At 35.4% G+C, this 71,560-nt stretch overlaps 5 protein-coding genes and 1 non-coding gene across 11 annotated transcripts; 5 read left to right on the top strand and 1 right to left on the bottom strand.

Moving 5' to 3' along the window:
- The first annotated feature begins 27,331 nt into the window (after positions 1-27,331).
- On the top strand, positions 27,332-27,438 carry LOC121205597 (small nucleolar RNA R71). The gene has a single exon (XR_005900673.1). It is a non-coding gene; the product is annotated as a small nucleolar RNA R71 (small nucleolar RNA).
- A 3,041-nt stretch (positions 27,439-30,479) lies between these two features.
- Positions 30,480-38,293, top strand: LOC107961618 (flowering time control protein FPA). Its single transcript, XM_016897670.2, has 4 exons — positions 30,480-30,637; positions 30,733-31,032; positions 35,134-36,350; positions 36,776-38,293. Exons 1-4 carry the CDS (start codon positions 30,635-30,637, stop codon positions 37,983-37,985), a joined length of 2,730 nt encoding a protein of 909 aa, XP_016753159.1. The 5' UTR covers positions 30,480-30,634; the 3' UTR covers positions 37,986-38,293.
- A 678-nt stretch (positions 38,294-38,971) lies between these two features.
- On the bottom strand, positions 38,972-46,573 carry LOC107961587 (uncharacterized). 3 transcript variants are annotated; one of them, XM_016897667.2, is made up of 9 exons: positions 46,004-46,511; positions 44,752-44,851; positions 43,846-43,908; positions 42,503-42,620; positions 42,117-42,199; positions 41,659-41,720; positions 39,704-39,755; positions 39,572-39,606; positions 38,972-39,411 (listed from the first exon to the last, which is right to left on the bottom strand). In XM_016897667.2, the coding sequence occupies exons 1-9, from the start codon at positions 46,246-46,248 to the stop codon at positions 39,399-39,401; spliced, it is 771 nt and encodes a 256-aa protein (XP_016753156.2). In that variant the 5' UTR covers positions 46,249-46,511; the 3' UTR covers positions 38,972-39,398. The 3 variants fall into 3 exon arrangements, 2 of the variants coding, with proteins under 2 accessions (XP_016753156.2, XP_016753155.2); XR_001701326.2 differs by having other exon boundaries at positions 39,572-39,755; XM_016897666.2 differs by having other exon boundaries at positions 38,972-39,755; positions 46,004-46,573.
- Positions 46,574-52,254: 5,681 nt separating this feature from the next.
- Positions 52,255-55,885, top strand: LOC107961561 (60S ribosomal protein L5). 3 transcript variants are annotated; one of them, XM_016897665.2, is made up of 9 exons: positions 52,255-52,458; positions 53,323-53,392; positions 53,481-53,572; positions 53,850-53,976; positions 54,067-54,146; positions 54,251-54,367; positions 54,961-55,095; positions 55,224-55,393; positions 55,542-55,885. In XM_016897665.2, exons 1-9 carry the CDS (start codon positions 52,456-52,458, stop codon positions 55,651-55,653), a joined length of 906 nt encoding a protein of 301 aa, XP_016753154.1. In that variant the 5' UTR covers positions 52,255-52,455; the 3' UTR covers positions 55,654-55,885. The 3 variants fall into 3 exon arrangements, with proteins under 3 accessions (XP_016753154.1, XP_016753153.1, XP_040931685.1); XM_016897664.2 differs by having other exon boundaries at positions 52,261-52,458; positions 55,179-55,393; XM_041075751.1 differs by lacking the exons at positions 52,255-52,458; positions 53,323-53,392; positions 53,850-53,976 and having other exon boundaries at positions 53,481-53,682; positions 53,977-54,146.
- Positions 55,671-60,228, top strand: LOC107961483 (mediator of RNA polymerase II transcription subunit 19a). Its single transcript, XM_041075911.1, has 6 exons — positions 55,671-55,678; positions 56,387-56,499; positions 56,759-56,821; positions 58,576-58,865; positions 59,026-59,642; positions 59,757-60,228. The coding sequence occupies exons 1-5, from the start codon at positions 55,671-55,673 to the stop codon at positions 59,287-59,289; spliced, it is 738 nt and encodes a 245-aa protein (XP_040931845.1). The 3' UTR covers positions 59,290-59,642; positions 59,757-60,228.
- Positions 60,229-62,270: 2,042 nt separating this feature from the next.
- On the top strand, positions 62,271-64,621 carry LOC107961471 (rhodanese-like domain-containing protein 4A, chloroplastic). Of its 2 annotated transcripts, none has more exons than XM_016897597.2 (4): positions 62,271-62,985; positions 63,075-63,177; positions 63,837-64,070; positions 64,364-64,621. In XM_016897597.2, the coding sequence occupies exons 1-4, from the start codon at positions 62,354-62,356 to the stop codon at positions 64,409-64,411; spliced, it is 1,017 nt and encodes a 338-aa protein (XP_016753086.2). In that variant the 5' UTR covers positions 62,271-62,353; the 3' UTR covers positions 64,412-64,621. The 2 variants fall into 2 exon arrangements, with proteins under 2 accessions (XP_016753086.2, XP_040931684.1); XM_041075750.1 differs by having other exon boundaries at positions 62,292-62,985; positions 63,837-64,037.
- Positions 64,622-71,560: the final 6,939 nt, after the last annotated feature.

Genomic DNA, 71,560 nt, shown 5'->3' with positions numbered 1-71,560 from the left:
TTTTCGAGTTTTTATGTTGATCCCTCTCTCTTTTTCTTTTTTCTTTTTTCTTTTCTTTTCTCTTTTTTTTAAGATGCCCCTTTTCGGGTTTTCATCTTGATTTTCCTTTTTTAAGCATAATATTTCTTCACAGCATCTGAATTCACTAGATTCGGTAACTCCTTCCCATCCATTTCAGTGAGAATCAAAGCTCCGCCCGAGAATGCCTTCTTTACGACATATGGTCCTTCCCAATTTGGTGCCCATTTTCCTCGTAAGTCCTTCTGTATTGGAAGAATCTTTCTCAGCACGAGTTCTCCTTCGTGGAATTCTCTTGGCCGTGTTTTCTTGTCATGGGCCGCGATCATTCTCTTCTAGTACATCTGTCCATGACAAATTGCCTTTAAACGTTTTTCTTCGATGAGGTTTAACTGGTCATATCGAGCTCGAACCCATTCTGCTTCCTCTAGTTTCGAATCCATTAAGACTCGTAAAGAGGGGATCTCAACTTCGATAGGTAGCACAACTTTTATTCCATAGACCAGAGAGAAAGAAGTTGCCCTCGTAGATGTCCGTACAGATGTGCGATATGCATACAAAGCAAATGGTAGCTTCTCGTGCCAATCTTTATATGTCTCAGTCATTTTCCCAATAATCTTCTTAATATTCTTGTTGGCTGCTTCAACAGCTCCGTTCATTTTTGGGTGATAGGGTGACGAGTTATGATGCTTTATTTGAAACTGCTCACACACTTCCTTCATCATTTTGTTGTTCAGATTCAAGGCGTTATCTGAAATGATTCTCTCAGGCAAACCATATCGACAAATGATTTCCTTTTTCAAAAATCTGCAAACTGCAGTCTTTGTCACATTGGCAAACGAAGCAGCTTCTATCCATTTTGTGAAGTAATCAATAACTGGTGGCCATTAGAAGCTTTTGGGGAAATTGGCCCTATAACACCCATGCCCCACATAGAAAAGGGTCACGGAGAAGTCATGACATGAAGGGGCGAAGGGGCTACATGAATCTTATCGCCATAAATTTGAAATTTGTGGCATTTTCTTGCAAAACTAATACAGTCGCTTTCCATCGTCAGCTAGTAGTAACCGAGTCTCATAATCTTCCTGGCCATAGTGAAACCATTGGCATGTGTCCCACAAATTCCCTCGTGGACATCTTCAAGTATTTTTCTGGCTTCAACAGCATCTACGCATTTCAAGAGTACTTGATCTTTTCCTCTTTTGTACAGGATGTTCCCATCAAGAAAAAATCTCGCTGCCATTCTTCCGATTGTTCTTTTGTCATTCTCATTTGCTTGTTCAGGATACTTTTGGTTCTTGACATATTCTAAGATATCACGGAACCATGGCCGTCCATCTGGCTCTTTTTCAATGCTGAAACAATGTGCAGGGACTTCATATATGCTCATTTGAAGAGGCATTATTTTTGTTTCTCTGTTTGCTTTGAACATTGAAGCCAATGTGGCCAAGGCATCAGCCAATTGGTTTTCTTCTCGTGGGAGGTAATTAAAAGTTATTTCTTCGAATTCTTTAATCAGCTCTGCCACTAGATCACTGTATTTGACCAGTTTCGAATCTCTGCTATGTTATTGGTACAGAAAAAGTTCAGCCTGGCAGTGAGTGGGTAATGGTTTCCTTCTGGTGATACTAAGACTGCTCCAATCCCATGCCCCAATGCATTCGATGCACCATCAAAACTCATCTTCCATGACTTTTTTTTGATGACTCACATTCTTTTTCTGTAATACACATCAAGTCTTCATTTGGGAAATCAAATCTCCATGGCTCGTATTCCTCCGTTGTTCGAGTTGCTAAGAAGTCAACTATTGCACTCCCTTTTATCGACTTTTGGCTCACATAGACGATATCATATTCTGATAGTAAGATCTGTCATCGTGTCATTCTTCCTGAGAGTGCAGGTGATTCCATCATGTACTTTATTGGGTCCAACTTTGAAATCAGCCATGTCGTATGATACAGCATATATTGCCTGAGTCTTCGAGCTACCCAAACCAAAGCGCAACAGTATTTTTCTATGGACGAATACTTTGCCTCATATTCAGTGAACTTTTTGCTGAGGTAGTAGATCGCCTTTTCTTTCTTTCCGGACTCGTCATTTTGCCCCAGTACGCAACCCATTGAATTCTCGAACACAGTTAAATACAATATCAATGGTCTTTCCGGCATTGGTGGTACTAGCACTGGAGGACTAGACAAATACTATTTTATCTTGTTAAAAGCCACTTGGCACTCCTCATTCCATTCCCCGGGATTATGTTTTCGAAGGAGTCGAAAGATTGGGTCGCATTGGTTGGTAAGTTGAGCGATAAATCGGGCGATGTAGTTTAATCTCCCTAAAAATCCTCTGACTTCCTTTTGCGTGTGCGGAGGTGGTAACTCTTGAATGGCTTTTATTTTATCTGGATCAACTTCAATGCCTCTCTCGCTGAAAATGAAGCCAAGTAATTTTCCTGAGGTAGCCCTAAACGTACATTTGGCCGAATTGAGCTTTAGCTGGAACTTTCTCAGTCTGTCGAACAACTTCTTCAGGTTCACTACATGCTCTTCTTCCCCTCGGGATTTAGCAATCATATCGTTGACATAGACCTCTATTTCTTTATGCATCATGTCATAGAATAACGTCACCATAGCCCTCTGATATGTTGCCCCAGCATTTTTTAACCCAAATGGCATCACCTTGTAGTAGAATGTTCCCCACATTGTTACGAATGTAGTTTTCTCCATATCCTCAGGGGCCATCTTGATCTGATTATACCCCGATAATCCATCCATGAAAGAAAACAATGAATGTTTTGCTATGTTATCCACCAACGTATCAATGTGTGGTAAGGGAAAATTATCTTTGAGACTTACTCGATTCAGGTCACGATAATCCACGTACATTCGTACTTTGCCGTCTTTCTTTGGTACCGGAACTATGTTGGCCACCCACTCTGGATATTTGGAGGTTTGTAGGAAGCCAGCATCAAATTGCTTCTTGACTTCCTCTTTTATTTTCAACAACATCTCAGGTCTCATCCGTCTTAGCTTTTGTTGAATGGGTTTGCATTCTGGCTTCAATGCGAGCTTATGGACCACTACATCTTCATCCAATCCTAGCATATCTTGATATGACCATGTGAATACATCTTTGTACTCATGGAGCAAAGTAATCAAATTAAGCCTGGTGCCCCCTGAAATAGAGGTCCCAATCTTCACTTCTTGCTTCCTTTCTTCAGCTCCCAAGTTTATTGTTTCAACAAATTCTTGATGAGGCAAAATCTGTTTATCCTATTGTTCCACCATTCTTAGCAAGTCAGGAGACGAGACATAGTCTTCAGCATTTTCTTCGGCTTCGAATTCTCCTAAACAAACAGCCTTCTCAAAATCGATTTCAGGACTCGTAACGGGTTTGTTCATGCAATTGATATCTGAGCACCTGAAAGTTGAATGGAAAAGGAAACTATAGAGGGGCATCCAAGTATTGAAACCAACAAACTGAATGTTATGGTATGGCATGAGGCAAATGTAAAGATAGGCTATGAAATGATTATGGAATTAGTGAGAATGCAAAAAATCGTGACAAAATGCATCTTCATTAATATTCATTTAAATGATAAAGAGCGAATGCAAGCTCTTACAAAAGAATTCTATTATATCTAAGGACATAACAGAATGTTAACATTTGAGCATTACTCTGAAGACTTATAAACTACAAGAAGATCCTCGGCAGTCCAATTGTTCAACATGAAACCCGGGGGACAATGGCGTATCTTTGAGACGTCTTTATTCGCGTCAGCTCCTTTGTCAATGACATTTATACTGATATTCTGAAAACTCTCTTCGATCATTAACATTGTGCTTTGGACACTATACTGCCCTGGGTATATCATTCCCGCAGACGTAAATGTTCTTGACAAATGAGGGAATTCCATGGGCTCCCATTCTGGTTCTCGGCCTAATGTTCTCGCGATCCTTCTTTCCTGATCTTCCTTCCACTAATTTCTTCTTTGACGCTTGTCTGGCTGGAACCCTAAACTGTATCGAGCCTTGTGGTGTACTGGCTTTAGAGCTCTGACTATTCCTTGCAGATATTTCCCTAAAATTCTTCTCGCTCGAGCTCCCCTTCCTATAGTCAACTTGACACCCATTCTGGTATTTCTCGATAGTTTTGGCACCGAAATTCTATTTCCCTCAGCGACAAAAGTGGCATTAACAAATTCAAGAGATCGGAAGGAACACTCCACTGCGTCTTTGCTTACTTCAAGATATGGCGCATCAGCAGAGATAGATGCGATAATGTCTTCTTCTCCCTCGACAGTAACCAAACAACCATCCATGATGGAGAGAGGATGGAACTGCTTCAGCAGAATGGATCCAGGGCCTTCCAAGAAGACAATTATATAAGGATGTGATGTCCATAACTTGGAACTCGACATTGTAAATGTAAGGGCCCACTTCTAAAGGGATATCAATCTTTCCCATAACTTCACGCCTTGTCCCATCGAATGCCCTTACCGTGCAATGACAGGGCCTTAAATAGGACAGATCTATCAGAATTCTAGAAAGTGTGGCCAAAGGCATGACATTGAGTGCCAAGCCATTATCGATAAGCACATTCGGTATTATGTAGCACTTGCAACGCGTCGTAATATGTAGTGCTTTCACGGAGCCTCTACCATTGGGTGGTATTTCGTCATCACTAAAAGAAATAAAATTATCCATATTTAGCAGCAGAGATAAAACCGAGATTCATTCTAGTTGCTTATTCAATTGTTCCACCACATTGTATTCACTGTGTTTGATAAATTTCAAGAACTCCTGTGCTTCCTCTTCATCCACAGGCTTTTTAGTTTCTTGCACGGGTGGAATTTCTTACTCGACTTCGGCCTCATGCATCACTGCTTTCCCTTTTTGCTTCCAGTCACTGTTCTTCTTCACTGGTTCGACCTCTTTCGAATAACATCTTCCACTTCGGGTAAAATGACCTATCTCTCCAACATCTCCAGTTATGGCTTTGAGCTTTTCATCTTTCGATGTGACGATATTGACGTCATATTTCCATGGTACGGCTTTGTCGTCCTTGTACGGGAAAGGAGGTGGTACTTCGATTATCATTTTTGGTTTCACTAGCTCTTTCATCGCGTCGTAATAAATTATTAACGGTCGATCCGCGCTATAAGGGAGACCTGATGACTGGTTGTCAGAGGTGCATACTTCTCTTTCGTTGGTCTCTTCCCTCTTGTTAATGACCTTAATCTCTTTATTATCCATCCGGTCTTGAGGCAACCTTTTAAATTCCTCACACGACTGAATGTCGTGTCCTACCACAATTCCATGAAAATTGCAAAAACTTTGACCTTCTTCTCCGAGAATTCTATCGGGGTGACAAAGCAATTCTTTCTTAACCAGTACCTCTCAGATTTTCTGCAGAGGCGTCCTTATTTCTGAAACACATCTTCTGACTTTCCATTCGTCCTCTTTCCCCACTGTGCTCATATTCCCTTCAGCATGGTTAGGGAACGGGTTCCCAGTTGTGTTACTGGTACTATCGAACCGTAGGATACCGGCGTCAATGAGTCTTTGAACTCTCTTCTTAAAGGCTAGGCAATTCTCCGTGGAATGCCCCTGGTTCCCTGCGTGGTATGCACAACTAGCGTTTGGATCGTACCACTTTGGGTATGGAGGTTTAAGAGGTGCCATGTAATGGGGAGAAATCAGCTGTTTCTCCAGAAGTTTTGGGTACAATTCCCCATACGACACAGGCCTTGCTGGTCTTGGTTCGTTTGTGGGTTGGCTTTGAGCGGGTACCATGTTTTGTGGGAATGTGGTGACGGGTCTTTGGTTGTTCGTGGCGTATACGGGGTAGGAAGGAGGTGGTGCTTGGTAGTAAGGGGTTTGAGGGGGATAATAGAAATTTGGAGGTGGATAACTTCGAGGTCGGGGTTGGTTTGGATATGGATTAGGGGCATAACGACTTCCTATTCCCACCATGTAGGCTTCTGGTTCTTTCTTCTTCATGGGTGCTACCCTTATTGAACTTTCTTGACCTTCCATTCTACCACTCTTGACGGCGTTCTCTATAAGCTCACCGGATATTACAATATCCGCGAATTCCTTCGTAGTGCTTCCCACTAGTTTGTCATAAAACGGCGTCTTTAAGGTGTTGATAAAAAGGACAGTTATCTCCGTTTTCGTTAGTGGGGGTTCCACTTGGGCTGAGACGTCCCTCCATCTCTGCGCGTACTGTCTAAAAGTTTCTGATGGCTTTTTCTCCATCATTTGTAAAGTCATCCGATCAGGCACCATATCTGATACATGCTTGTACTGCTCACAGAATGCCAACGCCAAGTCTTTCCAAGATCGGATCCTTTCCTTACTGAGCTGGTTGTACCACCGAAGAGCCGATCCTACTAGACTGTCTTGAAAATAATGTACAAGTAGCTTATCTTCGTTCACGTAACCGGTACGTGACAATATGTGCTTTTGGACATCTTGTCCGATCGTACTTTTCGAAATCAGGCACCTTGAACTTCGGAGGCAGGATTAGGTCAGGTACCAAACTGAGTTTTTTAGCACCTAGTACCGAGAAGACTTCAGTGCCTTCTATTGCCTTGAGTCTTTCTTCCAAATTCCTATACTTCTCTTGAGCCTCATGATCATCTATTTTCAACTTAGTTATTTCGACTGGATCATCTAAATCTGGAGCTACAGGATTGGCAGGGGTTGCTCCGGGATTTGACATAAATATTCCTTGCCCTAGATGAGCAAATGGCATAGGTCGTTGTTCCAAGCCTGTGGATTCCCCTTGAGTATACCCTCTTTGTGCTACGTGGGCATGTGGTGGAGTGAATCCTGGGGGATAGAGTGGATCCTGGTCATGATTAATTCTTGATTGAGGTTCCATACTGTCGGGGTTCTGCATGGGTCATTTTTCTTTGACCAAAACTGATATCATCTCCACCATTCTAGCCATTTGATCCTTTTGTTCAAGTGATTCCTTTCGAGATCTTACTATCAAATCCCTCGTTTCTTGCTATAACCTAGCCAGTTGTTCTTGTAATTCCTTCTGGACTCTTTCCATCGTTTCGATTCTTTCATTGAACTCAGCCTCCATTGCTCTAGCTTGTCGATGCGTTTTATACGAATGACGTGATTCCAGATTTGAAGTGTTGCAACTGCGAATTATATGATTCTATCCTTAGCGAATGATTATGGGATATGTATATGCAATGAATGGATGAGTGGATGCAAAAAGATGCGTTGATTCCAATTCAATTTCATTAGAAGAACTTCACTAGAAGAAAATTTTCTTTACATAGAACGGATGATTACATATACGACTTCGCCCTAATGCCCAAAGTCTTAACTTTCCTAAGAAGCCAAGCTAAGCTTCGGCCTCGGTCTGATTCCAACTCGTACTTTAAGCTCAATATATCAGCCTGAACTGCCAAGGTTTACAAGTGATCAGCTATCTCCCGAACCTGAGCTATAGCTTCGCCCATGACATAGTCTCTATCTCTAATCTGGTTTTGAGAGTGGTGAAGTGTTTTCTGTAATGGTCGTTGTTTGTCTCAAGAAGTTCCACTCGAATTTTGATATCTCCCAGTGCGGTCTCGAGTTCTTCTATTTTCCCTTTCAACTCTTCGATCCTACTCAGACTAGCCTTTAGCTTAATTATCAAATTATGGCTATGATGTTGCTGAAGTAATCTTTCCAATTCAGCCACCCGAGCTCGTAACTTCTCCTTTTCATTTTGGGTTTCTAACAAAATCTTCTTCAGAGTGTCCTCTCGTACTCGGGCATCTTGAAATCTTTTCTCGCAATGGCCGGCTCTAGTCTTTTCCTCTTTAATCTCACGCCATTGTTCCGACGTTTTACCTAATCCGACAGTTTTTATTGTTATACGAAGCTTCTTGTAATCAGTTTTCAGACTATCTAAATCTTCCTCGGCCTTGTTCTTTCCTTTCCTTAACTTCTCAGCCTCTAGCTTGTGGATATCGACGTCTAACCCCAACTTCATTTTATCTTCTTCTAGCTGCTCTATCTTCTTCCCCAACTCCGAGTTTCTTTTCTCAAAATCTTGCTTAATGATCTCTAACTCGGATGGAATGACTCGTAAATGCTCCTCTATCGATTGTGTGTTCCCTTGATTCTGCCTAGGGATGTTATCGTTGACTCTCCTACCCCACCACCATTCATACTCGGGGGTCGTCATCGGGCCTGCAGTGAATCCTTTCATTCTTCGAGTTTGGTTCCATGCATCTGATATCTCGCGAACCATCTTTTTATAATTGTTGTCTTTATAGGGGAACTCACATTGTGCCAACCCTTGTGTCACCGGTATAAACTGCCTTGATCGATACTGCCTTAACACCATTAATGGAGCGTATCCAATGGCTCCTCATATTCCAGCTAGAAGGACCCAGTCAAAATCACCGCACCTATATAAGATCTCGTCAGAAATCAACCACGGAGCCCTCCATTCAACGTCTTTGGCCCGTAAATTTTGGAGAATAGTTATCCACCTCTCTTCGGAGATGTCGTCCCGCCTCGATGTGGCCACTAATTCTCTTAATGGGGAATAATCCTTAGAGAATACCCGATAGGAGACCTTCTCCACCTTCCAAAAATGATTGTGGAACCAAGCCAAAAGAAGCTGTGCGCAACCAATAAATCTTCCCTCGCCCGCTCTACGGCATGTATTCAAGGATCGAAAAGTTTCTGCTAGGATTGCCGGGACAGGTGTGGTACCTTTATTAAGTCGATCGAATAAATCTGAGATGACTTCATCTATGTGTCCAAGTGCTTTAGGAAAGACAATCAAACCGTAGAGACTTAAGGCAAAAACATCAACCCTTTTTTTCGAATCCGGGTGCGCAAGAATAAAATCCCTCAAATTCCTCCAAGGAATACATTTACTATCCCCTTTTTGCTTGATGCAGGTCGCAACCCATTGCTCGCTCATCCCCGTGATATTCATCAATTTCTTCAAAAAGGGAGGGACATTAACAGGTCCTGAATAGGCCCTATCAGCCTGAATCTTCAGGCAATTAAGTAACGCCATGTATTCCTCCACCGTAGGTACTAAATCAACTTCTCCGAAAGTGAAGCAACTGTAAGCGGGTTCCAAAATTGTGCGAGGGCCCGGAACAAGTACTTGTCCACCTTTACATCAAGCAAATAGGGTAGGTCACCATAGTTACAGTAAAAGAGTTGTTTGGCTTCGCCATTCCAACTATTCCATATATCTCTTAACTCTTGCAGGTCGTTCTGAGTCACACTGATGCGAGTGAAATCCCACAACTTCGATTCATATCCCTCGGTCAAACTATCTCCTTTCTCCTGTTGCGTTCTCTCAGACCACACTCGGACGGCCGCATTATCCTCCATTCTATCAAGATATCCTTTTTCCATCCTAAACTCTTCTAATTAGTAACCGAACGTAAATCAACACCCTTTTTATAATGAAATGTCATGCGAAAATGATCAAAATACAACAAGTTAGTATTATATACAAAGAATAGAATTCAAAGCAAATAGTGAGTAAATAAGCACCTAATCAGGTAACCACTAGGGTTTGGTGTGGTTCTACCTAGGGTAGGCTCCTAGGGCTCATTACATGTAGTTTGGTTCTAAAGTAAAGGTACCTGAACCAGCAGATTCCTCGATCCTCACCCATTATAGGTTCATATAGACCGAGTTCGATTCAGGGGAATACATTTCCCTACGGCTATACGGAGGTGAAAACCCCACGAAGAAACAGGTACGGATGTATCCCGAAAGCGATCCACTATCCTATACGGAGGTGAAGACCTCACGAAGGAGTAGTTTTTCACTTCCACTTAAGAGGGTGAAATCGACCAATAATGCGATGCGATATGCAAAGATACCTCAAAGAATTAAACCACTTAAAGCAAGCATATTATGAAGAGAGTAGCGAAAATAACAGACAACATGCAATGCAGTAAATTTGAAATCGATTTTCAATTTTTGAAAAAAGACAAAAAAAAAATCAATTTAAGGCTCGACTCTCGAATTCCCCAGTGGAGTCGCCAAGCTGTCGAAACCATTCTTTTGAAAACAGGGATCAACTTTGTTTGAAAATGAAAATTAAAACGGGAGTCGCCACCAATCTTTTATCAGGTGTGATCGGATCACCTTTGTTTTAATAAATCAATTTTAGTTTACTAAAATAGGGCCTTTGGTCTACGAAACTTTAGATAATGAGTTCGGGAGTCGGTTACGTGCGAGGAAGGATTAGCACCCTCGACACCCCCAAAAAATTGGTACCGAATTGATTAGTTAGTGTCTTAATGTCGAAAATTAAAAATCGGGAAGGGACTTGAAATACGATCTTTTCTATTAATACTGATTTTAAAATTCTTGAATTAGCTTAAATCGATTTTTTTAAAAATTTCCTTATCTCGAGATATCGGAGTATCACATCTCGTAAGTTAGGATACAATACCATGAATTCCCGAGCACAAGGTCGTCTTTTAATTTAAATTGGAAATCCGTGCATTTCAAAAATCAAAAAGGATATTTAGCTATTTAGAACCAACAAGAGAATCGAAACCCCGTAAGTTAGGGCACAATTCTTCGATGTTCCAAAATGCGAAACATTGCCTTATTTATTGAAATTAGTAAAAACATGAATAAAAATCTTTAAAGTAATGAACAACAGAATGATATAAAATATGCGGGAGACAAAAATAAACGAGTTGGAAATACATTGAAACAAATAATAAATATGACAACAATATTAAAATAATAACAATGCATGCGATATATTAAACGTAATAATAGTATCCAATATGAAATAAAAACAACGAATATATACATAATAAAGATATTAAGAGTATGTATGTAAAATATATAAATTTATAAATAGTAATAGTGTTAGAAATATACTATATATAGTGTTTGAAGTATATACATAAAATAGTGAAAATATAACTAGTAATGTTAAGATATATATAATATATACATATGTATGAAATAGATATAAAAAAAATATGTACATAATATAGTGTAAAAAATACATACATAATATAATTAAAATATATACATAAGATACAATGTAGAAAAAATATATATAAATAATATAGTATTAAAGATATATACATAAAATAGTATAATATATATATACGTAATATAGAATTTAGAATATACCTAATATATTAAAAGAATATATATATAATATAATATTAAAAAATATAATAATAACAAAAAAGAGAGAGAGAGAGTGGGTGATTTCCGGCCACAAGGCCGGCCACCGTCCGGTCACCAGACCGCCACTGGCCACCGTCAGTGCCACCGTACACGGCAGCCGGACCTTAAAAAAAAACTTTTTCGGTAAAAATGGGAAAGCTTCCTCCTTTTATTTTTACTTTCGTATAAAAGAAACAAAATAAACCTGAAAGGAAAATAATAAGCAAACAAAGAACTTAAAACGAGAATAGACCAATAAACCTCTTTTGCTTTGATATTTGATCAATCTCCAAAAAAAAAACTAGCCTCTCCAAAAACTAGCCTCAATAACTCTTCTCCTTGATTACTCTAAAAAAACCTCTCAAAAATCCTTTACAATAACTTTCTCCCCCAAAACTTCTTCCTCTCCTAAATACAAAATATGAGAAGGCTTATATAGCCATTTACCAAATATTTTTTATTGTTTATATTTTCATTTGTAGGTACAAGTGGTGGTGGAGCAAGTGTGGCTAATGGAGTAGGTGGTGGAGCAAGTGTGGCTAGTGGAGTAGGTGGTGGAGCAAGTGTGGCTAGTGGAGTAGGTGGTGGAGCAAGTGTGGCTAGTGGAGTTGGTGGTGGAGCAAGTGTGGCTAGTGGAGTTGGTGGTGGCAAAGGCTAAGATTTAGTTGAGAAAAGTTTAGGTTGTGGGCTAGGATTTTTTTATTTTGATTTGGGCTTAGGGTTTGGCCATTGGGGTTTTGATGTAAATTAGGCTTTGGGTAGTTAAGATTTTGGGTTTTGGGTTTAATTTTGGTGGGTTAGGTAATGTTAAATTGGATTTTGATGTAAATGGGTTAAAATTGGCCTACAACAACAGCCGTATAAGAAAATTATACCACTACGAAAAAAGAGCTGCTAGCTGTGGTTTTTGCATTCGATAAATTTAGGCCATATTTAATATTGTCTAAAGTTGTCGTTTATACTGACCATTCCCCTCTTCGCCACCTTTTGACTAAAACTGATGCAAATCCTTGACTCATTCGACTGATCTTATTATTGCAGGAATTTGACTTAGAGATTAATGATAAGAAAGGAGCTGAAAATCTCGCGGCTGACCATCTCTCCAGGCTTGAAAACTCAAGTACCAAAGAGCCAGATGGCATTGAAATAAATGATTCATTCTCTGAAGAACAATTTTTTGCTATATTTGATTTTGAGGTACCTTGGTTTGCAGATATTGCAAATTTTTTAGCCTCTAATGTTATCCCAAAAGGGTTGACACATCAGCAAAAGAAACGATTCTTCACTGATGTGAAAAACTACTTCTTGAAAGACCCTTTTTCTTTTCCGTAAATGTGCAGGTCAAATCATTAGGAGATGCATTACAAGGACAGAAGCATTGAAAATCTTGGAACATTACCACTTAGGACCGACTAGAGGACATTACGGAGAAATAAAACCGCGCATAAAGTCCTCGAATCAAGTTTTTATTGGCCCACTCTATTGAAAAACTCCAACAGGTATGTTACTTCTTGTGAAAAATGTCAAAGGACAGGTAATATATCCAAACATGATGAAATGCCTCGGACATATATGCTCTCATGTGAAATATTTTACGTTTGGGGTATCGACTTCATTGGTCCATTCCCTAGTTCATTCAGGAATAAATACATCTTAGTAGTTGTTGATTATATGTCCAAATGGGTTGAAGCCCAAGCTTTACCTACTAATGATGCTAGAGTAGTAGTACGATTCCTTAATAAACTTTTCTCCCGATTTGGTACACCTAGAGCAATTATTAGTGATAGGGGTATTCATTTTTGTAACGCCCAATTTGACAATACCCTTAAGAAATACGGAGTTCTTCACAGAACAGCTACCCCTTATCACCCTCAAACTAGTGGCCAAGTCGAAGTAGCGAACTGAAAGCTTAAACGTATCCTAGAAAAGACAGTAGAATTAAACGGGAAGGATTGGGTGATGAAAGTAGATGATACTTTATGGACTTATAGAACTGCTTTTAAGACTCCCATAAGAACATCACCTTTCAGACTTGTTTATGGGAAAAGTTGTCATCTACTGTTTGAGTTAGAACACAAGGCATTCTAGGCTATAAAATTTCTAAACCTTGACCCTAAACTTGCAGGAGAAAATAGGTTGATGCAGTTGAACTAGTTAGATGAGTGTCGAGCCAATGCATATGAAAATTTGTGCCTATATAAGGAAGTGACAAAGCGCTGCTACGACGTCCGTTTGAAGCAACGAAGGCAATTTGAAGTTGGAGATCTTGTTCTATTATATAACTCGAGGCTCAAATTGTTTCCTGAAAAGCTTAAATCATGATGGTCAGGTTTTTTCTTAGTTCAAACTGTGTTTCCATATGGCACAGTAGAGGTAAGTCATCCATCACAAGGTACTTTTAAGGTAAATAGACATTGTCTCAAAATTTATAACGGTGAGAATTTCAAAGACGATAAAAAGGAGCTACGGCTCCACAAAGTTACCTAAATATACCCACAAGGTAAAGTCGAGCTTAAACTATAAATAAGCGCTTCTCGGGAGACAACCCGAGCCACTGAACGAGTAACTGAACATAGGATTTTCAAAACCACATGACCAGGCACACGGGCGTGCCGTAGGCCATGCACATACTACAGGATGCAACACGGTCGTACGATACGGCCATGAGAAAACAGAGCAAAAACATTTCCCCAACATAGGACCCTATAAGTAGCCACGGCCGTACGACATGGTCGTGGGCTATCTTGCCAAATTAACACGGGCGTGCGACACGACCGCGCCCATCGACCGTGGTCGAGCCTGTCAAAATAACACGGGCGTGCGTCTGCATACACGGGTGTGGGAGAAGCGAACAAAGAATGACACAGCCGTGCAACATGACCGTGTGCACCAATGCGCCCAATTTCGAAAACCATGAAACGCACGGGCTGAAATGAGGGCACACGGGCATCCCCCACGGTCGTGTACCCCAATTTCTTTATAAACACCTATTATTTATTTTATTTTTATCTTTATATTTTGAAATTACTTTTTATTTCCTTTTAATACTATTTTATCTTGAGATTTTATAATTTTTATTCGGCTATTTCTTTACGAGTATGTATGCTTTTTTATATTTCCTAAAAAGTTCCTAATTCTATCACAGTTATAAGGAGCTCCAAGGCTCACTATTAGTTAGGAAGTTGCAACTCCAGTGGAAAAGGTTCTCCACGACTGCTAAATCCTGCCCGACCACCACGATAACCTCTTCGCTGGACACTATGGTTATGGAACCCAACCTCTACCACCACCGGAGTATCCTCCTCCACTCTCATCATTGCCTTGGCTAATTATTCTCCATAACTCCAATTCAAGGAGTTCCTTCATCATTCAGGAAGTTTCACTTCTCTCTCTATCTTATGATTATAGATCTAGATTTTTCAATATATCTATCTTTGTACATTGAAGGCAATGTACATTTTAAGTGTAGAGGGTCTTTTATATCATTATCAGAAATCCCTGAATTTTGTTTTGTTCTCATGTGATCTTCTCATACCCCTATTAGAATGAATTTTTATTAAGTTATGATTTTTATTGATATGTCTTGAATTAAAACATAAGCATTTATGCATTGATCGTTTAAACTTTAAAACATTAGGGAATCAAGCATGATAAGTTGATTTTTGAGAATTAAAAATTTTTAGGTTGTTTCCCCAAGTTTAAATATTACCTTGAGTTGAAATTCACAAGTTTAAACATAAAAAAAACCATAATTTTTGTGAGATCTTGAGCCTTTAGAGCATATGTTATTTCTTTCATGCTCACTTTTATTATGAGTACATCAATATTGATTTGTTATTCTAGAACTTGCTTGATTATGCATGTCAAGACCACACCATTTGATTTGATATGTAGAGATGATAAAGGTACTTAGGTTTAACCCACTCACTGCACAAAAGCCTACCTTCATAATTAACCCTTAGTGGTCCCCTTTGAGCTTAACAAGCCATTAATTGATTTACCCTCAATATTAACCCATAACTCATTATTCTTGAATCCCTTAATTTGATCACTATTTTTGTCGAGATTTGATTTGAACTAATTGCTTAGCTATGTTTCATTCTTCATTTGCTGAATGAGTGTTTGGATCCTTGTCCTGCAAACCATCAAACTGAACAAACTATTGTATCATTTGAATTGTGTTAGGTTTCAGTTCAAAATTATTTGCAGCAACAGCAGGCCTAACTTTACTCGATTCAGTTCCTATTAAAGTAGGTCTAGCATAATTATACATGGTACGAGAAGCAGAGTTCCAATTTACTGGGTTCGCAATAGCCACAGGAGGTAACGGATTATCTTGATTATCAGTCATCTCCTCGGTTGTGGTTTGAATATCGTCCTCTTGCCCTTCCTTTATGTATCGTAGGCTTCACCTTATTTCTCTTTGGTTTCTACAAGTTGTGTTTTCTATCTCACTATCAAAAAGTAGGGGTCCTGACGGGTTTCTTCTAGTCATAAACTATAAAAACCTGCTAGAAGTAAATAAAAGAAAATTTAGTAAATCAAAATAAAATTAAATAAAAATAAAAATAATGGCTAAAGTAATAAAAATTAAACATTCCTAATATCTTAGTCCCCGACAACGGCGCCAAAAACTTGATGGTCGTGAAACTAACTATAAATTCGACTAAAGCAAGTGCACCTATCGAATAATAGTATAGTTCTGGTAAGACCGGAAATATCGTATCCTCGAGGACTAAAAGTACTAGTAATTACTATATTTTTATTATCTAGCCTAAGAATTAAAGTGTGTTTTTAAACTAAAACTAATTATCTAATTAACTAAGATTACGACAAATATGAAGTTTGGAAAATACTTTAGGAAAAACCAATGGAGAAGACAATACCCAAGGAAGAATCCACCTAGACTTCATTTATTACTTCTGAATTAGACAATTTATTCACTTAACTTAATCCGTAGAAATCCCTAGTTTATGCTAATATCTCTATCGAGACTAAGAACAACTGACTTTAGGTTGATTAATTGAAATCTCTTTCTAATTAAAACCCCTATTGTCGCATTAACTCGGTTTATGGATTCCCTTATTAGATTTGACTCTAATCCGGCAAATTTATGTCGTCCTATCTCTAGGACTGCATTCAACTCCGCTTAATTATGAATGATCTACTCTTAAACAGGGACTTTTGCTCCACTGATTAAGCACATTAAAACTTGAATTAATACCCCTGAATATTAAAACAAGAATTTAGAACTCACAATTAAGAATAAGAATAAGTCTTTATCATATAATTCAAATAGTAATAAGATTTGTCATAGGGTTTATCTCCCTTAGGTATTTTGGGAATTTAGTTCATAATAATAATGGAAAACATCTCAAAGTTTAGAAAACGACAAAACATAAAGAAACCCAAAGAACTTCTAGCAAATTGGATGGAAATATTCAGTCTTGATGTAGATCCTGGCTCCGAGGTGATTCCGATGGCTGTTCTTGAGTACTTTCTGCCTCCAACTCTGTGCGTCCCCCTAATCCTCTTCTTGGGTGTTTATATAGACTTTTGAATGCCCAAAATTGCCCAAAATTAGCCTTTTTCGAGTAGAACTAGACTTGGGCTCGATAGGGACACGACCGTGTGCCATGCCCGTGTGAAGGTGCTCAGGCCGTGTGCAATTCTGACTTGGATTAATGTCGACACGGGTATGACACACGGGCGTGTGGATCACTCGTGTGGAAGTGCTTAGACCATGTGAAACACTGTTTTAAGTCTATTTATTCACTTAACTTAATTCGTAGAAATCCCTAATTTATGTTAATATCTCTATCGAGACTAAGAACAACTGACTTTAGGTTGATTAATTGAAATCTCTTTCTAATTAAAACCCCTATTGTCGCATTAACTCGGTTTATGGATTCCCTTATTAGATTTGACTCTAATCCGGCAAATTTATGTCGTCCTATCTCTAGGATTGCATTCAACTCCGCTTAATTATGAATGATCTACTCTTAAACAGGGACTTTTGCTCCACTGATTAAGCACATTAAAACTTGAATTAATACCCCTGAATATTAAAACAAGAATTTAGAACTCACAATTAAGAATAAGAATAAGTCTTTATCATATAATTCAAATAGTAATAAGATTCGTCATAGGGTTCATCTCCCTTAGGTATTTTGGGAGTTTAGTTCATAATAATAATGGAAAACATCTCAAAGTTTGGAAAACGACAAAACATAAAGAAACCCAAAGAACTTCTAGCAAATTGGATGGAAATATTCAGTCTTGATGTAGATCCTGGCTCCGAGGTGATTCCGATGGCTGTTCTTGAGTACTTTCTGCCTCCAACTCTGTGCGTCCCCCTAATCCTCTTCTTGGGTGTTTATATAGACTTTTGAATGCCTAAAATTACCCAAAATTAGCCTTTTCCGAGTAGAACTAGACTTGGGCTCGATAGGGACACAGCCGTGTGCCATGCCCGTATGAAGGTGCTCAGGCCGTGTGCAATTCTAACTTGGATTAATATCGACATGGGTATGACACACGGGCGTGTGGATCACTCGTGTGGAAGTGCTTAGACCATGTGAAACACTGTTTTAAGTCTATTTGGTCAATTTTTGGCTCGTTTTTTGCTCTTTTTGCTATCCTAAGCTCTCCTGAGTATACAACATAAATTTAAAGGATTAGGAGCATCGAATTCAATAAAACCAAGGAAAAATCATCCATAAATATGCCAAGCATGGGGTAAAAATATGTATATATTACAGTTTATCAAATATCCCCACGCTTAAGCATTTGCTTATCCTCAAGCAAAATCTTCAACTCAAAATTAAAATAAATCCTTCTCAACTTATAATTTTCATCAATAATATTCGAAATAATCCACAAGTAATCATACATTAAGAGTTTAACTAGAAGAACATTAAAGTCACAAACAATCCAAATTGAGCATTTTAATCATAAAATCATAGGCATCCCCCTTTATCTAAGTAGTTATCTTTAATTCCAAATTGAAAAGGGTTGACATCCTCACTAAAAATTCACTCAAATCACTCAAAATGTTTAAGGTTTAACAATTAAGCACTCAATAGTCGAACATGAAAAGTTATTACCATAAGCTTGCATGAAAATCAAATCTCCACCACTATGAATAAGATGATACACAAATCAAAAGGTCTTTAATAGGGTTGTAATAAGGCTTGGGTTAGGATTGTGGATTAAGGCTGAAAAGGAGGGTTAGAATCGAGATTAACTCAATAAATTACCAAACTTAGAAAAATAAAGCTAATTACTGAATTACAAACAAGTGCCAGAAGTCAAACTATCCAAAATAAATGAAGTGAGCTTTTTTTTTTAAGAATAAGAATAAGTATGAAAAATACATAATAAGAAATAATTCAGCAACAGGAATAAACGACAAAGAAAAGGGTAACTAATCAAATTAAATCTCGATAAAAAGGGAGTAAATAAAAAGGTGAAAATTCTTAATGAATCAAAAAAGATTAAGTTATGGGTTAATATTAAAGGGAAAATTCAAGAAATAATAGTTAAGGCTCAAAGGGGTTCACTAGGGGTCAATTATATGGGTAGGCTTTTTATGGGGTAGGTGGGTTAAAACCGAAGTACATTTATCATTTTCATATATCAAATCAAAGGTGTGGTCTTGACATGTATAATCAATGCAAGTTCTAAAATAACAAATCAATGTTCACACACTCATAACCAATAAAATCAGTGAGCAAGAAAGATATATGCTCTAAAGGCTCAAAATCTCACAAAAATTATGGGTTTTTGATGTCAATCCTGTAAATTCAAAACTTCAAGATAATACATCAATTCAGGGAAATAACCTAGCAATTTTATTTCTCAAAAGTCAACTCATCATTCTTGATTCCCTAATATCTTAAAGTTAAAACAATTAATGCACAATCACCTATTTTTTAATTCAAAACATATCAATAAAAATCATAGATCAATCAAAATTACTCTAATAATGATCTGAGAAGATTATTTAAGAACAAGATAAAAAAAATTCAGGGATTTTCTGATAATCACATAAATAACCTCCCCATACTTAAGGTGTACATTGTCCTCAATGTACAGAGATAGATAATAGCAATATAAGCATTAGATTAGAAGAGAGGGAGAGAATCAAAACTGACCTAAATTTGGATGTAATCCTTGAAAGAGCGGAAACAGGTTTAGAAGCATTGAAAGTGATGTGTATGTGACATGTAGATAGAGGTAAAGGTGGTGGTAGAGGTTGGGTTCCACAATCACAGTGCCCAGCGAAGAGGTTATCGTGGTGGTTGGTGTCGTGGTGGCTATGGTCATAGTCGAGCAGGACATGGCAGTCGTGGATGATTGTATGTGTATACCTTAATAGTATCCATCGACTAAATGTTTTGAAACTGCGATGCCATTGATAATATTTAAGGGATTTATATGTATATGGTTATTATGATTAGGAATAATGAAATAACTAGATAAAGTAAAATTCAAATTATACTAATAAAAGTCTTGTAAGTAATTGATAACTAAAGTACAAAAGAAATGCCAAAATAAAGATAAAAGAAAAAGAAAAGCAATTTAAAAGGTAGATGGACTTAATAGTCCTCGTCGACAGTTGGATCATGAGGTGGTGGTGTTGGAGGCGAGATGTGAAAATATTGGTAGATTTGTTGTAGCGTCACCTCGATATTATCGAATCGCTGAGTGCAATACTGTTCAAAGCGATGAAGGTGGTTAGAAACTTCAGATATTAAAGCAGCTGCATGACCTGGTCAGTAACTCGGTGGTGGCTATGAAGGTGGGTCCTTCTGAAATGCAGGGATATCATCAGGAATATACTCAGCGTCATCCTTATCGGTAGCTCGTGCAAGTCGGTACTAAGGAGGGTCGAACCCACAACGACGCTCAATCATTCGCATATAGAGCATACTTTGAATGCCCTGTGGGGACATCTGACCAATAAGAGTGAGCGATGAAGACTGCGCCACTGTACTCAGGAGCCTAAAATATCATGCTAAACTAGTCACATATGAGCCGATACTGATGACTCTATTTCAGTGTCGTTCTGTCTAGTGGCGGAAGGCAAGGGCAACAAAATATACGAGATCAAAAGTGTGCCCATGGCTCATGCTCCACAGGAAATATGCGTCGTGAGTGTTGATGACGCCAGTGCCTTCTAGCCTCCTCGTTAATGTGTGTGCCGAAATGGCGTGCAGATAGCGCAGAGCTGGAGGTAGAGCCGATGCCTTCGATCGGTTAGGATCATAAATGCCTGTAGCAAGGTGGAGGTCGACCCAACACGATCCAGGTGAATGATGTGTGTAGCGGTTGAGGTGGGAGAAATGGTCGGTTTCCATAAACTCGTCCGTATACAACCCCAAGGCCATACTAAACTCTAGTACACTGAGCTGATGTAAGGAACCACCAAGTCTGAACTGAACAGTGTCTAGGTCGTCAAATTCTATCGTGACGACCTGGAGATGAAATGTCGAGCATAGTTTCAGGGTGCACTCCAGATAAGTCCGTTCGATGATGTCAAAGAACTGGTCCCAAGGGGCGGTAGCGAGAAGAGCTCGAACAGCGTCAGCTAGGTGTATCTGTTCTAGTGCAGCCCAATTGATACATCGGCCTACACCAAGGGGTCGGGCTCGTAGTATCTGAAATAGTTCCTCCTGAGGGCCCGGTGGGAACTGGAGAAAAGGGTGGCGCACTTTAGTGTTTGCACTCGAAGAGGTCGCACCTGACCCTTTTCTTTTCTTATTGACTGGGACGACTGCCTTTTTCCCAAGAGTATTTGTCATAGTGTATCTGAAAAAGATAGAACATTGATATAACTAAATTTGGAATACCAATCAAATACATCGTGGGATAGGATATGGGGATAGGACTAAATGTGTGAGAAAATAAATACTAATAAGAAAAATGATCAAAGTGTAGAATCGAGTCCTATATGGGATACTACCTAAGCCATTAGTATACTAATTAAATTAGCCATAATAAAGGATTAGTAACTATACTAAACTAAACTAAAAATTCAAAGCACCTAATAGTGAGTAAGGATGATCCTATAAGCAGCATGGTAAGGATGATCCTATAAGCAGTATGGTAGAATAAAACATGGCAATGAATTCCAAACTAATAAGAATAATCGTCTAAACTAAATAATAATCATATAATAAAGTGAAAATAAATGTAAATAAATAAAGGCTGAATAAAAGAGAGATAAAATTAAAATAAAAGAAAGAATAAAAATAAAAGAAAACAAAGAAAAGAAGAGGATGATATAAGATGTAACCGATGAGGGTCGGTGGTGGGTCGATTGGGAGAAAGAAATGGCACGACGGATGCGGCCTAGGGGCATTGTTGGCTCGGCTTAGGGGGTGGTCGGACGGTGTAAAGGGGGGTTGCGGCGGTGATGGGATGAATAGGGAAAAGAATGGTTTAAATAGGGAAGAGGGAAATTAGGGTTAGGGGTTGGGTTTAAAATGGGGCCCACGATCGTGTAAGCCCCGTGTTGGGCCACATGGCCATGGCACATGCCCTTGTGGTGTGTCCTTAGCCCGTGTTTTTCATGAAATCGTAGTCAGACTAGTACAATGGTCCTACAACATGCCCGTGTCCCTAGCCCGTGTGGTTCACAAGGCCGCGTCGCACGGCCGTGTGTATGTTTGTTCACTTCTCCCACACCCGTGTTCCTTATTTAAGCTTATAGGTTGATGTTTCAAGTCAGTGTCGCACACAGCCTGAGGACACGGCCCGTGTTCCTGGGCCGTGTGCCCCACATGGCCACATCGTATGGTCATGTGGTGCTCCCTTCGTTTCTTCTACGCCCGTGTCCATTAGTCAAGATTGTGCACGGCCCTTAAGCACGGCCGTGGCTTTCACCCGTGTTCTATCCTAACTTCGTTTATTGTTTCGATTTTTGGGCAAGTCCTCACACAACCTCACGCACGCCAGTATATCAGGCCGTGTGGCTCTCACAGTCGACTCACACGGTGGTAGTTTTTTTTATCGTAGGCCGTGTCTCTGCTAAATTTTGGGTAATTTAAGGTGCAGTTTCACCACGGTGTGTGGTAAGGTCGTGTCCCCCAATTGTGGGCTTCACACGCCGTATCGCACGGCTGTGGCTCATTTGTCACAGCCCGTGTGCCTCTGTTTTGGAAAAAAAATATTAGTCCTATTTCAGCACGGCCTTGTCCACACCCGTGGGTCTGGGCCGTGTTCAATACTGTTGATCGTCTCATTAAAGTGCTTAAGGTTTACACAATTCCGAGCATGCCTGTGTCTCCACCCCGTGGGTGTCACACGGCCTAGGACACGCCCGTGGGTCTAGGCCGTGTTCGCCCCTGTCAAATGTCAAAATTACCTGCAGTTGAACTGTTGAACAGTTAAAGAAAAATTAAACCCTATTTAATGAGGTTAGTGCTTGGGTTGCCTTCCAAGAAGCACTTATTTAAAGTTTAAGGTCGACTTTACCCTGTGACATATTTAGGCAAGTTCGTAGAGCCGTAGCTCCTCTTTATTATCCTTAAAATCCTCACCGTTATAAAGTTTAAGACGATGTCTATTTACCTTAAAGGTGCCGTGAGTTAGACGACTTACCTCTACTGTGCCATATGGAAAAACAGTTTGGACGACGAATGGACTTGACCATCGTGATTTTAGCTTCCCAGGAAACAATTTGAGCCTTGATTTGTATAGTAAGACAAGATCTCCAGCTTCAAATTGCTTGTGTTGCTTTAAACGGGCATCATGGAGGCATTTTGTGGCTTCTTTGTATAGGCATGAATTCTCATATGCACTAGTTCGCCACTCATCTAACTCGTTCAACTGCATCAACCTGTTTTCACTTACAGGTTTGAGATCAAAGTTTAAAAACTTTATAGCCCAGAATGCCTTGTGTTCTAACTCAAATGGTAGATGACAACTTTTTCCATAAACAAGTCTGTAAGGGGATGTTCCTATGGGGGTCTTAAAAGCAGTTCTATAAGCCCATAAAGCATCATCTACTTTCATCGCCCAATCCTTCCTGTTTGATTCTTTTTCTAGGATATGTTTAAGCTGTCGGTTTGCTACTTCGACTTGTCCACTAGTTTGAGGATGGTAAGAGGTAGCTATTCTGTGGTAAACTCCGTATTTCTTAAGGGTCTTATCAAATTGGGCGTTACAAAAATGAGTATCCCTATACTGATAATTGCTCTAGGTGTTCCAAATCAAGAGAAGAGTTACTTAAGTAATCGTACTACCACTCTAGCATCATTAGTAGGTAAAGCTTAGGCTTCCACCCATTTGGACATATAATTGACGGCTACTAAGATGTATTTATTCCCAAATAAACTAGGGAAAGGACCCATAAAATCGATACCCCACACATCAAATATTTCACATAAAAGCATATATGTTTGAATCCTTTCCACACGTCAAATATTTCACATAAAAGCATATATGTTTGAGTCATTTCATCACGTTTGGAGATATTACATGTCCGTTGGCATTTGTCACAGGAAGTAACATACCTGTTGGCTTCTTTAAATAGCGTGGGCTAATAAAAACCTAATTCAAGCGATTTATATGCGGTCTTAGTTCCACTGTAATGTCCTCCAATCGATCCTGAGTGGCAATGTTCCAAGATTTTCAATGCTTCTGACCTTGTAAAGCATCTCCTAATGACTTGATCTGCATATACACGGAAAAGAAAAAGGTCGCTTCTTTTGCTGATGTGTCAACCCTTTTGGGATAATGTTAGCGGCTAAAAAATTCGCAATGTCTGCAAACTAAATACTGCAGAATCAGATATAGCAAAGAATTGTTCTTCAGGGAACGAATCATTTATTTCAACTTCATCTTGCTCTTTGGTACTTGAATTTTCAAGCCTGGAAAGATGATCAACAGCGAGATTTTCAGCTCCTTTCTTATCTTGAATCTCCAAGTCAAATTCCTGCAATAACAGAATCCATCGAATGAGTCGAGGTTTTGAATCAGTCTTAGTTAAAAGGTAGCGAAGAGCAGAATGGTCAGTATAAACGACAACTCTAGAAAATATTAGATATGACCTAAACTTATCGAATGCAAAAACCAAAGCTAGTAGCTCTTTCTTCGTGGTGGTATAGTTCTCTTGTGTGGCTGTCAAAGTTTTGCTAGTATAATAGATAGGTTGAAAATGCTTGTCTTTTCGCTGTCCCAAAACTGCACCTACTGCAAAGTCACTCACATCGCACATTAGTTCGAAAGGTAAATTCCAATCAGGCGCGATTATAATTGGAGCATTAATCAATTTATCCTTTAAAGTATTAAACGCTTCTAAACATTCCTGATCAAAATTAAAGAGCACATATTTTTTTAATAATTTAGTCAAAGGCTTAGATATTTTAGAAAAGTCTTTAATAAATCTTCTATAAAACCCAGCATGTCCTAAAAAGCTTCTAATAGCCTTAACCGAACTATGGGGAGGTAGTTTTTCAATGATTTTAATTTTAGATTTATCAACCTCAATCTCTTTACTAGAAATTTTATGTCCTAACACAATACCTTTTTGAACCATAAAGTGACATTTTTCCCAGTTAAGCACAAGGTTCGTTTCCTCACATATTATTAAAACTCGTTTTAAATTTTTAAGGTAAAGATGGAAAGAGTTACCAAATACCGATAAATCATCAATAAATACCTCCATGATGTCTTCTACGAGTTCGTCAAAAATGGCTATCATACAGCGTTGAAAAGTAGCAGGAGCATTATAAAATCCAAAAGGTACTCTACGATAAGCAAACGTACCGTATGGACATGTAAATGTCGTCTTTTCTTAATCTTCAGAAGCTATTGGGATTTGAAAATAACTAGAGAGTCCGTCTAAAAAGCAGTAGTACATGTGCCCTTATAATCTTTCCAACATTTGGTCAATGAATGGCAGAGGGAAGTGATCTTTTCTCGTGGCATCATTCAGTTTCCTATAGTCAATGCAAACTCTCCAACCTGTGACTGTGTTTTTGGGGATTAATTAATTCTTCTCATTGGCTACAACAGTCATGCCTCATTTCTTAGAAACAACATGCACTGGACTTACTCAAGAACTGTCAGAAATAGGATAAATAATTCCAGCATCTAGGAGTTTAATTACCTCAGCTTTAACAACTTCTTTCATGTTTGGGTTCAGTCGTCTTTGAGCTTGTACACATGGCTTATATTCATCTTCTATTAAAATTTTGTGGGTACAAAAAGAAGGGCTGATCCCTTTAATGTCAGAAATTTTCCAAGCTATGGCCCTTTTATACTCTCTTGATACTTTGAGTAATTCCTCTTTCTCCTTAGGTTGCAAGTTAGAAGCAATAATCATTGGTTAAGTTCCAATTTTAGAGGTTCCTCAATAGAGGGTTTTTGCTTAAGTTCATTGTTTGCCTTAATACCCTCATATTCTGCTTGCCTTGGGAAGGGTTCATTGGAATTTAGTTCAATTTTTATCTTACCTATCTCAGAATCATCATCATCTACCTTCTCTCATTGGGCAAGACACAGTTCCAACGTGTTCTTATGTACAATATCCAAAAAAGAATCTTGAGTAGCATGATCAATAGAGTCAATAAAATAACATGAGTCATCCTATTCCCTAGAAAATCTTATGGCATCATAAATTTTAAAAATAACCTCCTCGTCATCTACTCTAAGCACAAGTTTACCATCACCCACATCAATAACAACCCTAGCAGTGGCTAAGAATGGACGACCTAAGATTAAAGGCACTTCAACATCTTCATCCATGTCAAGCACAACGAAATCAACAGGAAATATAAATTTATCTACTTTTACAAGTACGTCCTCTATAATACCCTTAAGATATTTAACAGATCTATCAGCTAGTTGAATACTCATCCTAGTGGGTTTAGGTTCCCCAAGACCAAGTTGTTTAAACATTTTATATGGCATCAAATTAATGCTAGCGTCTAAATCATCTAGTGCCTTCTCAACATTCAAACTACCAATTAAGCAGGGAATTGTAAAACTTCCTAGATCTTTTAGTTTGGTTGGCAATTTATTTTAGAGTATGGCCGAGCACTCATCGTTAAATTCCACTATAGATAGGTCTTTAAACTTCTTTTTATTTGTTAGAAGCTCCTTTAAAAATTTTGCATATATAGGCATTTACGATATAACTTCAACAAAAGGTAAGTTAATATGCAGTTGTTTAAAAAGTTCAAGAGATTTACCGAATTGTGCATCCATGCAGTCTTTTTTCAACTTTGCTGGATATGGGATTGGTGGTTTATATTCCTTTGGCATTGGATTGTCATTGTTTTCGAGTTTTACCTCCTCTCCTTCGTTTCTGTCAGCTTATTGTGGTGGCTTCTTTTCAGATTCAGCTAACATTTTCCCACTCCTTAGTGTAACTGCTTTCACATGCTCTTTTGGATTGGGTTCGGTGTTACTAGGTAGACTTCCTGGTGGTCTCTCTGAAATCATCTTAGCCAGCTATCCAATTTGATTCTCGAGCCCTTGGATCGATGCTTGCTGATTTTTAAGTGCAGTTTCAGTGTTTTGAAAATGGATTTCTGCTACTGAAATAAATTGTCATCATCTCCTCAAAGTTCGGCTTTTTCTCTTACTGGTAAGGTTGTTGTTGGAAGCCTGGAGGGGGTGGTGGCCTTTGATTCCCTTGGCCTCCCCAGAAGAAATTTGGGTGGTTCCTCCAATCTGCATTGTAAGTGTTACTATAGAGATTATTTTGAGGATTAGGATTATTACCCATATAATTCATTTGTTCATTTTCCATGTTGTGGCCATAGGGTAGGTATTCTGAATTACTCGTTCCACCTTCACTTGCATCGCACTGCATCACTGGATGAACCCGTGAAGAACCAAGTAAACCATCAATTTTTCTATTCAAAAGTTCTACCTGATTAGAGAGCATAGGAACCGAATCAACGTTAAAAACGCCAGCCGCTTTCGTCGGCTTTATCTTCATAACTTGCCATTGATAATTTTTGAGTGACATTTCTTCTATAAACTCATAAGCCTCTTCAGGTGTCTTATTATTAATAGTTCCACCAACAGTTGCGTCAATCATCTGTCTAGTTGAGGGACTCAGACCGTTGTGAAAAGTTTGAACCTGTAAACATAGAGGTAACCCATGGTGAGGGCACCTTCTCAATAAGTCATTGTACCTCTCTCATGTATCATAAAGAGTTTCTAAATCTATCTGCACAAAAGAAGAGATATCATTCCTTAATTTAGTCATTTTAGCCAGCGAAAAATATTTTAATAAAAAAATTTTGGTCATTTGTTCCCAAGTTGTGATTGACCCTCATGGTAACGAGTTCAACCACTGTTTAGCTTTGTTCCTCAATGAGAATGGAAACAACCGAAGACGAATGGCATCGTCAGAAATGCCATTAATCTTAAAAGTGTCGCAAAATTCCAAAAAGTTTGCTAAATGAGTGTTTGGATCCTTATCCTGCAATCCATCAAATTGAACAAACTATTGTATCATTTGAATTGTGTTAGGTTTCATTTCAAAATTATTTGCAGCAATAACAGGCCTAACTATACTCGATTCAGTTCTTGTTAAAGTAGGTTTAGCATAATCATACATAGTACGAGGAACAGGGTTCTGATTTACTAGGTTCGCAACAGCCACATGAGGTAATGGATTATCTTGATTATCAGCTATCTACTCGATTGAGGTTTGAATATCGTCCTCTTGCCCTTCCTTTATGTATCATAGGCTTCGTCTTATTTCTCTTTGGTTTCTACAAGCTGTGTTTTCTATCTCACTATCAAAAAGTAGGGGTCCTGATGGGTTTCTTCTAGTCATAAACTATTAAAACCTGCTAGAAGTAAATAAAAGAAAATTTAGTAAATCAAAACAAAATTAAATAAAAATAAAAATAATGGTTAAAGTAATAAAAATTAAGCGTTCCTAATATCTTAGTCCCCGACAACGACGCCAAAAACTTGATGGTCGTGAAACTAACTATAAATTCGACTAAGGCAAGTGCACCTATCGAATAGTAGTATAGTTCTGGTGAGACCGGAAATATCGTATCCACGAGGACTAAAAGTACTAGTAATTACTATATTTTTATTATCTAGCCTAAGAATTAAAGTGTGTTTTTAAACTAAAACTAATTATCTAATTAACTAAGATTACGACAAAGATGAAGTTTGGAAAATACTTTAGGAAAAACCGATGGAGAAGACAATATCCAAGGAAAAATCCACCTAGACTTCACTTATTATTTCTGAATTAGATAATTTATTCACTTAACTTAATCCGTAGAAATTCCTAATTTATGTTAATATCTTTCTCGAGACTAAGAACAACTGACTTTAGGTTGATTAATTGAAATCTCTTTCTAATTAAAACCCCTATTGTCGCATTAACTCGGTCTATGGATTCCCTTATTAGATTTGACTCTAATTCGGCAGATTTATGTCGTCCTATCCCTAGGATTGCATTCAACTCCGCTTAATTATGAATGATCTACTCTTAAACAAGGACTTTTGCTCCACTGATTAAGCACATCAAAACCTGAATTAATACCCCTGAATATTAAAACAAGAATTTAGAACTCACAATTAAGAATAAGAATAAGTTTTTATCATATAATTCAAATAGTAATAAGATTCGTCATAGGGTTCATCTCCCTTAGGTATTTAGAGAGTTTAGTTCATAATAATAATGGAAAACATCTCAAAGTTTGGAAAACAACAAAACATAAAGAAACCCAAAGAACTTCTAGCAAATTGGATGGAAATCTTCAATATTGATGTAGATCCTGGCTCCAAGGTGATTCCGATGGCTATTCTTGAGTACTTTCTACCTCCAACGCTGTGCGTCCCCCTAATCCTCTTCTCGGGTGTTTATATAGACTTTCGAAAGCCCAAAATAGCCTAAAATTAGCCTTTTCCAATTAGAACTAGACTTGGGCTCGATAAGGACACGACCGTATGCCATGCCCGTGCGAAGGTGCTCAGGCCGTGTGCAATTCTGACTTGGATTAATGTCGACACGGCCATGACACACGGGCGTGTGGTATACCCGTGTGTCACACACGGGCGTGTGGATCACCCGTGTGGAAGTGCTTAGACCGTGTGAAACACTATTTTAGGCCCATTTGGTCTGTTTTTAGCTCGTTTCTCGCTCTTTTTGCTATCCTAAGCTTTCCTGAGTATACAACATGAATTTAAAAGATTAGGATCATCGAATTTAATAAAAACAAGGAAAAATCATCCATAAATATGCCATGCTTAGGGTAAAAATATGTATATATTACGGTTTATTAACAATTTTGTAATGGAAAAGGTAATCGACTCTTTTGCTTAGGTTTTTTGTTGTACCCATTGTCATCAAGGGGGACAAAGTCTTTGGTTAATCAGGATGATATAATTGAAATGTTACTTGAATAATATACCAAAAGAAATTTGATTTATTTTTTGTTATTATTATTTTGTTATAGTTTAGGTAAAATGAATTAAAGTCATTAAAAATAATGGTAAAATTTTCAAAAAAAAAGATTACTCGAGGAATACATAATATTGAGATTATTTCATATATTATGAAACCTTGACACTATTGAAAATACTAATCAACATCTCAAAGAAATTCAAATATGAGAATTTTATGGCAAAATCTAACATGAGTTCAAAGAATATTACATTGCATTCTCAATGAGATGAGAGAATATAGATTGAAAAAACACAAGCCCCAAACATGAAGGATAAAACTATCACGAAAATATAATTTTTTTTGACTAATTTGAATGAAATGTAGTAATTTGACTAATTTAAAGGTATTTAGTCAATTTATTCGATTTGGAAAATCAAAACAAGACTAAGGGTAGATTTGGATGGGTGGTGCGTTTACCTGAGGTTAGTGTAAAAACAATGGTGGTGATGAGATTAGATGATATAACGATAATGTAACATTAAATAAAAAATAAATTAGACGTACTACATCGAACCACACCCCCACCGCCCATCCAAACCTACAAACTAAAATTTAATTAAATAGAAATAATTTGATTCATTTTAATTTGATCGATAATTTGTATTCCCTACTTTTAGTTATTTTGAATTTCAAATTAATAATTAAATTGTTGATTTTTTATTATATAAAATCCCTTCAACTGTAAATTTAAATTAAAAATTAAAAATAGAAATTTCGAATTACCTTTACGGCTTTTACCATTTGATTGAAAATAAAAGCGAAAACACGAAAAGATAAAGGAAAATTATGGTGGGAGTTTGGGATTGCCACGTCACCACCCTTTTAAAAAACATTTTATTTTTCAGCAAATCCCAAACCCCAAAAAATAAAATTAACAAAAAAGAATTTTCTTTCCCTACGTCTCTGTCCCAATTTTATTGATTTTCAAACCCTAAATCGATCCGAGAAAAAAAAATCTAAATTCTTCTGAGAATCCGCCATGGTCAGTTATCTGCCAACTCCAATCTTATCTGCTTTTATCATATTTTCACTTTGATAATCTCTCATCGTTTTATTATTTCAATGAATTGTTTTCAGTCTGGTCGCGGAGGCAGGGACAGATCGCGGCGTGACCATCCGCCGTCGGGGATTTCAAGTCGGGGTAATGCGCCTCCTTCGAGACACCTTTGGGTGGGGAATCTATCGCACAGTATACTAGAGCCGGACCTCACAGATCACTTCTTGCAGTTTGGCGAACTAGAGAGCGTGGCATTCCAGCCTGGTCGAAGCTACGCTTTTATTAATTTCATGAACGAAGAAGAAGCTATTTCCGCCATGAAGGCGCTCCAAGGTTTTCCCGTAGCGGGGAATCCGCTTAGGATTGAGTTTGCCAAGGCGGTTAGTCTTGAACCATTACTAATATTACTTTTTTGTCTTTCTGGAATTAATTTAAGTTTGATTGAACTTCCAAATTTGTGTGTTTAGTAGCTGATGATTGCCAGGGAAGTTAAAAGAAGTTCACGACCTTAAAATAAACATAATTCAACCACATGAAAGAAAAAATAGAAGCTGAAGATTAAAATAGAATTGGGAAAAGGATATTAACTTGGCTTTAAACTAAGGCTCTGTTTGGTTGTTATTAGTTTAGCTGCTTGCTTTGCTGCTTATGGAACCGAAAAGCAGTAGCCCTGTTTCCTTAACACAAAAAGTTCAACTTGCTTCGTAATAGAATACAATTTTTTTTTTATTGAGCAATTATATTTGGGTGTGTTTAATATTGTTATTTGATTGGTCTTTTCTTTTACAAGTATTTGATTGGTCATTGTAAATAAAATGTGATTTTGTGTTTCAATAGCCTTTTTCTTTTTAAGAAAGTTTGAGAGTGCACAAGCAAACAGCAGAACTAGCAACCAAAAGAGCCTGTAAATAAAGAAAATAGTATTTGCAGTCCATTTAATTGAACAATTGGTTGTGGATTCCTAGCAATTTCCATCAAAGTTTCTGGTTAGAGATAATGGAAACATTGGAGTTCCGCAACCCAAATGACCTCAGATGCTTATATTCTTGGAGATTCATTCCATAACAACAAATATCATGTCAGGAATAAAGGGAAAACATCATACTCAAGATTCTATTTCACTTAAATTATATAGTTCTTCGTGAGGAAGTTCTTTACAATTTGTTTACTTCTCTCAATAGCGGCAACTTTAAGAAACTAATATCCTCCACCACAGCACCATTTCATCTGCAAAGTTTGCTGTAAATAGCAACTGATAAAAACTGAAGTGAGCTTCATGTGTTAAGATGTTTAATAAGGCTTAGCATGCTCTTCCCAATTACATAAACATCCTACAAAACTTTCCTGGTCTGGCAATTAGTTTCGTGCCTTAGAGTATTCATAACCATAACTGTACATTATCAGGTTCATAAATCTCAATTATGTCAAGAACAATCACATAAAAAAATCAAAATAAGAGTAATAGTTCTTTCTGCCCACTTCCATGATCACAATGTGTTGGTTGCATTTTCTTCCAAGATGCAGTTTTTGGAACAGTGCTGTTCACTTCCACTGCACCACTCAGATTTCAAAAGACATTTCCTTCACCATAAAACCCTAAGTGGGTTCTTCTTACAAGGGATGCATTCTTTTGTCATCTGTCTTCCTTGCTTTGCTATATGCTCTGCCGTTCTTTCCAAGCACTCAGCATAAATTGCACGGTTACAATCCATTTAATGTCAGGTTGTTGCTTTTAGCGACTTGGAAAACTTGATTAGCAGTTAATTTTCATCAATTTCAGACCAATTAATTGGTGTCTTATTCTGGAACCTAGTCATGCGTTCAATGTTGCTCAGTCTGATGCCATCCTGTGCAATTTTTTCATGCATATTGCCAAGCAAAACAGGTAATGTGAATAGATGCTACAATACTTATTTAGATCAATTCATCACACTTAATCTCGCTGGGAAAACAGCTTTTGGAAGTTAAATTGTTGAATATGATGGATAAAGTTTATTGACCTAGAACAATGTACATAACAGTGTCATCATCAATGCTATTGATACTGGAATTGTATCCTGTGCAGCAATCTGAAAACTTTCTACAAGAAATAATAGAAAACTGACACAAGACAGCTCTTTTATTTCTCCTGCATAAAATATGTTCCTTAACCTCCATATCCATAGTTATGCTCACACCTGCAGACGCTTGAAAATAAAATAGGTTTTCTAGTGAAGTAGTTTGTCTTTCCAATAATTATTCTAGGCCTTTTTTGTGCTATGGGGTCTAGAATACTCACATGTCTGCTGACATCTTGAAGCATACCTTGGTTTGTGTTTAAGTAAGAGTGAATAACTGATGATAATGTAATGTTAACAGGTTTCAGGGGGCATTAACCTTTTCTTTGCTAGCAATAAATCTTACTTGAGTCCTAATATGTGCCCTTGTTGATGGACACATCAAGAATAATGAAATAATTAAATGTCTTAAAGATAAAGTCTGATAGGAAAGATGGAACCAAGAGAAATGGATAAAAGCGACTGGAATTGATGATTACTAGATTTTGGATAGAAGCACCATTCTATGTTGAAATTTCAAAAACTTAATCATGCACTGCATGGGAAAGTGGAAGGTGTAGAAGGAAAATCAGTGGCATTGATTTATGATAATAGATAGTAGTAAGAACAGATGGCATAACCAGTGCCAACAAGAGCCATAAATTCAGGGCCATTACCTGATCTACAAAGTCTCCAAAGTCTGTGCCAACTAACAGTCAAGCTTGCTTCCAGGTTCCATATCTGTATTTTCTCTGAAATGTTTCCATTTTAGCAGGGACAGCATAAATCCAGAATCACTATCCACTCAATGCATCATGCAACATAAGATACAAACGAGTACTCCGTCTTCCTCATGCCATTCATTTGCCTCAGGACACATTGCTAATCTTGTGAACATTAGCATTATGAGGGGGGAGGGCTGTTTGTAAACCTTGGAATTCAATGATAATTAGTCATTACTTTTACTATATATTTCATTCTACTTATTACCTATATGGAATCTAAAACAACCCCTTAGGTTAAGTTCAAATTGTAAATTACTAAGAGAAAAGTAACTTTTTTGTGTTGAATTGATCATTAATATCATAGTTATTATCTTATACGCCTGTCTAGTTTTTCAAGATTCGATTCCTGCCAAAAAGGACAATTAAAAGAAAAGAAAAGAAATCAGAAGTTCTAGGTAGTACTGAATGTAGCTGTTATGTCTTCAAGATTATAATTGAATTATTCCAAGTATAAACAAAATCAATGTGCATATCAGTCAAGATTTATACAATGAGCAGGCTGCCATTGCTTTCCATATTTAATATTCTCAGAACTCAAAACTCCAATATGAAATATCTTGTGGTAAGAGTTCTTTGGGCAAGGTGTACAGGACTGTGGAACTATTGTTGACTCACTGTTCTACAAACCTCAGTGATCGAAGTGATGAAAAGACGTGTATTTTCACAAGATTTATGTTTTCTACTTATGATGATGCATCTCTCAGTTTCACAGCATGGTTTATATGTTCTTTGTCTGTCTTTTCAGCAAACTTTAAGGCATACATGTGCTTGTGGCAGACTCACAGTTACGATGCAATGATGTTTGTTACTGTGCTGTGAATCCATGGCATAGTTTTCACTTATGATGAGATGTGTGTGGGTGTGCAAATATTTTGTTGTTAGGGCAGGGAGATGTCCTTTTTGTGTAAAGGAAAGTGTTGTTAGCTTACCAATGTTTCTGACCCATACTTTGAGCACTAGGGGCATCATATTTCTTTACTGGGGCTTGCTTGATGGAAGTTTAGTTGCTTTTGTACTATTTGTTAGGACATTTGGAGTATGCATGTGATTGAATAGAGCAAGTGCTCATAATGAACATAAATCGCCACCCATCAAATTTTGTAGTAGTCTATTAGAGGCTTGGTTATTATTGTTTTTTAGAGGTCATAAGTAGTTGATCCTTTGAAAAGGGAGCATAGTGATTGTAAAAAAAGTATAAATTTCAAAAGTCAAAACTATTAATTCATGAGAATGTTAAAAGAAAATTACTATGAAGTTTACAAATCCTTAGGGCTTATCCTATAGAGCATTTCACACGTCCAAAAAGGTCTGTCTTACAATAAATTTAGTCAAAAATCTCCAATACGATGCCTATTAGGTGTTTTTACTTCCAGCTTAACTATTGTGGCAGGAGGATCTTGAGTAGAACTAGTGCAGTGGCTGGCTATTTTTCATTAGCTTCAGAAGCTTGCAATACCATAGTTCAATACATCTGTAGAATGTGTTTGCTACTGGAAATGGTTACACGTGCTGATGCATAACTTAATTTCTTGCTCCATATCCATCCACTGGATTTCTGTAGCCTTTTTGTTTTGGACTTGATCAATCTGGATTAAAATGATATGAGATTGCTTTAGTAAGGGTTGGTTTTCCCCTTACCTGGTGATATTCTTAATTACAGGATAAGTCATCAACACCATCACGTGATGAGGACTACTTGCCACGACGAGATGAGCAACGTTCTAAAGTAAGAGGGTCACCTTTCTCACCAAGGGACAATAGAGCACGTCGTGCTAGTCCTGAACATTTTTCCCTTGACAAATCAAAGGTGAATGATAGAAGTGGAGATCCTAGTGAGGTCTTATGGATAGGATTTCCAGCTTTATTGAAAGTGGATGAAGGGATTTTGAGGAAGGCTTTCTCCCCCTTTGGTGAGATAGAGAAGATTACTGTGTTTCCAGGACGTAGTTATGCATTTGTTCGCTTTAGGCGTTTATCGTCAGCTTGCAGGGCAAAAGAAACTCTTCAGGGGAAGTTATTTGGGAATCCTCGTGTGCACATTTGTTTTGCAAAGAGTGAGGGTGGATCATCCAACAGTGGAAGGGTCTCAGTAAATGCCCCCAACTCTCCGCGTTTCAGGTCAAATGGTCGCTTGGGGTCTTCTGAGAACTTTCTGCATGACAGGAGTTTTGCAGAAACAGAAGATGCAAGTATCAGATCTCCTTATATGTCAAATTACGATTCTGGTGATGTTGATGTCTATAGTTTCAAGAGGAAAGGTAGTTCATGGAGTGGTGGAAGCACATATGAACCCTGGAGGTTTGGGGAAGGGGAGCCTGATCCTCGAGTACCACAAGATATGTATGAACATAGTAAAAGTCCAATGAGGTACCATGATTATCCTCCAAAATTACCTCAGAAAAGTGCATTCTATGAAGAGCCTTGGGATATGCCTGAAGACCATTATCACGTCCATGGAACCAAGAAATTGAGAACTGGTTCCTTTCCACCTGAGAAAGAGCTACCAGAGTACTCTTTATCTGATCTTGAACAAGAAAAACGTGCTTTTCCAAGGATGCTCTCTGATGTTCCTCAACCTGAAGCCTTTGATAAGAACTTTGAGCCTGCAGCTTTGGGGTGTAAACAGATCCCGGATTGTCCAACAAGTTTCACTCCAACTCGTGGAGAAAGGAATGATCACTGGAAACCATCTTACGATGGTTTTCCGGTAGGTTCTGGTTCTCTACAATCAAACGTAGTTGAGAGGAAAAGATTTACTCAGGAGATGGATCAGCCATCTTTGAAAGAGTGGAAATGGGAGGGGACAATAGCCAAGGGTGGAACACCCGTTTGTCGTGCTCGCTGCTTTCCTGTTGGAAAAGTCCTCGACATGATGCTGTAAGTAGTACAAAATCCTTTCTCATAGTTAACATTTGTTCTTATTAATTCCTCCATTAGCTTTAAAGTAGGTCCTGTGAAATAGAGTTGTTCTGTGTTATTTCCGTTATTCAATTCATTGTTTCAAGCCACAAATTGACAGATAATGTCATTTTGTAGTCGATGGATTAAAGGTTTAATTATTTATTGTCCAATTTGATACAACATGGAGGAGGATTTCTGCAACTATTTATGCACATATTTATTGTTTAATATTTTTTAGATTTCTTCCAAAAATCAAGTTGAATTTTTTTTTCTAATGAAAAATAATGAATCTTTCCGACTTCATGGGGCATCACATGGTATTTCTGATAGCGTCCATTTCCGTTTCCTGCCAGTCCTTTGGACTTCCTCGAATTACTGATTACCCGACCTTGATGCTGCAGGCCTGAATTCTTAGATTGCACAGCAAGGACAGGTTTAGACATGCTCGCAAAGCATTATTATCAAGCATCTAGTGCTTGGGTTGTTTTTTTTGTTCCTGAAAGTGATGCCGACATGGGATTCTATAACGAATTCATGAATTACTTGGGAGAGAAGCAGCGAGCGGCTATTGCTAAATTAGATGATATGACCACTTTGTTTCTTGTACCTCCATCTGATTTTTCCGAGAAAGTACTGAAAGTACCTGGGAAACTGAGCATTTCAGGTGTTGTTTTGAGATTAGAGCATTCTGGTTCCACTCTCGGTTCTGCACATCTGAATGAAAGAAGTGATGCAAACTCGTTACCTTTTCATGGTGATGCATCTTATGCAAAGCCATCAACAGCTTCAGGGTCATTTCCTTCTATGACATATCCTGAATTAAGTAGGCAAGGAATTAAAGACATCTCCTATCCAGGGAATGGGGCCACATCAACTCCACCTGTTTCACTTTCCGCATCTGCTCATTCGGTTGGAAATATATCGGACATGTATAGTGAACAGAGGCGTGATTATGCACCCGAGCAAAACGCTATGTTTGGAGCAGGCTGGTCTTCTCAAGATCAGCAGCATCCAGTTTCTGTCACCAGAAATGCTCCCTCTCAAGTTCCCAGCTTTGATCCGGCAATTCAAGGGAATCAATCATTTATGCCAAGAGCAGTGCAAGAAACATATACTAGTACCGCTGGAAGTTCTGGGATTCCTTTTCCTGGAAATAGCAAGCCATCTATGCTCGAATTCAAATCTTCAGTCCCTTTATCTATGCCGAGTAATGCCCTTCAACCGGAACAATTAGCACAACTAGCATCATCTCTTATCGGGCAACAAGGACAGGTTGGGAATGCTCCAAATGCATCAATCGGGGAGAGTTTTCGACATGCAAACACAATGGACCACTCCGACATGTTGAGACAATCACAGGGATACGGTTTACAGAATAACCAGCCTGTTCCGGAGCTTTCAACATCTCAGTATTCTCAACTGCAACAGTTACAACAGCAGCAGACATCAAATTTAGCTGCAGCAGTCTCTCAAGCACCTCAAAGAAGTCAGCAACTGCAAGGTACCGGCCTACCAGAAGAAGGCGATGGCGATCCGCAGAAACGCTTGCAAGCAACATTACAATTGGCAGCAGCTCTTCTTCAACAAATTCAGCAAGGGAAAGGGACTTGAACTGCTGTGGGATTCAACTTCTATACGTTGGGTAAAATCTATTACTTTTAACAACTAGCTTCATAAAATTTCACCTTGTTTTGTATTCTATGGTTCGATTCGCAGTCTTCCGAATGATTCAGCTGATCATCTAAGTTTTTAGCACTGTGCTTAAGGGATTTCATTCTCCGATACTTGAATTGCTATACGTTCTTAGAAATGTTTAGTGATGAAGCCTACTTAAATATGTATTCCTGTTTTACTTAACAACTTGTAATCCTGCCATGTTGATAGCTACCTTCAATTCGCAAAATAACTGATTTTTTTTTAATTATTACTTTTGAATAGGGGTATAATTGAGATAGTCATGCTCTCAAGTTATTCAAGTTTAGCTTAATATGAAAAATGAATTCAATTTAATCGTTATTGAGTTGAGCTCGAACTGCTTGAGCTCATTCATCTGAGTTCGAATTTCTTAGCATTTAATTAACATGTAGGCTTAGGCCTAATTATTGTTTGCTTTCTGTTAAAATCTTTTATTTTTAATTAATAGTAAAAATAACCTCACTTTGAACTTATGCCGAATCATAGAAATTGAGCTTGATTAATCGAGTTTAATAGTGTCCGAACAAAAAACTCGATTTCGATAAGAAATATTGAACTTCACAGGCATGTATTTGTTTATATCACAAGGAAACATGTGAATAAGACCAAAAATGGAAATAAATTTTAAAATAGACTGAAAACCGAAAAAAGAGAGAAACTATTACATAAGGAATTTACAATAATTAAATCACCCTCCATCCAGTCAACCATATTTCACATTGGGTCAGCACATATGTAGCTGTCTAATTATTTTATCAACCATGCATTAAATTAATAAAAATTAACGTCATATTAAGGAAACATGTAAACCTAGCAATTCATGTCAGTCTTGTATTCAAATTTTTATTACATCGTAACTTGAGGCTACTTATATAAACTTTTTGAAACGTGAAAAGTTGATATTATATAAACTTTGCAACATTCGAGTATATTGTTTCATGTCAACAATTCAAGCTGAACTCGTTTGTAGTTACAGAATACTTATCCAACATCCTTGGACCTACTAATCTAGGGAAGGAATGTTACATTTTGGTAATTCCTCTAAACAATTCTGTGATATCAACCATTCCAAACTTTCCAGCTACACAAGGTTTAATGTATTGTGTATTTGGTACATTCGATGTATGTTCGGATATGCATGCGAAACACAAATCTTTTAAATGTATGAAAAAAAATTCTTAATAAAGAATGAGTTTACCTGCGTCGACACATAACAGGTGTCCGGCACTCAACTCTGAGCCCGGGTGAGTGACTAATATAAGCAATGATGATAGTACAGAAAGGGATTTCGTTCTACACACCTACATATATATCCACAAGCTACGCTGACTAATAATAGTTCCTAAAATTAATAAAAGTTAAGCAAAGTTATAAATCATGGGGTGAAAAATGGAACTTTTGCATTCTAATTTATCAGAAATAACACACATGGAAAACCATTTTAATTTTGATAAAATGATAAGGGGGCCAGATTATTCTTTTCTTTTTTCTTTCTTTTTTACCTTGTCTTTCGGATTTTACTTGAGTATTCCGTGCCCTGAGACAAATGGTCAGAAATCAGTAAGAGCCCCGAATCATGATTTCATCTGATGCGATGAATGACCGAGGATGTTGTTGGCTAGTTCTTCATTCACCTTAACAGGAAGCGGAGGCATTTGTTTCATTACCTCTGGCAGATCATTCAAACTGGTAAAAAATGAAAACAATCGTTGAATTACTGCAGATAATATATATAAGACAATAAATAATGCATTCATGAGGGATGGAACTTTCTCATCATTCCCCTCTATCAAAACAGTAAGCTACACAAAAGGATCATCTCTGTCCGACTTTCCACTAAATATAGGGAGATTGAGAGAGGAAGAGATGAAGATCCATGGTCCTTACAAGGCTCATCATCCTTGTTCCAAAAACTAATCATCTATGCAGCTCCAGAGCCAGTCGGGGGTAAATCAAAATAGAAATAAAGGATCAGGCTTAGCTGGGGGTCAGCCCCCATGCGTTTGCATAATTTATATAATTCAGTCAATGCCTAAACTATGAAGAGGATGCCATATGAATTCTATAACAATATATATACACATAGCAGGAAATGTCTTAACCTTTTCACTTCCTCGACCCTTACGACTTACAACCTTAGCTTAATGAATTCTGTACAAACCAAATGTCAAATGAAACTAGTGCCAATTTATTTAACAAAATAGCTTGCAACAAGGATAGGTGTACGCATCAATATGGAGGACAAATGTGTTGAGGGGAGGTCAGTCTTGGACCCTCAAATAGTTGAGGTATTGCTCGGACACAATATATCCACTGTTTGAGGGTCCGAGACTGACCTCCCCTCAACAAAATGTCATTTCAAAATTGTTCTCTACCAGATGGCAGAACAGAACAGAGCCTATTTACATGCTCCAAGGAGTTTTGCTTATGCCATTTTCCACTCTAATTCAGCTGTTGGGAGAAAAAACTGATCACCCAAACGGCTTCTGGTAGAGGTGCTCATGGGCGGCCAGGGCTTGGACCCTGGAAAATTTTCAAATCTCTTACCCAAGCTCATTCAGGCTGCACCCAGACAAACCCGAATAACTCATTTTGCTATATTTTATATTAAGATTCATATTTATAATTAAATTTAAATAAAAATATCCATATTATCATTAAAGTTTTAAATAAAAACACCTTATCCTAGCCCAACTTAGGACGGCCAAACCTATTGGTCAGACGTGTAGCCCAGCCCTTGGATGGGTCTAGCTATCATGCAATTTGAGTTTGAATCCCGCAAGTTGTTCCAAGTTCTTGACTTTGGGTAGAGAATAAACCCAATATCTTAATGACAATGGCATAGGCATTTAGACATCAAGGTAGGAAAGCTAAAAATTTGACTTGCTGCTCAATTTTGGTTTCAGAATTTTCACATAATGATAAATATGAATTATCTTTGTACATCAGTGGCTGTTAACTTTGCTCAGCAAAAACATAACAAACTTAAGTGTCGCTTGATAATTAGTCCGACAAGCCATCTATCTTGCATCAGCATCAGGTGATATATAACTTTTAACATCTCACATGGTGAAAAGTAGCTAGTCCTTTAATGATAGGTAAAACTTTTATAAATGTGTAGTAGCATGCACAGGAAAGTAAAACAGCTACCAAAAAGAAGCTGAGAAGCCAAAACAACCAACCATACTCTCAACAGAAAATTTTACGGCTATTGCCTCAGATTGACAAGTACTAGGATCATTTTCTCATTTTCATTACTAAGAAATTAGTTTTAGTTTGCTATTAGAACATGTGAAATGCCCTCCCCTATAATACCATTAAAACAGTGCTTGCCAGCCTAGACTGCTTTTTCTGTTCATCATTTCCTATGAAGGAAACTAAATAAATTAATAGAATGTACTGTTGACAAGAAAAAGAGTCCATGACTGCCATAAAAATACCATTTCACATCACATGGAAATGAATGATTCTAGACTTGCACTCGTGCAATAAAAAAGCAATTATGATGAAGTCCTATTAGCATAAAACATATATTAAAGAAATCTCTAATTTGGACAAAACAGAAAAATCAAATCATTGAGGTACATACTCATTCATGATCGTGAGGATATTGTCCCGGGCTTTGCATAAGAGATTTATATTATCATGTACCTGGATGGAAAATAAATGGAAATAATATCAATCAATAAAGTAGCCATTAGCTATTAGGGGATTAAGTACATGAAGTTGATTTCCCCCCCTTTCATTCCATTATTTTACCCTGCTGCCACTTTCAATCAAAATCAACAATGACCACATATAAGCAAGGGATTAAAAAAATATTAAGTTTTAGAGGAATATAATATAAAGATTTCAACTCCAACGAAATATGATTTATTTGACAAGATAAAAACCAAAAGAGAGAGAGGGAGATCTCAACCACATAAAATGAAATGAAGCAACAGCAGCACTAATGAATGCAAAATTAGAACATATTTGCTCAGAAGAAGAGCAGGTCTCTGTAGCACATAATTATGGAGAAAATTCTATTGAAACTATATGCATCACCTGGAAAGCTGCGAAATTTGCAGAAATCTGATTAAACATTTGAGCGTTTTGCTCAAACAGTTCTCCCGTCACACCACCAATGGCTGAAAAGACAATTCAAATTCTTAATTTTTTTTTTTTAAAAAAGTGTAAAGAAAGCAAATTGATTATACACTTTTCTGTTGGTAAATTTTAAACTCAATGTAAGGTTTATGCTCTACGTGCCCATGACTCTTGTCAGCTCCAAAGAATTACGGTGCATGCTAATGAATAATTTTTAAAATAAAAACATGGCTATTTTATTTCCGCTGATTGAGCATAAAATTTTCAGCTCAAAGTTTCTGCCCAGCTGTAATTTTTATATTGGAAAACAGTAAAGTCCTCTCTAATATATGTTTTAACCAAACCTTCATATGGGATGCCATCATCATTGTCCATAGGGATCATTGGTAGAGCATATGAAGGACCATTAGGTCTAGTTGTTAAATGAGGTGTAGACTTCGCCGAAGTATCCATACCCTTCTCCTGTGAAACAATGTCGCTATCAAACTTGAGGTTACAAAAACAACAGTAGCCTACTAAGAAAAGAAATGAGATGCAAATAGATGAATGCATAAACAAGAGGACTGACTAGAGGTGTAAATGAGACACGGGTGTTCACAAGCTATTCAAATTTAACTAAAAAAAACTCAAATTCAATTTGGTGATTATTGAACCAAACTCAAGCTCAAGCAGCTTGAGCTATCGGTCGAACCAAATTCAAGCACTATAATAGTCTATTTGAACAGCTCACAATGCTAATCCAACTATGAATGAACTTAATCAAGCTCGAGCTTGAGTAGCTCAATTATGTCACAAGCCAAGCTCGAGCTTAGAAATTGATGCTCAATTGACCCCGAGCTGAGTATCAAGCCCCGAATTTCAAGTCGAGCTTGAGCTTGCCACTATTTGGGTTCAGCTCGGCTCAATTACACACTTAGGGCTAAGGAAACTTTTAATGGGAAGGAATAGCAGTTCCACTCCCATCACCAACTGAGCTTAACAATGATAAGCTAGAGCATTGACAAAAACACCTAATACCATAAAGAAATTTCTTTGAAAAAAAAACAAAAGAAAGAATTAGTGTGGAATATCATGCAAAAGATCTATCTGGGTTGAACACGCTATGGAGTAGACCTTCTCTGCACAAGTTTCAACTTTCAACCATATCTAGCTATGCCCAAGACTTCAAGCTTTATTTATCAGATAGTCAATTAAACATGCACCTAAGGCACAGTGGAAATTACATAATTGTGTTACATATACCAGCCACTTATGTAACCTTGATTTGTTATCTGGTTGCCTCCTGCTTGAATCATTTCAGGCACACCTTTATTTCAAGAACTTCAATATGCATGTGTAATGAAGGATGATGAGTGTATAACAATCACAGGAGTAGTGAGTGATATATATATTTGAAGCAACTGTCATGTCAAGAAAGCCTAAACGGGCTTTAGAATTCATAGAGAAACAGATTTAGAAACTACAAACTCAGTGACCATAGGAAACAGATTTAGAATTCATAGAGAGAATAAGAAACTACAAAAGTTACCAAACGGGCTAGGTAATTTCATTCAAGAAACGATCGCAGGGAAAGAACTTTCTTCCGAAGACATACTTTAAGGAACAATTGTGAAATATAAAGCAGTTTATAAGTACATTGAACATATCAATTGTACTAGCATGAAGATTCTGAAAAAAAAAAAAATACCCTTCGGTCTTTATTTTTCCTTGCTGAATGATCCTCCTTCCTTCGTTTGCCATTTTCCTTTTTCTGCAAGCATATTCAACGAGGTGATTTTTTGGCACACAAATACAATGCATATATATATATATGCATATTTACTACAAATACAAACAAAATGATTATGAAACATTCTACAGACATTATGCTATACAAAATTACAGAATAGAACAATCTTTTTAAAGAGGAATGCTAGCAGCCAAACTAGCTATAGACCTTTTTTCCAATGAGCTATAGAACTTTTCCAGATGACAAACGAATTAGAAAAAGATAAGGCATCCATCAAGAAATAGCAGGAGAAAAACATAAGAATTAGTTGAAAACCTATCTCATACAGTAGTTTTCTGAAGGCAGATAATTAACTAAACAAGGAATCAAGAAAAGTCAATCATAAACACAATCAGTAGCTAATTGTTTTATCCATGAATAATGATCCACGATTATTATCATGCCATTGAAGAATGTTAGACATCTTTCTTTCTGCTATAATACACTGAACTTTAATTAGAATCTTATAGCTCTAGATAAGTAGAATTTTTAATATGATATGAAACATAATCTAAAATTCATTTCTTAAAAAAGTCTAGGACAAAGATTAAAGCTGGAATTGAGTTTAATGTCATTGCAATTTAATGCATTTTAGAAATATAAATTAGGCATCAATAAGCTTATAGTAAGTACCACCTCATTATTAGTAGTCCTGTCTCTACCCTGTGGTAAGGACTACATGTCAAACATACCAGATTTTGGGTTCTTCCTCCAATAAAATCAGGACAAATACATCCCTTTACACAAAAGCTCTAAAGAGAAACTCTTGACATTCACATTAAATGAAACATTTGATTTAAATTAATCAAGTTGTTACCAACTTACAGTCATCCATCTACAACGCAGTGCCACCTCCCGAACTGTTTTGTCCTTCAACTGCATTGCGATCTTAGCATAGCGAACTATGGTTGAATCAGAGGTATACCTGCAAACAGAGATATTGATCAAGCCTTCAGTAATCAAAATCAAGTGAAGAAATATACAAGGAAAACAATAGGAGACCCAAAAAATAAACAGGAAAAAAAGCAAATATGCCCAAAACTCAACCTAGAGAAAACACATTAGTAATTTTTGGCAAAGTAAATTAACAAAAAGAGTAACATATATAACAGAAGCTATTATATAAGCCAGCATCACAATTAAGCATACTTTAGATTTCTGACGGGACAGCTATATGAGGAGTTTAGACGGACGACCACCAGATCAACTATAGACTAAATAAGAAACAGGCCACTTTAACTGGAGCCAGCACGCTAATAGTTATACCTTGGAAATATTACTCGTTCTACAATATCACAACAACATAAATGCAAGTAACAAGTGAAATAGCTTTTATTGAACTAAACATCAAGATGGTGAAAAAGAAGCCACTCCACAAATTTATGTGGTCACAATGCCACGAATTATTGGATAGTGTTAGAGAGCAAGCTCCTCGTAATGAACTGAAACTGGCAAACGATAGTATTCTAATTCATAGCAACTCAAGCAACACTATTGTACTCACCAACCATCTTTCAACCCAAGACTGCAGAATATTATGGAACAATATTTTATTGGTCTGTCTCAAACCACATCACTTAAACGGAGAATCCATGATACTGTATCTAGCATAAAGTTTGGCCAAGGAAGAAAAACAAGGTAACATGGAAGCATGTTTTACCAAAACGAAGACATGTCCAATCATAGTTAGCCAAATGTCTTTTGTGCAAAGAACTCCTTGGTTTTAAAGTACGAAACAATGCAAGTTCATCAAGGGGATCAAAGGAATAAAGGAAGAACAAAAGTTTCTCTTCAATTCCCTCAAACCTACAAAATCATAATTGAGCAACAAACATAGTCGCTAAAACTGAAAAATTCGCACATCAAAAAAGACAAGTACATCTTTGAATCATGTATAAAATTTGAAAATCAATAATAAATGTGTAAATGATATTTCCAGTTCCCACTGATTTTTTTAAGCTTATTAAATTAAAGAGTGAGTAACAAGTTCCATACAAGTAAAAGCAAACGAAAGAAACAAAACGATTAAAGAGGTACAAAATGAAGTGTTAGAGACGGAGAGGGAACTTAAGCTTACTTGACGAGCAAATCTTCGAGCATCGTTTGTTCTTCAGGAGTCCAGTCGAGGGAGATGCCAGGGTTGTGCCTCAACGCGGACTGCGTGTCAGCCGAGACGGCGGCGGCGGCGGCGGTCGATGTATTGCCCCCACTATTGTTCGAATTGACGGCAACACCATTGGCAGTTGGAGGAGGAGAAGGCGTTACGTTCTGGTTCGACGAACCTTCCTGATGATTCCCCGTCGGATTCGCACTCGCAGCCATTAATCATATATAACAAAAAGCTAAAATCCTTTCTGTTTCTCTCGAATTCTAACGATGTGAGCTAATGAATTGGAAATTTATCTATTATTTGTGATGTTAAATCTATGCTGGGACAATTGTAATTAATCAGAGAACAAAAGGGAGAAGGAAAGGGTGGCTTCTCGCAAAGGGATAGAAATGGAGGAGAGTTGTTCTTCAATTGCCAACCTAAAAATGCGATTCCTTTTTTTTCTTTTTCTTTTTTCACTTTTTTCCCGCGAAAGTGACAGGTTTTTCTGTCTTTTTAACATGCTTTAAGATGCTCTCTTTTTTTTTTCCCCTTTTTAATTCTTTTAAATTTAATCCGCTTGCCCTTTTATTACCGAGCTGTAATAATAAATTGCAAGAAATAAAGAGATATATATATATACACACATAGCCCTCATAAAATATCTGAAGTAACTTTTTCATTTTTATATTTCTGATAGATTTTTTCAAAGAAAAATATTATACGGACAAATGGATGCCAATAATTATTAGGTTTGGTTTGAATTCAACTTTAAGGAAATTATATAATTGTCCCTCAATTATTAGTGTATTTTTATCTTAGTCATTTAATTATAAAAATTTTCTATTTAACTACTAACATTTTTTATCGTTTCTATTTTATTCATACTCCGTCAAATCAAATGATATGTGACCTTTTCAAATTGGTATAATCCCATTTGGTTCTCAATTCTATCACATTTTATCAATTTAATTCTAATTCTAAATAATTTAATAAATTAAACCTTTCATATTTATAAATCTTATCAATTTAATCCTTAATCATATCTTCCTAAATCAATTTTAAATGTTGTCATTTCCTTTCCCTAAATCAATTTTCCTAAAACTCAGAAAACAAGCTATCCTCCATTTTCAATTCTCGCATGCAAACTGCTACTGAAATTATTAAAAATATGTTTTTCAATTCCTCTAGATCAAACACGAGCAACCACCAAATACAGACCCATTTAATGCAACTACCGCTAGTTATTATTATAACTGATTATGTCGTGTTGACATGTTCAAAAGTAAAATTATAAGTTTGGAGAATGGGTTTAAAAAAAAAATTTAAATAGGTTAGGCCTTGAGTAATAATTTTTGATGTGAGCTTGATCCGACCTAAATTTAGCTAAAAAAATATTTTTTTTTATTTTTTGTTTTTGTTTTGTTATTATATTGCTATTATTATTTTTTTAGATATTGTATAATTTTTATTTTATTGTTAATTTTATTATTATTTTAGATGTATTTGCTTGCTAAGTTATAATTATTTTACTATTATTTTAAGTGTAATTTTTTTTTCATATTTTCAATTTATTGATATATATTTATTTTAATATTTTTAATATATTTAATATATTGTATTTTTTAAATTTATTTTATATAAAAAATAATATAGATGGATCGACCCGAGCTTGAATTTAATATTTTTTATCTAGACTAGATTTAGACAATATTTTAAGTAAGAAATATTTAGAAGAAAACAAGAAAAAAAAATTAAATTCATATAACTTCTTTTCAAGTCCTTCAATTGCCAAGTTGATGTTCTCCCAGCCTTTATTCCATTTCATAAGACTAAATTGAAGTCTCCCGATATCTTCTTGTTGCCTATAATAGATTTTTCCTAATAAATGTATTTGAAGAGCGAATTGATAAAATTCGTAAATGTAGAGTATGAAATTTATTAAATTATTTAAAATTAGGATTAATATTATAGAATGTGTAAGTGTTGAAAACTAAATATATTATTATACCAATTTTAAAAAAAGTCATGTCATATTTTTTCGTTGATAATTCAATGAAGGGCGACCAGAACAAAAGTGATTGAAGACGTTAGTGACAAAATTGAAAGTTTTTGCAATTAAGTGACTAATTATGTAATTTATTCTAAGTTTTAATATTTATTTTTATAGAAACTTTAATATATATATATATATTATAAAAACTTTTAATGATGTAAGAAAAATTCAATGGAATAGTTTTTAAGTATTTTTTTCATGAAATTTAATTAATTAAAATATTTAAAATAAATTATGTTAAACTTTAAAAGTTTAACTCTATAATTTTAAATTGTGAAATTTTTATGACAATAAATGAGTATAATTCATCATACTTGTTACTTAAAAAAAATTTTAAGTAAGGGTTGTAGTTGTAAACTAAAAGGTAAATACATTTTTTGAAATCTAACTTTGGCTTCAACGTTTAAATTAGTACTTAAATTATTTTTTGTCCAAACAAGTATTCAATTTTATAATTATTTTATTTTTTATAATATAAAATAAATCTTTTATATTAAAATAGATGTTATTATAAGTATGATAGGTATTAATGACATGAATACACAGGTATCTCTTGTCATTTCTGAGGATAGATAGAAATAGTCAAACCTTGTTGTTTTTAATGTTGCAACAAGTTGTTATTATCACCAAGTATCATTGATCCAAGTTTTGATGACATTAATACCTACTTGTTGGTGTGGATGTTATTTCATATTCTTTTATTTGTATTATAGGTTAAAAATGGTATCTTAATGAGGACGAGTCATTACTTTAACTTATTTCTCAAAAAAGAGTGATAATGTTGTGTTTTATAATGTCGATGGTTTCTTATATTATGGGTTTAGTTTATGTTAGTAATTATTATACTTTTGAGAAAACTATTACTAAAAAGTTAATCGCTATTAGTGATAATGATCACCAGATAGAAGAGGTTATCATTGTTACTTTAAAAGAGTTGAAAGCCTCAATTGTTCTGCAATAAAAGTTTGATGATATTAATTGCTTGATGAGATGATTGAAGATAATTTCGTTGGCAAATAACAACTAGAGGTTGTTTCTCATGTTAGAGTCTACTAAAGACATTAATGTAGTAATAGAACAATAATAATATAATGTTAATGTTGAAGTTAAAGAAACAATCACAATTGCGAAAGAGGTAAAAGTTATTGCACCTCCAGCTGTGATAAAAAAAGCAACAAGTGAACCTATTATAAGCCCTATCGAACCATATTATTGAGTTCGATGATGTTGTACCATTAACGACTATTACTTCTAGAATGATCGAGAAAAGAATGAACATGACAATAATATTTGAACATTTTGAGGCTTAGTTGAAGTTCCTCAATAATTAGCTCAACTTCTTTAACAGAGAGAAGATTAAAGTTATTTGATACAAAATTAATTTAAAGGTTGCTGATAAATAAAAAATTTCTCCCTTTGTTATTTTATAAACGGGGGGAGAAATGTTGAGTAAGTAGGAGTTATTGGGATAGAAGTCTATGGTTAAAACATTATTCTAATCAAAGTCAAATTGAAGAAATGTAGTAAGGTTAAAACACCTTATTCTAGTCAACATCAAATAGAGGAAGTAAACTTTAGCCTTCACACTTGTAGATCCCCTGTCTTGCCACTTGTATTTATTTTAGTAAGAATTTTGGTTGCACAACTTTTAACATGTCTTAACCATTTTCTATTTGGTTTATTGTAATTGCTTTGAATAGACTTATTCTTGCTTTCTTAAAATGCATGGTAATTTTGTGGATGTATTATGAGAAGTAATATGTTTTGATTCAACATGTCCAATTTCCCATACTTTTAATTTGTATTGGGAGTGTGTTGTTTTGTTGTAACATTACGTCAATATCCAAAATGAGAAGATTGTTAATCAAATTTCGTCCGACCTTGTTGGAACGTAACTTGCAATTAACTTTTCAACAAGTGATTTCAATTTAATATTATTTATGGTTGATAACTTTTGACATGTATTATATGATGGAAATTTTAATAAAAACAAGATAATATATTTGTTAAAGAATGTTATAGTATATCAGGTTCAAGGCCCTAACGAGTTTTTTTATTCCTTATTTAAGGAGTTTTGAAATCAAGGGTTTGTTTTGTTTTTTTGCTTGATGTGTGAATTTGTTTCAACTAGAGATGTTCATGAGTTGTATTATCTGTTTAAATCCAAAGACCTATTCGAAATATGAGAGAATTTGAAATAAATATTAAGCTCAAATTTGAGCTTGAATAAAATTTTGAACCAATTTTTAATTTAAGCTCAGCATGATTTGATATTTATTTATTATATTATAAATATAATATAATATATAATCTATGTACCTATATATAAACTTGATTTACAAGTGTTGTTTTTTCCCCTTTTTATAAAAATGGTAAAATTTAAATTTAAATCCCTATGTTACCCATACCTATATATAATGGGTCACTTCCCCCTTTTTTTTCTTCTTATATTTTTGCATTATTTAGAAAAATGATAAATTTTTAATTTTCCCCCTTATGTTACACTCAATTTGAAAATCATTTAACAATAGCAAAATTTTAATTTTAGTCAATGTGCTACACTCGAATTTAAGATCTAATCTTTATACTTCAACTTTTTTATTTAATTAGGTACCTCAATTTTTGTAATGTCATTTGATTAAAATATTAATTTAACTTTTAAGAGTTGTAAACACTGTTAAAATCATTTGTTAAATTTAAATCAATTCCATTTTTTTTGTTACATGGTTATAAGTGAGTATATATATTTTTTAAATTTTAAAATATCATACTAATAGATTTAATAAAAAAATTTAATAATATTAATAATTGGATTTGAATTTTTAAAACTGAAAAATAGAGAGATAGAGAGTAATTTCCTGAAAATTCGAAGCCTAGTATATTTTAATATTTAAATATTTACTTTGTAATTTGACTTAAAAATAATTAACCAATCCGAAACGTGATAGGAATCATTCTAATATGGCATATGAAAGGAAGCTCCATCTTCTTCATGCTAACACTTGGCATACACTCACCATACTTCTTTATTTATTTATAAAAATGATTATTTTTAATTTTGGTCCTTCTAATATGCTCAATTTTCAGTTTTAATCCTTTTTATTTGAATTTCTAACATAATTTGGTTTCTATAATTTTTTTTAATGTTATTAACTAATTTAAATAGTCAATATATTTAACTTTTCAATTAAAATGTTACGTGGATAAGTATAAAATTTGAAAGTGAATTTTTAAATCCAACAAGTAGATGAATTGAATTCTTGAAAATAAAAGTAGGAGGACTAAATTCCAGATGTATGAAGTGTAGATATTTAGAGTCATAGTTGTTTGAATTGGACCAGCCGGTCAAATCAGGAACCAATCGAGGTATCGATCTAGAGAAAGACATCAGGTTGATTGATTCGTGAACCGATACAGACCAATTAAACCAGGTTAAAAAAAGATTGAACTGATTTTTTTAAAATATATATTCTTTTATTTTTATGATTTTTTAATTATTTCTTTAATCCAATCGTACAAACCAATGGCCTAGTAAGTTTAGTCACCAATCCGATTTTGAAAACTTTGCTTAGAGTATATTTTGATCTTCAAATTTTTACTCTATAAATCGATACAAACAAATAATCAACCCAATGTCTAGCATGAGCATCCTTCGCCTCCAAAAAGAGATTTTAGTAAATAATCAAATATAACACTTGGGTTAAGAGTCAAGTTGGTAATTTCTTTTATATCTCCCCCTCTCGATACCCAATAATCATATACACCCCCAAAATAAAGAGCCTTGAATATTAGAAGAAAGCACTTATACTGAACAAAATTAGGTGAATACCCAAAATTGTGATCATTTTATTTCTATCTTTCCATATATAGCCTAAAAAAATTCTTCTAAGAGTTTCAGGTCCAAAAGGGTAGACTATACTAATTTTAAATTATAAATCAATTACTTAAACTCGGAACTATCCCTAAAATCTAAACCTATTTTCAAATATATTTTAAATTTATAATTTTAATTTTTATAAAATATATAAATAATAATTTAATATATTTTTATTAAAATTTTAATATAAAAATATTAAATATATTTTTTAATGTTAAATTATAAATTACATATTTATTATAAATCTAATTTCTATGTGACATAAAACATAATAATATAGAAATAGTCAGCCTCCAAATATCTGACGGGATTCCGGGTTTGGACAGCTAACTCGGCCTTTTAACAGGCCTAGAGTGCACCACCAACCCTAGGGAAATCAACATCTAAATGAAACCAATCGTCACCGTTGATTTTTTACTATAAAACACTCCAGTAGGGTTTAGTGACAGATCTCTATTCTCTTTACTCTCTCTCAAAGCTCGGCTGCTAACCCCTGTGCTCAAAGCTATGGTAAAATCTCAATCTCCTCACAATACTTTATTATCTTTATATATTTTTCTAATTTGCTATCTTTTTTTTTGTTAATTTAGCTTCTCTTAAATCTGTTTTTGTACCGTTTTTGATGTCAGATTCCTGTTTGTTCTTCGTTCTTGATTGATTAAAATTCATAAAAAACATGAAATACTGGATGCATTTTCTTTACGACGTTACAATTTTGTTTGAGAAAAGAATCAATAGAATGAGCTAATCTCTTGTTTTCCTGTAATATATTTAACTTCAGTCTAAGCAGTGTCTTCGAGTTTTTTTTTTGTCATTTTCCTTTTTCCTGAATTATTTAGTAGAATTGACCCGAATCGAAGCAAGCATCAAGAAAGTAAAGCTGTTTATTATTATTTTTCATTGGAAAGAATTAGGAAATGTTTGGTTGTTTGTTTTGCAATTTCGTTTTTTACTTCCATAAGAGAAATGAAAATAAACGTGTTTATAGAAGATAACATTGTTTACTGATTGTTAATATTATCTCTTAAAGCTGAAAAACTATGGTGGTAAGTATTGATGTAATGTAAAATATTTGTAATTGTGAAAAGCATGGGACTTGAGTACTTAGCTTATGCTTATATTACCTTGACTAGCTATCTTTCTTTTAATTACCTACGTTTGATCTATATTTGGACATAGGAGTCAGGAAATAAATCCGCCAAGATCCCCAAAAACATGGAAAAACTTGAAAAAAATGTTGAACATACTCTCTATGACATTTACATTCGAGTCTAAATAATATAGTACTTAACAGTTTTATAGGTTTATTTGTGTTTGAAATGGTTGTCATAGATGCTTCCTCATTTTGCTGAGTTGGTTTGTTTTGTGGCCTAGCCTTACGTGAAAGCTCAAAAGTCAAAGGCATACTTCAAAAGATATCAAGTTAAGTTCAAGAGAAGACGAGGTATGATACTGATGTCTGTACCTTAAATAGTGATATGCAGATCTGTCCTTGCTTTCTTTGATGTTTTAATACTTTTTTAATCTTGTAGAGGGCAAGACTGACTACCGGGCCAGGAACCGTCTTATCAATCAGGATAAAAGCAAGTACAATACCCCAAAATATCGTTTCGTTGCAAGATTTGTATCCTAATATTGGACTGACTGTCTTCCCCCCGCCCCCACTTCGTCACTTTCATTTGGTTTATGATGTGGGTAGCAACTAGCAAGCAGCCATTTTTTATGTCAACTTCTGTGAGTAATTTGTTCTGACAGCCTGATAATTTGTTTGAGGCTACGACTTTCTGTATGCAATTATATGTGCTAACCTATATTGATTATTCTTTCATTTTTTTACATTATTCTTCGTATAAACATTTTTGGGCCGCTGGTTAACATTCCAACCTTAACACATTTATTAGACCAATAAGGATATAGTTGCACAAATTATACATGCTAGTATTTCTGGTGATATAGTTCTTGCAGCAGCTTATGCTCATGAACTTCCCCGCTATGGACTTGAAGTGGGCCTTACCAATTATGCTGCAGGTGTGTCATGTTCTTCTGTATGAATGTTCAAATGGTCTTTTTACTCCCTGGCTGAGGGTGGTATCTTACTTGATGATGCTTCAAACACAGCTTATTGTGTTGGACTCCTCTTGGCTCGCCGAACACTGAAGCAACTGGAGATGGATGCTGAGTATGAGGGAAATGTTGAGGTATGCATGTGCCATTATTTTTAAGGTTTGAAGAATTATGGGTTGTTTACACCTTTCGTTTAGATGTATGATAAGTTTGTAAATCATGTGTCATTTGCTCGCAGGCAACTGGGGAGGACTTCACTGTTGAACCAGCAGAGACCAGGAGGCCTTTCCGTGCGCTCCTTGATGTTGGTCTTATCAGAACTACTACTGGTAACCGTGTTTTTGGTGTTCTCAAGGTAAGTGGAACCCTTTCCTATTTATGGGTCCTGATTCAGGTTGTGCTCATTGGTTTTCTTTGTCCTAGTCTTATCAAAGTTGTGGAATCTTTTGATCATAACACAAATATTCTAACTTGCCTAAAGTTGGATAAATACCTGAGCCATGATTATGATACAAGAAAAATATACAAACATAACACAAATATAAGAATTTCCCTGTTAATCATCATGCTTGCTAATTGAGTTTTCAGTGCATTGATATTTCTCATCTGTATGCCTCAACATTGTTGAGGTTGAGGTGTTAATTTCTGGAAGCGAAAGAAATAGTTTGGTATGTATTTGGAACCCTAAACCCTAAACCCTATTTGTTGAGGTTAAATTTCTGGAAGCGAAAGAGAAGAGTTTTTTGTGGATGGAACAATTGTTTTGATATTATAAAATTTTGTGCAATGAGTATTTAAGCTTATCTGTTTATGGTAGCAGCTAGGCCATGCTTTTATGCCATTTATTGCTGAAGAAAACTATTCTTGGATATTATCTTTTAGCTCAACAATCTTCCATTTGCATTTTCTAATCATTCAGTTTTAATGTGTAGTCCTGTTTCATTTTAGGGTGCTCTGGATGGGGGAATTGATATTCCTCACGGTGACAAGAGGTTTGCTGGATTTAACAAGGACAGTAAGCAACTTGATCCTGAAGTTCACCGCAAATACATTTACGGTGGCCATGTTGCTGCATACATGAGGGTAAGGTTTAAAGTTTATGAAGTGGTGGTTAGAGGGGAGTGATGATGGTGTTGAAGTTCTCTCTCGTCTTAATTTGGAAACAGTTTCATATCTTGTTGTCTGCAAGTCTCACTTTGTTAAGTTGTCAGACTTTAATGGAAGATGAGCCAGAGAAGTACCAGTCTCACTTCAGTGAGTACATTAAGAGAAGCATTGAGCCTGACACCATAGAGGGAATGTACAAGAAGGTTCATACCGCCATTCGTGCAAGTCCAGAAGCAAAGAAATCCAAGAAGGCTCCTCCCAAGGAACACAAAAGGTATAAGCTTCTTTCTCTTTCTTCTTGCAATTTACTTATTAACATAGTTCAGATAGCCTATTAAATCAGGCATGACTGACCAAACTAGTTAGTTATATAATCTCGAAAGAAAACTTGATTTTATTCCCGACGTGGTTCTGCATGATAGGTACAACCTGAAGAAGCTGTCTTACGAGGAAAGGAAGGCGAAGTTGATTGATAGGTTGAAGGCTTTGAATTCAGCTGCCGGAGTTGATAATGATTCTGATGAGGATGATTGATCAAGCCGCTGAAGTTGATGCTACGGTTGAGGAAAACACTGGGTGAATTCAGCATCGGAATTTTTGTTTTTGTTCTTTTTTTTTCCTTCTAAAACTTCATCCTTTTGCTGCTAGAATTTAAGAAAAAAAAAAGACTGAAGGCTTTGCTTCTTTATTAGGTATACGAGGAACTGGCATTTTTGCCTGCTGCTTCCGTTATTTGATAGTTTAATTTTATAAGTACTATTCTATTCGTGGCTTCTAATCTTCACTCCCGGCAGATTCAAGATTAGAGCTGTTGAGACGGGTTAATCGTTTCCAGTGACTTATTCGAGGATAATCGGTAAAAACCTTGGATTCAAGTGATTTTTACCGATAGTAACAAATATCCTATTGAAGATATTAATCTAATAATATAAATGAAGGTTAAAGTATCATAAATGAAGGTAAAAGTATGTGTTTATATTAAAAATTGAATTACATTTAAAAAAAATAAAAATTGGAATTTCTTACAAAATTGTGAGCAAACTCATTGATTAAAATTTATTTGTTATTGGATTATTTTGTCTGTTATGTGGATAAAATTTTAAAAAATAAAATAAAATATTTTAAATATTAATTAATTTTTTAATTTAACGTATTAAAAAAATAGAGTAAAAAGCAGCCTTAATAGAAATTTCAGCAATCCAGCGTGATTTATTTAATTATTTGAAATTATTTTTATTCTAAAATAATTAAATAAGTGAATCCAAAGAAAATTGGAATTGACCCCGGGGGGGGGGGGAGTCACCCCACGCTCTTTGACAGCAAATAAGACACCCCGACGGACCCCCAGAGAAGCTGCGGACCCGAAGCCTGAGCCGAGAGGTATAATTTACAAACAAAAAAGTGGTCGTTAATCTTACTGCAAAACCCTGAAAAAGTACAGCTTTCGTTGCCTCCAACGTTCTTTGATCAACTGTTTCTAACCCTTCCATTCCAATCTTTTGGGCTCCCTTCATTTCATTCCTCAATTCTCAATCCTTTTCTCCTGTTTGAAATTTACTCGGTTTTGATTTTTGTTCAAATTTGTTTTTGCACTCTTTTCCCTTTTTACTGGTACTGAGGCGTGAAGACTGCTGAACAGAAGAAGAGGAACGTGCTTTGCTTTCTCGTGATCTTTTAAAGCATCTCAGCAACTTTGCTCCAAGTCCGTGGTAGTCTTGATTTCTTTCTACGTTTCTCGTGTTTCTCAGTTGATTTTTTTTTATGTTTCTCTTTCTCCTCTTACTTCTTCTTTGTTCATAGAATTAGTTATAGTTTAGCTTTATTTTTCTTGGAAATTTATGAAACAAAGAAGATTCCTGGGGTAAATTTATTCATAGAATTACTTATAGTTCCACAACCATTTGACCTTTTGTTTTGAACTGAAATGGTTATCATGTAAACGACCTGGCCTTTATCAGTTTTACTTCACAGTTGACATATTTAATCCACAACTGTGAATTGTGTCAATCATTAAATTATTGAAGTATGAGAAGAGCTTCAGAGGGGCTGGATCTCATTCTTGTTCATTCAAACGACACTAGTTGTTTGGTAAGTAGAAGGTTTCCTAGATTTGCCCAACCTGTGTCCAAAATCGGCCTTCTGATGATATTCTTGACCAACTCCACCTTAAAGTGGTCAGTTTGGAGATTCCTTTTACTTAGCAGTTCTATCCTACACAGCTACCCTTAGACATGCACAACACCCTTACACTGACCCATCTTTATCTTGCAATCTTTATACAAATTTACACATTTGAGAACGAAGATTTGGCTGCCTCTGTGCCCTCTTCCATGGATTTCCTTCCCCATCAGATCTGTATTAGTTGAAGATAATGGTGGCTGGGAATGGCATATATGCTGTGGCAAAAGTTTTCAGCATTTGGTACTAATGATACATTTGTTCCGAGTACAAATGAAATTAAGGAAGATAATGATAGAGGAATTAATTGCTACGTTAGAGAAATCTATTTGAGGTGAAAATCAGCTATAGAACCTAAAAGTTGCAAGATGCTACTTTTGCACACATGTGAGAGAAGGGGAACAAATTAAAAAATATATGGACTTACCAGACATGGATGCATTTGAATTCTAAAATGGTAGAATAGCATTGTTGTGCTATAGTATAGGCTTTTACGTTAATCAGGATCTCTTTAAATCTTGTTTACCTCTATGGTTATCTTTTACTTGATATTCATGGATGCTTCCCCTGACTTTGGCTACAAAATTACAGCTATGATGTTAAATGTTTCATGAATCATTAACTCATGGATTCGGAAGGCCAGAAATTTGGAAGAGGTACCATATCTTTAGCATGTGGTTTGTAGTTTTACTCTGTTATTCACATTGCATTTTTTGGTTGATGCTGGGTTTGCTATTAGGTTCTTACCTATTATTGTACTCTTCAGTCTTCACTGTCAGAGTTTGTAGACTATATGTTTTTTTTTTCCATAAGACAATAATGGTTAATGATATTTCTTTGATATCAGTCGGGATCATTATGATACGTCACCATCATTCCCTATTTTATATTACGTCTGTGTAAAATATCTGAAAGTTATGCATGATGGTTATTTTGCTTGGTTATATTTTTTCATCAGTCATATATTGTATGCATGTAGCACATGTTTCTTGTAAATATTTTTTTAACTCGAAAACTATCCACTATCTGTTACTTGCTAACTAAGTTACTCAAATGATGCGAAAATCACACATGATGTATGTTGCTTATAGTATTACTCACAGAAAAGTTTAGATTCCTTGACACTATTCTGGTTTAGTATAACATGAAAATCTTGGATTGATGATTTGAGGGTTAGTTGACTAAAATTTCATGTAAAGTTAATTGGTATTGGATATTCTTCTTCTTCTTCTTCTTCTTCTTATTACTATTATTATTAACTGACAAGATAAAGTTTAGGGCCAAGGGAGCTTAGTGGTGCTGTTGATCTTGTAAGTCGGTATAACTTGCTGGTTCACCATGACTTCTTCTGCAAGAAACATCTTCCGATGTCCATCTTAGACACTCACTATCTTCATACTGTGGTGGGAGGTACTGAAATTAGAAAAGGAGAAGGAATGCTGTTGGGCCAGCTTATTCAGAATACATCGTATAACAGAGAAACTAATGTCCACTTGCAGCCATTTGACCTGGATATTCTTACGGATGCTTTCGACCTGAGAGAAACCACTCCTGTTGAATTGCCTGAGGTAAGAAATTTTCTTCTTTGAGATTAGCTTTATTTAAGTTTCCCATTGATTATTGAGTCGGTAAAAAATTCATGCTCATACATGTTCTCGTATTGACAAAAATTTTCTTTGTTAGTCATGACTTCATTTGAAGTTCTTAACTAGTTTGTTCTTTTGGTAGAATGAAAAAGGGGTTCCTACAATTTTTGGGAAATCAAAGGGTGAAGCCAAAGACAAAGACAAAGACAAAGAAAAAGAGAAGAAGCATAAAAAGCGCAAAGATAGAGAAAAGGATAAGAATAAAGAGAATAAGAAGCTCAAGCACCGCCATAAAGATAAAGATAAGGAAACAAAGAAGGATAGAAGTAGCATCATGATTCATTCAAAAAAGCACCATGAAAAAAAGGGTTGGAAGTTTGTTACCTCCTTTGAAGCTATTGCTTGATCAGGTCTTTTGGCCTCAAGTATTGTGGAAGGATTGTTAAGCTCATGGATATAAAAGTTTATGATGCTGTGCAAGGACGCAAAATCAGCCAGCTAATTTATCAGTTATTTGTTGAAGAATGACATTGTTTCTTTGAAGTTATGCATGAAGCATTTGCTTTCGACCATTAAAAATAAAATTTTCTGTTGCCAGTAATAAACTGGTATCTGCTGTTTCCCTGCACAAGTTTGCCAACTGATTTGTCATCATGAATGTCAAGAAATAATCCCTCTTTTTAAAATTAAGTTAATTTCAGAAAAGGAGGCATGATGGAGATGAAGATCTTAATGATGTCCAGAAACACAAAAAAGAAGGTATTGCATATTATTCCAGATTTGCTCTATTTTTGTTGCATTATGTGGATCATCTTTTATATTTTTGATATTTTGGTATTAACATTATATACTTCATTCTTCTCTTTCACTCAGGAAAATCAAGGTACAATGAAGAAATAATTGTGATCACTCAATATTTTCATGTAAATGGTGCATTAGAACTAGACTGTTTGCTGCATTAGGTTTTTAGTAAACGTTTTTAAAAATGTCAAAAAGTATAACTTTCAAGGTAATTCTATTTGAAGCTGAGAAACTAGCTTCCATTGAATATTTGTTTTCTACTTTTCAGTCAAACCTGTGTCATAAGGGAAGCAATATTCTGGATCTGCTAAATTAGTATTTTCGAGATGATACCAGACGATCATGTGGCTGAAAAGATTGTGGAATGGCGTTCTTTTGACTTCTCATAGAGTTTGTTGCATAGTTAATAAATTGCATACTTCAAGTATTCACAATTTCTAGTTTTGGGGACTATGATTCCACAGAGTAGGAGAAAGACTGTTGTATTATCAAAACAAATGTTTTCTCTTAGTCTTGAATTGGTATGAACACTGACTATTTTGAATTTTGATCCCCTTTTGACTATTCATTATGTGATCTATTATGGGGTTGGGGTAGGGTTGAGAAGGGTGATTACATGGCAGTTAGGTCTCAAGGGTGTGTGTGTGCATATATATTACGGGGCCAGAACTTTAGTCTGGCAATCCTTGCGGCTTTAGGTGATTCTTTTGATTTAAATCCGCCTAAGTCAGCCTATCTCTCAAAAATTAAAATTCTTCAAGGGATATTCTCTAAGGCACTAGAATGAAGCAAAAGCAAACTCAAAAGATAAATGAACTCAAATCGAACCAAATTGAGCTTTCTCAGATCTAATGATACAATTTAAATTACATTGATGGTTAAGACTTGCTTATCTACAAGATGAGAGTCTTAAGAGATTTAAACTTCATACAATCTTATCTCTTTGGATTTACAATATTTGTCATAGTAACTCTAGTTTTACTGGAGTGCTTCGTAAGGCCATTAAGGCTTCAAGTAGATGTGGTTTTTCATTTGTTTCACGAATCGAGGCAATCCAAGTTGGTTAAATGAGTTTGATTTAATTAGCTGGCCTCTATGAGACATTCTAAAGATGTCCTTATTGCATCATTGGAATGACACTGATCTAAGTCGTCTTGAAATTGCCACGACACCTCGATTGATTCCCAACCATTCTCTTTGTTGGTAGTTTTGCCCCTCGAAACATTTGTCTTGACTTATGTTTCTGTCGTCGTCTAACTCGAATTGTTTCCCTCCTTTGTACATCTCGTTTGTAGGAGCCCACCACTCTTACTTGCTCCTATTGTGACTTGCCTCACATTGAACATTGGGTAAACCTTGAGCATTGTTGCTAACTCTGGTTTGTAAACCCTTCGGCATACCCACTTCAGAATTCTGAAAGGGCCTATGCATCTTTGTTAAGCCCATGAGTCATAATGTAAAACACTAGGAAAGTGTTTGAGATATACTTTACTCGTAGCATTTAATCGATTTAATTGCCCAGTTTGCATCACTGCTTTTCTCACAAGGTTTGGTTTACAACTCACCTCTCTCATAGGTGGTAGCCCCACCGATAACTCAACATGCTTCACATTGGTTTGCCACAACTCTGGCATTTTCGAGGAGGGGGGCGAGGGGGGGTCTTTGTAGCCCTCCAATCTAATAAGTTAATGTTATTTCCACAATGAACATCTTCAGCTAGTTGGATTACTGACGATGCCTTTGTTCCATCTTTTTTATCACAACTCATCGGTATAACATATTTTCGTTGACGAGTATCCAAGATACATTTGCAATCGGCAAAAGGAACCCAAGTCAAGGTTCTTCATTTTTTCTCTTCATCAGGGTAATCTCAATAATTTTTTTCTCCCTTCCTGTTAAGATAGATATATATATAGCCTATTGGTGCTAGTAAAGAAAAAGTTGGGACCAATTTTTTTTAAACACTAGTGTCGGCATAGGGATGGCTGGCACAAAAAAGAAATTCTAACAAATCCTTAGGTGCCGAGATGGGGAAGGCCGAAAAAAAAGAATTTAATTTTTTTACCTGGGTCCTGGCCATGGGAAACACGAGACCAATTTTTTTTTCTGACACAGGTGCCTCCCACCACAGTGCCGACACAAAAAATTACTAATTTTTTTTTCAATTTCTTTAGGTAGTGCCAGCCACGTGGACGTTGGCACTTAATAAAAAATTTTTTAACCGAAAAATATTCGTATCTTTCAAAAGGTATACAGAAATACGCATACGAGTGTCGGCCATTGCAAAGTCGGCACCAAAAAAATTATTTTTAAACCTCGATCCAATCAGCAGGTAATGATTGCAGGTTGATTGAGTTGGTTGCTGGCACCGCTCGACACTCCAGCTTTTAGATTATTTCCGTCATAATATTTTTTCAGGTTGGGTCATTTTTATAAATATTTATTTTTTTAGTTTAATTGTGTAAAAAAGCTTTATTATAATGTTACCAAAATTATCAAGTTCCATTTGGGCCTTGGAAAGAAATTAAGGCTCAAACACAGCAGATCTGTATTAAGCCTTCAATAGAATTTGGTGAAACCAAAACCATGCCAGCTAGATTCCATGTCAGCCCAGTCATTTCCATTCTTATCATCTTTACTCTCTTGTGTTTTTTCCTCGACAGTCATTAATGGAGTCCTTTTCCATCATCCTTTCATCTTCTCCACCCTTCCAAAATCACCCCAAAACCCTCAAATCAATTTCTTCAAACTCTATTTCTCGACAACCCAAATCTCCCACCATTAAACTACCCTCTCACAACCCTCTCTCGATCCTTCAAAACTCCCCTATTTTACAAACTGTAGCCAAAACCCATGTTTCTTTTACCTTATTTAACCTCTTTACTTCTTTCCGTTGTCTTGCCGTCTCTGACACAGTTATATCCTCTCCCGAGCCTGGCAAAGTAAACCTTGAAGCAGTGTTGGTCTCGGTTGATGAGTTTTTTAACAAGAATCCATTTTTTGTTGCTGGATGCACTTTCATTTGGCTTGTTGTTGTGCCTTTAACTAAACAGTACTTGAGTAAATGTAAGTTCATACCCGCCATTGATGCATTTAGGAAACTTCGTGATGACCCAAGTGCACAGCTTTTGGATATTAGAAAGAAAAAGACTCTGGCTTCTTTGGCCTCCCCAAATTTGAGTTTCCTCAACAAGGACACGGTTCAACTTCAGTTTACTGCTGAAAATGAAGATGGGTTCGTGAAGAAAGTCCTGGAGAAGTTTCCAAACCCTGCAAATACTGTTATTTGTGTTCTTGACAAGTAAGCCTTTGGGATTTACTTTAATTGCTTTGTTTGTAATAGAACCATTTCATAACTGCATCTTTGTTTCCTCTTATTGTGTAAGGCAGTTTTGATGGGAATTCCTTGAAAGCAGCTGAGTTATTGTATAAGAAGGGGTTTAAGGAGGCTTATGCAATCAGGGATGGAGTCATGGGCAAGAAAGGATGGCTGGTAAGTCTGTTTGTTTCTTAGTAAATGGCTGAATCAAAGAGTTCATGGATTCTTTTTAGTAAAGCTCTGTTTTGAATACATTTTGTACTTCTGAGGACAGTAATTCAGTTTCATTTTTATGTTTCTAGTTTGGTTTCTTTTAAGCAATTTTCCTTCTTTCTAAATCATGTTTTTGAGTACATGTTTGTTTTATTCTTGTATCTTTTTTGGTAGATTTAGCAATTGATCTAATTAGATTAGTATTGACCTTTGGCTAATAGAGAACTTGAAACAAAACATCACCTGAATATGAGGTTTTTTGTTGATAGACTGAAGTACTTTGGATTTAAAATCTCATTCCTTTTATTGCTTTCTTTGTTTGCCTTCATTCTCATGTCTAAAATTGACCAATTGTTCCTTAGAGCCGTGTACGAGTGTCAAGTATGAGTATGTGTTCAACACGAGAGTATATTCAGATATGTGATGGTCACAAATACTTAGAAAAAATGAGGCCAGCAACATAGGTTCCTTTAGTTTATATCTCATTTATACTTTAAATATGTATACGTATATATGTTACCTGAACTCTTATTTTTTACTAAAATATCTGCGTTTACTTGTGTTAGGTTAACATGATAGAATATGGATTGCATGTGTTATGGTTTTTTGGTTTCATGCAGGCAATACAGGAGACCCTTTTGCCACCTTCTGTACATATTACAAGTAAGAAGAAGAAGGTCAAAATTTCTAGAGGGTTCGGAGTAAATGGAGCAGTTGATCAAGTTGAGAATAAGAAAGAGGGTTCCCCTTATACAAATGCTCCCATATTAGAAAGTCAAACCATGGATCATGAACTTACTGAATCTATGCCACATGCAAAAGTTGGTTCCCACTCCTCTTCTCCTTACCCTAATGTATGACTTCTCTCTTTTCTTATACATTATGTTGCTCCGAATCTTTATTTTTCTTTGCATATTCGAATACGAGTACGGGAAGAACGTTTAAAAATATGAACATATTCATGTCGGACACTCACCTATTCGCTTCTCCTTACCCTAATGCGATATGACATTTTAACAATCCCTTGAATACATAGAAAAGAAATGAACATTTTCATTTGAGGTCCAATTCAAAGACTAATTTACATGTTAAATCCTTTAAATTACATGAATGAATTTTACTGAAACTCACCCTCTTTTCTATGTAGTACCCGGATCTGAAGCCACCATCTTCACCAACTCCATCAAAACCATGAGAATGATAAGCTGTCTGTGAGTATCTCTGCCAGTGGTCACATGCACTCATCATTATCCATTGCTGAAGATCATTCCACTTTTGGAAAGCATACTTTTCATTTTTGTAATTACCCATATAATTTAAGTTCTATGTTTCTTAAAGAAACATTCTCAATTTTATGTTATATTATGTCAAATAAATACAATTTGAGGATCAGAGTTAAACACAATAGAGCCAAGTTACTTTTCATATAAAATTCCATCCATGCAAGTTTTACATGTTTATTTCCATGATAGATAGATTAATAGATATAGGTGTAAATTATGTCACAGGTGAAAACAAATTAATGTAACAAAATATATTTATAAAAAAAATTATATTATAACCAAATGAAGTTGTGAATCGAATGGTAAAGTTAAAAGTTTTAATCCAATTATAGTCTTGTTTTATTAAAAACATGAAAAGACAAAAATAACTTCATACAAGTATTGTTGCTTTGTATATAAAAATAGTATTTTTGTAATTTTTCAATCAAGTTAGTGCAATTCAATTAGGGATGCAAATATTGAAAGCAATAAGATTCACATATGTGACAATGAAGTCCTGCATGTAATATCATATCTTCAATGGCTTTACTCTTGTGTAGGAGTGAGTAAAATCTGATTTGATTTGAAAAATTCGATAAAAAATTTAATTTTTAAATTAAATAGTTCGAGTTATTCGGATCAATTTGAATAAACAATCAAAATTTTTGGTTTAACTTGAATATGAAGTAAACAACTCGAGTTATCCAAAAATTTGAATAAGAAAAGACAAAATTATTTCGTTTTGATAAATGTTTACCTTTTCTAAAGTTTTAAGTCAAAACTATTAAGTTAAAATGTAAAATTACGTCATTTTGATAAATGTTTACCCATTAAGTTAAAAGACAAAGCCATTATATTGTTTATGTAGTTAAATAATCTTGTACGCCATCTACTAGTTAAATAACTGGTCCATGTAAACGCAACATTGAGTATAAATAATAGGATTCGTAAACTTGACTTGAAATTTTTTTACTTGATTCGATTCGAAAAAATTTCAAATTGAGTTTAGTTGGTAAAATAAGATTCATCAACTCGACTAACTTGAAATTTTTTAAATCGATTCGACTCAACTCGATCGAATATTCACCCCTACTCTTGTATCTTCGATGATGATGGGTTCACAATGAGGCAAAATATCAAATTCACTCAAAGACCTAATATCATCCATTCTATGAAAAGCCAACTATTTACGACCTTACCATATAATATTTTCAAAAATCAACATCTTGATGATGTTGCTTGAACAAAATTCTCTTGATGAACTTGGGGGTCCTCTCACTATCTCACCACTTCCTACCTGCAAAAGGAGTTAAAAAGACTATTATCCGAAGAATTTCGAGTTGACTGAGAGAATCTTGGCAAATGACTATCTTAATCTATATTTACTTAAATTTGAGTACGTGTCTGAATAAGATATGTCTCAAGAGGCCACAGACAATTTGCACAAGTATTGTAACTTAGCATGTGCAGTGTTCAAGCTTAATGAATCTAATAAGAGTATGGAAGATACTTAACAAAAAGACTGTGTTGAAACAAGTAAAATTTAATGACAAGCAAGTTAACAAGGCAGTTCATATGTGCTTCAAAGCTTATCAAGAGAATCCATGTACTTATCTACCAATGGAAGGCCCCCACTCATTTATTTTTCGATATAAAAAAAAATCTCAAACATGATTTTGATTTTTTTATTATGGTTAAATTTAAGATTTAATTTTTATATTTTAATTTTTAATATAATTTAATCTTTATATTTTATAATATAATTAGTTAATTTAAATAGTTAATGACGCTAACTACTCTCTTAAAACTTTTGGATTGATTTTAAAAAAAAATATTACCAAAATTTTCAAGGGTATTAAATATTTGGACTCACTTATTTTTTTTTCTTTTTCTTAGTATTATAAGATAATAGTAAAATTTTAATTTTAATTTTTATTATGATCATATTTAATATTTAATCTTTATATTTTAATTTAATATAATTTAAATCTCTATTTTTATAATAACATCAGTTAATCCAAATAATTAATATCTTTAGATGTTATTGCTATTTTATTATTTTCCAATCACAACTAGTCCATCAATGTTTTTTTTTCTTTATGAAATAAGTGTCAACGTTTGGAGCCATATTCTATAATAATCTTTTGACTGGTGAGGGCATTAATATACAATTTAATATACTCATATTTTTATATCAAACCAACTTTATTTTGCATTATGTTTTGGTTGTTTTCTTTGGGGTTTAATTCATTAACAATAATTATAAAAAAATTAATAAATCATACAATTGGGCTAAATACTATATCACTGCATGCAAGGTAAATGTTCTCACTAGGCAAGTTCTAGTTTAAGTTCAACACATATTTGCAAATTGGATTCAATTATACTCAGATGGAGCAGTAAAAGAAGATTCTGGTATTGCTTCGATCGGGGAATAATTCGTGACAGATATGCCAGATGGATTCTTGGGTTTAACTGGTTGGTGGGCATTTGTTCCGTTTTAGATGCTGAACTATGGGGCATTTGTAACACCCCTAATCCGTATCCGCTGCCAGAACAGGGTTTCGGAGCATTACTACCATTTACAGATCACTAAAAAAAAATTTAAATGCTTACCGATTCAATGCATCATATAAATAAATATATTACCATTCAATCAACAGTTTGACACTTGTATAAGCATCAAACAGCAACATTGTTAGTATACTTGCACATATCTCATATAAATTCAACATTGATATATCTATTTTCTCGACATATCGCACTTGAGTTTAATAATAGTCTCAACTTACATAATTTCCTTGTATCAACATATCAAAGATAATCATATATGTACATGTCATGAAACATATCATGCTCTTACCGTTTCTTCATAAGCATATATCATTCATTTCATTATATCAATATTTCATGCTCCATCATTTCCATATATTTTATGTATATTTATTCCGGTAATAACTTATATCAAACTTAACATAAATTATATTCCATGTACTTATACTTATTTCGTTTATCTATCTTCATAATTATTTCATATAACCATTCGTCATCTGATACATATTACCTGAATATCAATTGTTCAACAGATGTTAGAGCGTCTCCCATCCACGGTCTTATTTATCTTTGACATGATGCCATAGTGTCTTTCAACTATGGTCTTACTCATTTTCTGTCATGTTGCCATGGTATCTTTCAACCATGGTCTTGTTCATTTCATATCACGTTGCCATGGTATCTTTCAACCATGGTCTTACACATTTCATATCAGGCTGCCATGATATCTTTCAACCATGGTCTTACACATTTCATATCAGAGAGCACACTCCCGTGAACCTCATCCTTATAGTGGGATTACCAGTCCAGGCTAAATCCCCTGTAATATAAACTCATAGAGTATTGTCGGGATTACCTGTCCAGGCTAAATCCCCTGCAACGACAATTACTCTAATGAGCTTGGATCTGAATTACCAGTCCAGGCTAAATTCAGACCCTAATTCGGATTACCCGTCCGGCCTAAATCCATTTTACACATATTCTTCGGGAGGGCTATATCAGGATAGGATCACCCGTCCGGGCTAGATCCTTTTTACCCTCAATTCCTTTTCAGAGATCCATCGAATTTTCCTTTCATTCAAACGTGATTTCTTCCCATTTTATAAAATATATCAATGTTTCATAAATTTCCATATAATGAACATTCAAATCATATTCATATAAAAAACATGCATTTCAAGCATTTAAGAATATAATTCAAGTTACACGAACTTACCTCATTGCTTGTTTGTGTTTATAATTTCATTAATCCGATATTTTTTCTTTTTCCACGATCAAGTCTCATATTTGAGTCGTCCGGATCTTTATAAATAAATTTGATCATCATTTTCATTCATTTCATCTTCTAATGCATTTAATTAATTCTCTAGGCAAAATTACCATTTTACCCCTAAACTTTTAATTAATGACGATTTCGTCCTTAGGGTCAGGAAAATAAAATTCTTGCAATTTAATCCTTATTTCCAGCTATTATTCTCATATATATTGATAACAGTCCATGAATTCTATAAAATATCAGAATTTTCCATAATTTCAACACTTTTCAATTTAATCCCTAAAACATGTTTTCCCCCGATCTTGAACTAAATTAATAATTTCATTCAATTTTGTAATTTAAATAATAAAATAATCCATTTCATGCAATTTGGTCATTTCTGACATTTTTACAAAATTACCCATAAAGTTTTACTTTTATTCAATTTAGTCCCTAAGCCTAAAATATGCAAATTAGCCATGCTTAATGAATATTCATATATGTTTTCCTCCTCCTCCTCTCCATTCCACATCCTTGATGTATGTAGCACACTTGTAAGTAACATTATCTATAATCTTTATTATTTACTTTTATAAATATTCAAGCTGTCCATCTATGTCATAGTCACTAAATTATTTATATCTGGAGCTATAGGACTCCAAATTAAGATTCGTTAATTTTCCCTGAAACTAGACTCGTATATATTCTTACAGTAAAATTTTCAGAATTTTTGGTTTAGTCAATAAGTACAGTTTATTCTTTAAAGTTACCCCTATTCTGCTGTCTGACAGTTGTGACCCTTCTTCACTAAAAATTAACTATCTCCTTGTACAGAATTCGAATGATGTTCATATTTGTTTCTATTGAAAATAGACTCATTCAGGATTCTAAACATAAAATTTAAGCCTCTATTATTTTTATCCAATTTTTTTTATGATTTTACAAATTCAGAACAGGGGAACCCAAAATCATTCTGACCTTGTCTCACAAAATTCATCATATCTCATGATTTAGAATTCCATTCTTACATAATTTCTTCTATAAGAAACTACACTTAATAAGCTTTAATTTAATATTTTATTCATCCTATAATTATATATCTACAATTTTTTATGATTTTTCAAAGTTAGACTACTGCTACTGTCCAAAACTGTTTTAGTACAAGATATTAATTACCATGTTATAACATCCTTATTTTCTTTTTTTACACCATTTCTCATCACTTTCTCTTATTTTTTTCTTCACTAACATATCAAGAACATAGGAACTTATGTAAGAAAACTCTACTATAACATTATTTCCATGCTTTATCAATAATAACAAACTTAAAAACATATTGAAATCTTGATGTACTTACCTTTTCTTATTGACTTCAATCTTTAACTTGATTTTTCTCTCTCCTCCAGCTTCGATTTCTTGAATCCAACTTGATATTCTTGCTCCCCATCATCTCCTTGCTATCTTTCTCTCTTGATGGCTATGGAAATTCTTTCAATTTTTAGGTGAAAATAATGAATTTTTGGTGGAAGGACTAAATTGTAAAGAAAGCAAACTTCTTATCTTCTTCTTATCTTAGGTTAGTTTGCATAGGAAAGGAAATGTGTTGTTAATTCTTCATCTTTCCTTCCTTTTATACTAAATAAATAATAATATAATAATAATAATAAACATCTCATAAAATATTAATAAAATAATATTTATCTAATTAATTAATTTAAAATATCATCAACATAATCATTACATTCTAGAATTCTCTCTCTTACTAATTGACCATTTTGCCCTTCATGATCTTTTAGAATTCCATCCTTGAGTCATCACTTAATTTGGTAAAATTACGATTTAGTCCCTCATAATTTTTTTACCTATTCAATTTGGTCCCAATTCATCAATTTTTCTTGGTTTCTAGATCATTCCACCCTTAAAATATTTGCACCATTAGTCCTTCAAATTTTTTATATTTACACTTCAACCCCTTAATTTTTGAGTATTTACTCTTGTGCAACAAGACTTTTCTCATCTTTGCAATTTAGTCCTTTCTTCAATTAATATATCATAATATACTTCTCAATATTGACATCGCTCAAAAATTCCCTTTTTGTCACTTTATTTCCTTATTTTACTATATCACGGATAATATTTTACTGTAAAAATTTTCGGGGTATTACAGCATCTTGGAAGGCTTGGTAATTGCTATTTTACCCTTAACCTATATCCGTCGCCAGAACAGGGTTATGGAGCATTACCAAAATTTACAGATCAAATAATAGACATCTCATATCATTAAACGTTCATATCAGAAATCAATTAAAATCAATCATATTGTCCCTTATATGAGCCCTCGTGGCCCAAAATACATATTAGAAATAAGTCGGGACTAAACTGGGTACTCAGAAAATTTTTTAGAAAACATAAAAAATTTTCAAAGGTGTAGGGGACACATGCCCATGTGGTCATGCCGTATGTCTCACACAGTCAAGAGACACGCTCGTATCTCAGGCCGTGTGGACATTCGAAATTGGGACAGACGACCGTGTCTCAACCCGTGTCCAAACTTACGAGCTTTCTAACTTGGGTCACACGGCCAAATCACACACCCGTGTGCTAAGCTGTGTGAGCATTCTATTTTGCAATTTAAAAGATACAGGGGACACATGGCTGTGTGTCACACACGGTTGAGACACACGCCCGTGTCTCTGCCTGTGTGGACGAAATAACCCATTTTTTTCTAGCCATATTTCTCACCCAATTTGGCATCAATCTAACTCAACATTTTTGCACAATAATCAGCCATAACAAGACTCTTAAAACAAGCCAAACTCAAGTCTTATACATTAGATATCATCACATAAATCCAAGTATTCAAACTTACCTAATTGACCAAATACACATATATGCATATTTTACCAAATATATCAATTCAAACCAACCATCAATATACCTATAAGATTTTCATCATTCAACCATGTCAAACACATATCAAACATGGTAAGGTCACTTATACGCACATCAAAATATATCCATCACAAGCCATTCAAATGGCTACTCTCAATAAAACAACTACTTGCCAACATTGGTTAAACTAACCTATACATGCCATTATAACCAGAATTAATTTACTATATATACCGAAATAGGCTGATGGATAGTGTGAGGTAGCTCTAACCAACTTCCAACCAATTTGAGCTTCCGAATTACTATAAAACATGAAAAATAAAACAGAGTAAGCACTTAATGCTTAGTAAGCTCATATAACATGGAAATTAACTTATCATTT

This window comes from Gossypium hirsutum, chromosome A08 (assembly GCF_007990345.1).
Source record: "Gossypium hirsutum isolate 1008001.06 chromosome A08, Gossypium_hirsutum_v2.1, whole genome shotgun sequence".
Lineage (NCBI taxonomy): Eukaryota > Viridiplantae > Streptophyta > Magnoliopsida > Malvales > Malvaceae > Gossypium > Gossypium hirsutum.
The sequence above is the reverse complement of the archived record's forward strand: the minus strand, read 5'-3'. Positions and strand labels throughout refer to the sequence as shown.

Coding starts and splice junctions, on each gene's coding strand:
- LOC107961618 (XM_016897670.2), top strand. Junction 31,033..35,133: donor GGATTGAGTTTGCCAAGGCG/GTTAGTCTTGAA, acceptor TCTTAATTACAG/GATAAGTCATCAACACCATC. Junction 36,351..36,775: donor AAAGTCCTCGACATGATGCT/GTAAGTAGTACA, acceptor TTGATGCTGCAG/GCCTGAATTCTTAGATTGCA.
- LOC107961587 (XM_016897666.2), bottom strand. CDS start 46,248: ATGGCTGCGAGTGCGAATCCGACGGGGAATCATCAGGAAGGTTCGTCG. Junction 42,200..42,502: donor TGATGGCATCCCATATGAAG/GTTTGGTTAAAA, acceptor TTGTCTTTTCAG/CCATTGGTGGTGTGACGGGA. Junction 41,721..42,116: donor CAAATTTCGCAGCTTTCCAG/GTGATGCATATA, acceptor TTTTCCATCCAG/GTACATGATAATATAAATCT.
- LOC107961561 (XM_016897664.2), top strand. Junction 53,393..53,480: donor TAAGTTCAAGAGAAGACGAG/GTATGATACTGA, acceptor TTAATCTTGTAG/AGGGCAAGACTGACTACCGG. Junction 54,368..54,960: donor GTGTTTTTGGTGTTCTCAAG/GTAAGTGGAACC, acceptor GTTTCATTTTAG/GGTGCTCTGGATGGGGGAAT.
- LOC107961483 (XM_041075911.1), top strand. Junction 56,822..58,575: donor TCTCAGCAACTTTGCTCCAA/GTCCGTGGTAGT, acceptor GATAAAGTTTAG/GGCCAAGGGAGCTTAGTGGT. Junction 58,866..59,025: donor CTCCTGTTGAATTGCCTGAG/GTAAGAAATTTT, acceptor TTCTTTTGGTAG/AATGAAAAAGGGGTTCCTAC.
- LOC107961471 (XM_016897597.2), top strand. CDS start 62,354: ATGGAGTCCTTTTCCATCATCCTTTCATCTTCTCCACCCTTCCAAAAT. Junction 63,178..63,836: donor TGGGCAAGAAAGGATGGCTG/GTAAGTCTGTTT, acceptor GGTTTCATGCAG/GCAATACAGGAGACCCTTTT. Junction 64,071..64,363: donor CCTCTTCTCCTTACCCTAAT/GTATGACTTCTC, acceptor TTTTCTATGTAG/TACCCGGATCTGAAGCCACC.